The sequence below is a fragment of the Perca flavescens genome, chromosome 17 (assembly GCF_004354835.1).
Source record: "Perca flavescens isolate YP-PL-M2 chromosome 17, PFLA_1.0, whole genome shotgun sequence".
Taxonomy (NCBI): Eukaryota; Metazoa; Chordata; class Actinopteri; order Perciformes; family Percidae; genus Perca; species Perca flavescens.
Window position 1 is genome coordinate 3,421,587 of NC_041347.1, and position 72,089 is coordinate 3,493,675.

At 39.6% G+C, this 72,089-nt stretch overlaps 1 protein-coding gene across 3 annotated transcripts; it reads right to left on the reverse strand.

Annotated features, from left to right (window-relative positions):
- Positions 1-18,751: 18,751 nt before the first annotated feature.
- On the reverse strand, positions 18,752-51,136 carry cdh31 (cadherin 31). 3 transcript variants are annotated; one of them, XM_028603733.1, is made up of 19 exons: positions 51,042-51,136; positions 48,361-48,652; positions 47,312-47,426; positions 42,825-42,913; positions 42,116-42,322; positions 37,452-37,595; positions 36,423-36,578; positions 35,460-35,604; positions 33,466-33,638; positions 27,208-27,336; positions 26,512-26,697; positions 26,068-26,312; positions 24,013-24,155; positions 23,761-23,852; positions 22,937-23,069; positions 20,948-21,166; positions 20,206-20,336; positions 19,346-19,489; positions 18,752-18,979 (listed from the first exon to the last, which is right to left on the reverse strand). In XM_028603733.1, exons 2-19 carry the CDS (start codon positions 48,409-48,411, stop codon positions 18,764-18,766), a joined length of 2,718 nt encoding a protein of 905 aa, XP_028459534.1. In that variant the 5' UTR covers positions 48,412-48,652; positions 51,042-51,136; the 3' UTR covers positions 18,752-18,763. The 3 variants fall into 3 exon arrangements, with proteins under 3 accessions (XP_028459534.1, XP_028459535.1, XP_028459533.1); XM_028603734.1 differs by lacking the exon at positions 48,361-48,652 and having other exon boundaries at positions 51,042-51,131; XM_028603732.1 differs by lacking the exon at positions 51,042-51,136 and having other exon boundaries at positions 48,361-48,786.
- Between the last annotated feature and the right edge of the window lie 20,953 nt (positions 51,137-72,089).

Here is a 72,089-nt window from a genome sequence, read left to right on the forward strand (position 1 = left end):
GTGATCCCCTCGCGTAATTATTTTTCCAAGGTGGCACTACCTGCAATGTACAGAAAACGCAGAGGGGAAATAGAGCGTGATCTTGCCAATGTAAAGTACTTTGCAACTACAACGGATCTGTGGTCAAGCAGGACAATGGATCCGTACATGACTTTGACCATTCATTACATCAATAAGGATTTTGCCATGCAGAGTCGATGCTTGCAAACGTCTTTTTTTCCCGCAAGATCACACAGGAGAGTCAAATGCCCAGGGCCTGAGGGAGGCAATGGCCTCTTGGAGCTTGCAGGAGGAGAGGCTTGTCTGTATTACAACAGACAACGGCGCTAATGTGGTGAAGGCAATAATTGGAGTAGGCTCCAGCGCTTTGGACACAGACTCCATCTAGCATTAGGTGAGTAAAAGTTATATTAAAACATGAATTAAAAGTGTAGATGGGCGTGTAATAAATCCACAAACAACAGGCTATGTTGAAATCAAGATACGACTCTTTACTTAAACGTGTTCACTGTACGTTTATCGGTGTTATAAGCCCCCAACGTCTCCTTCCAGGCAGCGTTGAAAAAGGAATAGACCTGGTTTTTCAATGAAATACGGAGGTGGGTAGGGAGCTCTAGCTGGTTACATGCTGCCAGTCCGACATGCCACCACTCCGACATGCTGCTATTCCCTAACCCTAACCCCTAACCCTAATGGAAACAAAACATTTCGGAGTGGTGGGACGTTTGAAAACAATGGAAGTGCCGCCACTCCAACAATTAGACGCAATGTCGGAGTGGGGGTATGTCTGCGTCCATCGTGGTTGCTGGTCACGTCAATCTCTCAACGTTGACTCTTCGTCAAGAGGGATCTGCCAGAATCCACATTTCACATGTGGATCCACATTTCGCATTTCGCGGATGGTGAGGTCTGAGTAAAGCTTTGTTAAGGTGAACTGGGTCTATGCTGCCACCATGTTTGAGACCCACTCAGTGGCTTCCACTGCAGGTGTGATGACTCCTAATTTGGTCATCCTATCAAGCTCTGCTATGACTCTCTCCTTCATAGCAAGTGGCACCCGCCTGGCGGTGCATATGGCAGGGTGCACCGATTTGTGAATTTGCATGTGGTAGACCACTGGTAGCTTGACAATGGTGTTACAGTCAAACAAGTCTTTGACATGCTGCTATTCCCTACCCCTAACCCTAATGGAAACAAAAAAGTTCAGAGTGGTGGGACTTTTGAAAACAATGGAAGTGCCGCCACTCCGACAATTAGACGTCAATGTCGGAGTGGGGGTATGTCTGCGTCCATCGTGGTCGCTGGTCACGTCAATCTCTCAATGTGGTCTGTTTTGACGATTCTTCGTCAAGAGGGATCTGCCAGAATCCATATTTCGCATGTGGATCCACATTTCGCATTCATGAACACTCGCTTCTGGCATATCTGCAGTGACCTGCTCCACTGTCTTCATAGGATGGTGAGGTCTGAGTAAAGCTTTGTTAAGGTGAACTGGGTCTATGCTGCCACCATGTTTGTGGCTTCCACTACAGGTGTGATGACTCCTAATTTGGTCATCCTATCAAGCTCTGCTATGACTCTCTCCTTGATAGCAAGTGGCACCCGCCTGGGGGTGCATATGGCGGGGTGCACGGATTTGTGAATTTGCATGTGGTAGACCACTGGTAGCTTGACAATGGTGTTACAGTCAAACAAGTCTTTGTATTTGGTAAGTTCTGGAGCCCCTTGCTGGATGGTGTGGACATCAGGACCAACGCTGACTAGGACAAGCTTGATACTGTCAGAAAGGCCCAGTAATTTTTATTTTTTTATTTTGCCAAAGTTGCATTTCTTAGATAGGAGCCTCAAGGTGGACACACGTGACTGTATATTTTCCCCTTCTTTCTGGTTGGTTGTGTTAAATGTGTGCCTGTCCATTATTAAGTTTTTCAATGGTAAACATATGGCATCAAATTGTGTTATCAATACTTCTGCCAGATCTTCTTTGTCCTCCCCCTCTTCAAATGTGAGTGAGTCGTAATTAAGCCATTCTTTTTTAAACTTGATCCAGTTTTCCTCAATGTTTTCATCAAAGATTAGGGGGTCAATGCATCAGAGTCCTTGCGCCATTCTGACACCATGTACATGGGTGTGTAATAAATCCACAAACAACAGGCTATGTTGAAATCAAGATGCAACTCTTTACTTAAACGTGTTCACTGCACAGCCCGCTGGTACACACTTCCGGTCTGCTATTCCTAAACCCACCACCAGGAACACCCGCAACCATGACAACACACTCTTACAAAATAATTGTATATTAATTAAAATATATATATATAATTGAACTATTATGCTATTTGTGATAATTAATTGTAGTTGATCAGTACTTACTGTGCTAATGTGTGTGAATATGTTACTGATAATAACAATAGTAGCTTAATATTACAACTGTTATTTCTGCTAGTGTTGAGAAACCAAAACCAAACCGTTTTACTCATGTTGTCTGACATAAGATTTAACTAACTTAAATCTTGAATAATATGATTGGGGTTGTTTATCAAGTCTGTGGTTTAATTTTACATATGATTTGTTCATGTTCTTTCTTAGAGTATGCAATGAGAGATCCTCGGATTGACCGAGCAGTGCGTCTCTGCAAAAAGCTCGTAAGCAGTTTCTCTTACAGCTGGCGACATAAAAAGCAGCTAACAAAGGCACAAAGAGAACTGAAGCTTCCAGAGCATACACTGAAGACCGAGTGTCCCACAATGTGGGGATCAAGGCAGGCAATGATCGCAGTCCTGGAGAAGCAGAGGGCGATTTCTCAGGTCTTGTCCGATGACAGAAAAGCCTGACACCTCATCCCCACCTGGTAGGACAGAGACATTCTCGAGGCCATCAAATCCCTCAGCCCTCTATTGGAATTTACTGATGCGCTTTCCAGTGAGAAGTATGTCAGCGTTTCCTTTGCGAAGCCAGTCCTCCACCTTTTCAGATCCTCCATCTTGAAAGTGAACAATGATGAGAGAGACCTAACCTGCACCATCAAGACAAAAATCCTGAGCTATCTGGATGAAAAATACAATGACCCTCTGACACGAGTCTACTGCTTGATATGGCTTCTGCGCTTGATCCACAGTTCAAGCTGAGCTACGTCAGTGAGGACATTGTTGCACCAATTCATGCCATGGCTGTAAGTAATTTTAAAACGGTGGCTACTTTGAAGAAACTAGAATATAAGACATGTTTTCAGTTATTTCACACTTTTTTGTTAAGTACATAATTCCACATGTATTCATGGTTTTGATGCCTTCAGTGAGAATCTACAATGTAAATAGTCATGAAAATAAAGGAAACGCATTGAATGAGAAGGTGTGTCCAAACCTTTGGCCTGTACTGTATATATATGTTAGATCAGTGGTTAAATTGGCTTTTGTAGGGAAGGGGAGCCCTTATTTAAGGGGAATTGTCATCATTCAAAATCACGCCTTAAAATTACTTAATGTGTTTTTACACCAAAGGGGCTCTTTTTCCTGTATTAATGTGTAAGGTAGGGTTGATTAGTTATTCAAACAAAGAGAAATATTTTACAATTCACTTACTTTATTATTATTTTTTAGCTTTTATAGGCTAATGTTAACAGGCAGGCAACGGATTTCACCCTTGGAAATATATGAAATTGAACATGTTTGAAAATATTGGTTGGTTGGTAAAAAACATTTTTTTAATTAAGAAAATTATGTTGATTTAAGAGAATCAGAAACCACTATTATAGCCTTTTAAACAGTGATTGCCTTGCCCAGCTTGTTAATAGCCAGTGTATGTTCATTTTAGCTTCCAGTTTGTTAGATGGCACCAACATTTGGTCTAATCATATCTGGCCTGGCAACCCAAAAGCCAAGGTTTTGCTTCCCGATTTGTGTGCTGACTTATGATGTGGGGGTCTGGGGGTCCACTCCCAGAATTTTTATAGCATTAAACACTTCATTTCCTGCATTTTGGTGAATTTGTATGCACCTATTTCTACCTTTTTCTGAACAAATATGCCTGAAATATCTTTATGTAAAGGGAAACATTACAATCCAAATATAAAAACATAATGGAAAATATTGCAGTAAGGCTGTCAAGCATTCTGTATTGCTTTCATCTATTTATTCTCCTTTAGATTTTCTAATTATATCTGAGTCAGCACACATGTAGCATAGTATTATTTACTCTTCCCTCCTCTTTTGCATCTTTTGTTGGGGAAGTAACCTCCGTAAATGTGCATATGACAATTATTCACCTCAGTGATACATTATTCATTTAATTTATTAATAAACCCCTGGACTTAATATTTCAGATGTTTGAGCAAGATTGCTCATGTCCAAAACTTTGTGCACATTCAAAATATAACTCATCCCATCTGTGCTCTCTGAGATTTGGAGTCGTGATATTTTGTGAAAAATAAAGTTATAATAGGCTATTAGTCTACAAGAATAAAGTCACTATATTTCAGAAAATAATCTACCTGCACCGTAGTCTGCTGAGCATTACGTGATTGCTCTGTTGATACGATAGATCTCAGACCTTCTGACAGACACAGAGCCCCATTTGAGGTGTTAAGGGATGTGGGTGTACGCTGCTCTACATCGGAGGTGGAAATCTAAAACTTATGGCAGAAATGCACGGAGCACAAACGCGAAACATCCGCAGCAGCATGTCGACAGCAGAGCGCGTCCATAAACCTGAAGCCACACAGCTTTTTACAACGAGAATGGACACAAAGCGACGTCCGGTTTCTTATTTGTCAGTCAACTTTTCAAAATACATTCGGGGCTACACTCAAAACATTCGGGGCTGAAGCCCCAGCAAAATGTTTGATGCTGAAGGAGATGGAGCTGAGCTCCGGCAGGGTCTGTTGTTGACCTGAGGAGGCGGAGCTGCGCTCCGGTGCGCTCCGGCCCAATTTAATATACACAGAATGTATGATAAATTAATGATTTTTAAGTGTTTTAAATTATATGAAATCCAGTGGTGTAATGTACTCTCTGGAAATGAATAGGTTTAGATTATTAGGGCTATTCATTATTCATATCTTATTTACTACACTCTTCACCACAATTTCGACAGCACCCAGAGATAGGCCTGGCAAACTCGATTCCTTTTAAGGATTTGGGTTATTCTTAGTCACTCTCTAAACTGAAGCTAAAGAACTAAAGCTCTTTAAGCACAACACTTAAGTAGAAGTACTAAAGTATTCAAAATTTTTTGTACTGTAAGTATTGCAAGTAGTTTATTTTAAAATGTACTACAGAAGTACTGAAAGTAAAAGTACTGTATTGTGTAAAGTATTGTGTAATTTAGTTATTTAAGAAAGCAATCAAATATCATATTGTTTATATTATGTCAAATGTTTAGCCAAGGCTGTAGCCAAAGGAATTAACAAATATTAATTATATTAAAAATAACTAATATTAACAAATACTGACATTAAATGTACAATTATTACACTGTGAAAGTAAAATGAACATCCTCTCCAGCACAGTAACGATTAAAGTCCCCCAAAAGGTATCACACACTAGCTAGTAACATGTGGGATGTAGCTACAGGAAAGTTAGCAAGCTAGCAAAATACAGATAAACTAGCAGCTTCACATCACAGGGTCAAACGGTTAACATTCAGTAGTCATTGTAGACTGAGACAACTGTTAAGAATATCTAAAAGACGTGTTCGTTCTGATTTCTGGAGGAAGGAGGAGAGGCTGGGGTCGAATTGAAAGTTAAGCAAAAGGTTTAATGAAACTACATGAAAACGACAGTCAAAACACAATCAAACATAAAACATAAAACACTGCCAGCAGCAGACTGCAAAACATGCTTCCCCTGTCGGGTCACAGTTAGCAGCCATGCGACATGATAAAACAAATACACTGTAAACAGCGGACTCCAGCAGCTTCTCCTTGCGGGGTCACACAGCTGAAGCCCCGAAATCACCTCAGTTTCCGAATTATATTCCTGTGGAATTGTGGGTCTCTGATTAAGGACACACCTCTGATTTTAGGTTTACCCCAGGTCACAGACTAAGGTTGATTATCATGTAGTGCCGATTCTACAGCGATATGCATTTTCTTTGTTCTAATCACGTCTGGCCTAATAGGGAGTGGCTCTCAAAGTTGTTTAAACAATAAGTCTTCTAGAGCTTTTACATTCATGCTAAATAGCAGCCATGACTTAGTCAATTCTTTAGAAGCTTGAGAAGGTGTGAGCCAGACAAATGCTGATTAGGCTTAATCAGTATTGAAACATTCCTTCACTTGGTCACACAACATTTAAGTTACATGTTTTTACCTAAAAGTATATTGTACTAAACATAAGCATGTTTTTAACTTTTTTATCTTCAACACAACTCAGGAATAATTCATCTGCTGCAACAATAGCTAAATAGAAAGAGTAAAAACTTACATCATCTCTGACTTCTGAAAGGGCAACCGTAATGAAAAGAAACACCACGCGATCTCGGGGATTTCTTACGTAAATTATGTAATTTGCGTACACACACTAACCTACACAGTCTACGTAGTGTGAGGAATTCACAACAGTAACGAGTAACGATGCAGCACATAAAAAAATTATCGGAGTAAAAGTATTTCATTCATCGAAAATATGTAGGCTACTCAAGTAAAAGTGGAAGTAGGAGAACAAAATAATACTCCAGTAGAGTACAGATACAGCCTTTTAGTACTTAAGTAGAGTAGTGAAGTAGTTCTACTTTGTTACTATACAGCTCTGATTTTAATATACTACATTTATACACCAAACCTACAGTAGGCCTAGGCTACGTGCAGAACATTGTATGTTATTTCAGAAGTGAAGAATGGCTTTTGTTGTGGATTTGCCTTTCACCCTGACTCGAGGGACTTCACTCGCTCTACAGATCCACTCATGACAACATAGCTGATTCGTGCGACTGACTGACTCATGAGTCCTCGAGTGAGTCCCATGGCTTGTAATGTTTCCGGATTCACTACAGCAACATAGGGGAGAGGCTACAGGCAAGCCCGTGACAGACTATTTTGGCCCAACATGCAAGTGTCTTGTTTCACTGCTTAGGCAACAGCTCTACCCTGTGGTTAAATTGGGTATTGATCTGTAACAGCAGTCAGAGCTGACGTATTCCACTGTGTGTCTGTATGCTGTATGTGAATACACAGATCTTAAGTCACAGACTGACTAGCAAGTTCAATTGAAAGCGTACGTCTCGGTACGCTTATTTAGGGCCTTTAGTTCGGCTGAATCGAACTATAGTGTTTGTTTGGTGCAGTTCATTTGGGCAGGTGAGAACATGGCAATCGAACTCTGGTGTGCACCAAAAGCAGACCAAACAAGCGTACAGAGAACTGCTTGAAGAGGTGGTCTCGGTACGCTTTCAATCGAACTCTGGAGTGGTTCGTTTGTGGTGAGAACGTGATCCGTACTCGAACCGCACCAACTATTTGTACTCCGCAAGTCTGAGCTAATGTCTCCTATAGTCAGTTGTGTTTAGCAATCTGCGATGCAGCGATCCGAGTGCGATTGTTGCATTCCCACCTGGCCAAACAAGCTGCATCGGGGGGGAATCGAACTCTAGTGCGATTCCATCAAACTAAACAAGGCAGGTGTGAAAGCCCCCTAAGTCTAATTATTATTTTTTTTTTTAACAGGCATTGTTGAAGACTACTGCAAAGCCTGCAACATGATCGACCCTGACACAGAAAGTGACAGTGTAAGCATGGTATAGGCCTACTGTAAATATTAATTTTGAAAATGTATAGAAATAACAAGATTTATTTGTGCCTCTAGTAATAGAGGATACTATAGTTTATATAGTATTCCAGTACTTAATTGTAAATGCATTTAAGTCCACTGCTACCTTTAACGATCTCACATGAAATTCACAGTATGATGGTCATTTCTGTCCACATAAATGGTTGACTATATAAAATGTTTTGAACTAGTAGCCAGGGATGTCGATTGAAAGCCCCCAGGCTTTGCAAAATGTTCCCTTGCGAAATCTTACTTACGTTATTCTAATGTTAGCTTTTAGATACATCAAAGCTGCATAGGGGGGAACGTTCTTAGGCCAGACTGTGCTCCTGTTGAGTTATTCTGTAGGCTATGACTTGAATGCTATCCATCTGCTCATGTAAATGGGTGATAAAGTAATACCACCTAATTCCTCTCTCTATTCGATAAGTTGCAGGTCAAAATAAGACTATTTAATTACACTAATTACTGTTACTGCATGGTAGAAGATAAAAGTTGCGATGTCTTTGGTATTTTTGTTGCAATAAAGTTGTGAGAGACAGTGAAAATTGCAAATTTTCCATACTTCTTTAAAAATAAAAACCACGTTGATTGGTTGAATTTGCGTGAATTGTTGCATCACAAATTCATGGAGGGACTGATATGTATATATGTATGTATATATGTGTATGTATGCTCATGCATAGCCTAGCCTACAACATCTACATAATTGTTTAATTTATTGCAGCAAATGAATCCAGAAACTTAAGTTAATCAGAATATAGCATATATAATAAATATCATAAAATAATTTAGTTTAGGCTTTAGGCCCCACACTTTCTTAGCCCTGTAGACCATTGGTTCTCAAACTTTTTGACATCAAGGACCCCTAAACTGACAGAAACTAAACCACGGACCCCCCATTTGATTCAATTTTGTCCATCTGATAGGATTTTTGCTTTTAGATGTTTTATTACAGAAAGTCTATGAAACATTTTGTTAAATGGATGGAATTATAGTGAAAATAAGTTATTTCACATTTTGCTGGGGACCCCCTGGATTCACCTCAAGGACCCCTGGGGGTCCCTGGATCCCACTTTGAGAACCATTGCTGCAGACCACTTACTGACCTCAATCAAGCCACTTCCCTCAGAATCAGTCTCTCTCTCTCTCTCTCTCTCTCTCTCTCTCTCCCTCTCCCTCTCCCTCTCCCTCTCACTCTCACTCTCACTCACTCTCACTCTCACTCTCCCTCTCCCTCTCCCTCCCTCAAAATATCTTCCAGTATCCATCTGCTCAATGAATTGAAGGATATAACAGTACAATAGCATTAACAGTGACACTATGAAATGTTGTTTTCAGTGACAACATTCTGTGGCGACTGATATTGTTTTTAATACTATAGAGAGAGCATGCTAGATTAATGGCAAAGAATAGAGAAATTCGGATAGATAACTAGATTAGTTATTTCTTGTATTTCACTAATTCACTCTAGCTAGTCTATTGTTTAATATAGCCAGCTAAAATATCCCTTTATCTTTACCTCGAGTAAACGTAACAACTTAAAAGTTCACTCTGTATCACTCACTGTGTGTGCAGTAGCAAGTTCAGACCAAAGAAAGACACCAATGAGACAAGACGGGACGGTGTATCATCTTCATAGCCATCGACTCTTTGTACTTCTGTCTAACTTTCGACTTTCCGGCTTTTTTGTAGCTGGATATATAATTTGTTGTTTCTAAATATGAATTTGGATAACCTAGGCATAAGAGTCTCAACAGCCCTCAACTCGTAAGTCTATTTAAATCTGTAAAAGTAATTGAAAAAGTTATGCCCAATTGAAAACTACGCTGAAAACGATAAGTCAAAAGCACTGTATGTTGTTTGTTGCTATTTGTATTGTGTGTGTTTTGTGTGTGTTAAGCTTAAAAGTGAAGAAGGTCAATGGAATAGATATCTCAATAGCCGACCGGGGCGAGAGACCCGAGAATTTGAGCCGCGTGCATTTGAAAAAGTTCGTATAAACCTATATACATTATTTAATTTATGAGTTCTTGAAAAAGCAAACCTTGTTACGCCTGTTAAATTTTTAAAATGCATGAGTTAACCTGGTTTTACTTGTATAAATGTTGAATTTATGAGTTTGTGAAAAAGTCGACCTATTGAAACCTGTAGGCTATACATTTTGAATTTATGAGTTCTTGAAAAAGCAGACCTTGTTACGCCATTTACATTTTTAAAAGTCCCTAACAGGGGCAGAGTTAGACTCTGATAAATTTTAAATAGAAAGACCGTGACAGAAAATTAGTTTCTGTGAAGGCACGGAGGAAAGATTAAGACTTTTTCAAAGCCAACTTAAACAGTTGTGGGGACGTAGGCCCTGGAGAAGCTACTTTCGCGGCGGCGGAAGAAACGCGTCAGTGGAAGACCCCCCAGTTTTTTCTCGTGACGATAGTATGGAAATAGGAAAATCAATTTAATAATAGGTATAGTCGAATTGGGTGAAAACACTTAGGAATTGTAAAGAAAGGCCTACTGTAAATACATTTTAAAAGATTTGTGGTGGGATTTGAGTCTGCGGCAGCGACTCACGCGCGCTGTGTGTTTTGTGAAAAATTGTAAATAAGATTGTTTTGTTTAATTTGAGAGCGTGCAGCTCAGCAGTGGGGTTGTGGACATGTTGAGGTTGCGGGAGCAGTGTGGTTGTGGATGTTCGTTTGTGTTGAGTTTTGCATTGGAAATTCCATTTCCTGAGTGGTATAACGAACAGCGACTCCATCTGGTTAGTAAATCATTACAACAGACCGTCTACTGAAACCAGCTAGGGGTCAGACTATGGAAAATACGGTAAACTAGAGAAATGAAATTTCTGAAGAGATTGAAAAACTGACTGGATGACTGGTTTGAATTTTGTGGAAAAGGGTGGAGCACTGAGAAAATGGATTAATCTGTATGAATGTCTTTGAAGAGTTGGGCGCCTACCCTGAAGGTACGAAACACTTGGAACATTTTAAAGTTTGAATGGAGTTTCTCAGTGAATGTTTGAAAATGTGCTAAGCAGTTAAAAATGTATGAAAATGTGTTTCGAGGGGGCAAAGATGCCTGCTAAAACGTTGAATATTGGAAATGATTGGTTTCATTTGATTACATTTTTTGTTCATGTTTAGTGTTGTTCTATAGGGACAACACTAAACATTCTTCTTCTCAGTGTTGAATGGAGCACAAAAGAATGACACGTGACTGACAATGACACGTGACTGACATTGATTTGCTCAAAAAATAGCAATTTGCAAAATGTTTAAAGTAATAGTAAAAGATCAATCAAAGAAAGAAAATTGTGGAGTTTTTTATTTTTTGTTTTTGTTTTTTGTGTTTTTGTAATTGATGATCTGTACTGTATGTTTACAATGGACTCATGATTTTTTGGGATCATTTATTGTGTTATGGACTAAAGCTTTTTGCCCATTGTCTTAAGGACTTTGGAAAACACAGATGACAAAGGAAACATTTCTCCTCTATGAGAAATTAATGGACAAATCAAAGACAAACTATCACATTTTTTTCTTCTTCATTGTTTTCACCCCTAGACATTACCGGAAATGAAAACACCAATATGACTTTTTGCAAGGCAGTGTGTCGGCTTGTCACAGCCATTTTATTCACAGGTGAAAGCAGCCTCCAGATTCCTGCTGATGAAGTCATTCAGCCTGATGACTTCATCTGTTTAAGGGGTCCAGGTCCAGATCGGCATCGGCATCGCCCAGGGAAACCCCATATCGGTCAACCTCTAACAAGGATCCATGTTCACACTTCAACTTCAGGTCCAGCAGAGTGCCTACAGAGTGCCCCAGTTCATCTGACCAGACGCTGATGGAGAGCATGGAGCAGGGGCGGATCTACAGGGGGGCAAGGGGGGGCAACTGACCCCCCACTGTAGGGCCTTGCCCCCCCAGCTGCCCCCCTAACTTTGGTGTTCAAAAAACTTTGCTTGTAAAAACAAACTGCCACTATGTGCACAGGCTTCTTAAAACATTGAAACAAACAATTAATTTATATTAATTCATAATAAATAATAATTGTAGATGTAATCTTAGCCCCCTGCCCCTCAAATACTTAGCTACGTCCCTGCATCAAACGTGCAGAGCGGCGTTCGCACATTCTGGCTCGCACACAGCGAGTCTGCTGCGGGGCGGTGGCCCTGCATCCCGGCAAAGACTGGAGCGACCGAGCCGAGCCTCGGAAAGTGAAGTCAGTTTCCCCAGGTGAAGTTAAAGGTGCAATATGTAATATTGTATGTAATACTGGCAGCTAGTGGTTAAAATAGTTACTGCACTACCAATTCAAAATACTGGAGAGTCGTCTCCCCTCCTGCCCAGACTCGAAGTTCACGGAGGTTGCCAGGCTGAGACCGCAGCATTCACAACAATGTCGCTAGACGCTTTTCTCACATAGCCAGACATTACTCCACAGCACAGCAGAGTAGCTAACGTTAGATGCTAGTCTCACATAGCCAGACATTACTCCACAGCACAGCGGAGTAGCTAACGTTAGATGCTAGTCTCACATAGCCAGACATTACTCCACAGCACAGCGGAGTAGCTAACTTTAGATGCTGGCTATATTGACAGTCATAAAACCCCGTGCTCACGCAGAGCTCTGTAACCAACTGACAGACACACTTTTTCGGCTTAAAATTACAGTATTAACCGCTAAAAACACAACAACCTCACTGTCCTCTCCACACGCCAGTCAGGCACACTTCCTCGGCTTAGAATTACAATACGAAACGCTAAAAATACCACTACCTTGCCGACGGAACACACTTCTTTGGCTTAGAATTACGGCAACAATCACTAAACACACTGCAAACTCACAGTCCTCTCTTTCCGATTTACAGCCCCCCTCTCGTGGTTTAAAATAACTCACCGTTGTCGGCTCCAGCCGCTGAAAAGGCTACACGCTGTAAACAGCCATGGGCTGCTTGCCTGGTCCTCCCGGTAACGTTAACAGTTAGCAGGGTTAGCATGGCGGCATTAGCCAGGACCAGTCGGGATCACTTTACTGGCTATGTCTCAATTGTTTTTGCAAGTAACCAACTCGGGTACTCTAGCTATATAATTCTATGTGAGTACACAAATGTTGAAATGACAAAAAATGCCCATCCCTAGTAGCTATGATAAATTAGCCTGAAGCTAATGCTTACCTGTTCAGGAGAAAATAAGCCAACTCTGTATCCTGTTGGGATCTTAGCTGTCTCCATCTTTCAAATACATCTCCAATATTTACCAGGGGGTTCTTACGTCTCTGGTCACGCAACTGTTAGAAACATGCTGTTTTCTTTTTTTTAATGTCATGTAGAATCTATCTCCGTTGATCCTGTTCGTTTGTTTGCTGCTTTCATGGCTGTACTACCGTTACAGCTGTAGCGCGCTGGGTTTACGTTTTTACAGGTATATCTGGCAACCCGGCCTGGCTGTCAAACTGGGCCGTTGATAACAACACACAGACCAAAACATAAACATAAATTCCGTCACGGAATGTAAATTTCAAAAAGAAAAAATACTGACATTAGCATTGTTGTCAGAAAAGATAGTATTTCAGTTTAACATGTTTCCTTAATATCTGATGAGGCATTGGTGTCATTTTTGGATTTATTACAGTACAAATATTACATATTGGACCTTTAAAACACACGTTTCATCTAAAGTTAAATTTGTAAATGTAATGTCTGCTAAAAGCGAGTCAGCATCAACAAGGCGTCCATTACGTTAGCCAAAAGTCAAATCGCTCCCTCCTGGTTTGTAAGCACATTCTGCTGTTTGATTAGTTTGATTTCAGTAAAGACAAGAAGAGCATAATACAAAATATTACAAACTGGCATGTTTGAATTCATAACGTTTACAGAGGGTCGCCGTTTCGGTGGCGTTACGTTACAACACGGTACAAAGTGCTTGCTGAGACCAATCATATGTATATGATTAGTTAAGGAGTATTATAAAATCCACTTCCTCTCACATATCATGGCAATACGGCTGCACAAATTAAACCAGGCAACATCCTTTACTGTCAAACTGGGAAAACAACAAATACAACGGGGTTAAGAAGGCTAGTCTAAACATAACTGATGTGTGCATGTAATAAATCTCGTCTGATGTTATGTTTTTTAGGCTACTTATATTAGCTACAGGGCCATACAGTGTAATGTAATAGAAGAATAACAAGAGCTTTTCACATCTTGACTTTTGCAGGCCAGAGTAGCTGGAGATATTAGCTGAAGCATAAAAGTGGGGATATTGCCAGCCAAGAAAATCCTGAGATGTGCTCAGGAGGAAGAGAAGGAGGGAAATGAAGAAGGAGAAGACAGTAAACTGGAGAGACCAGATGGGTCAGAGCAGGAGAAGACCACAGTAGGAGATGCAGAAATGAGTGAAAGAGAAGAGGGAAAGGAAGATTTGACAGTGAGGGATGAAGAGGAGGCTGCAGGTTCAGAGAGAGGGACAGAGGCAGAGAGAGATCAGGAGGAGGCAGATGAAGATGACAGAGAGGAAGAGGAGGCTGCAGTTACCCCTGGACCATATGGTTGGTTTATATTCTCCTTACATATAAATTGCAGTACAGTAACATAACATGTCGTGACATGACCTTTTTTTTTTTGTTTTTGGCTATTTCCATTCTGTTGTATATGTTATAGGGTTAGATATGTAAATATTTATATATACAACAACAGTTCACTCTTCTCAAGACACTTTACAGATATAGTAGGTCTAGACCACACTCTTTAAGTTACAAAGACCCAACAATTCTCCAAAGAGCAAGCATTTGGTGCAACAGTGGTGAGAAAAAACTTCCTTTTGGGCAGAAACATCAGACAGATCCAGGGTCTTGGTGGCCCCTGCCGGTTTGATACAGATGGATACAGATATAGAGAATTATGATTCATAATAATGGTAATTACAGTAACAAAAAAGATAATGGAACTATGACTAGAAATAATAGTTGTAGCAGTTTAGGGCGTAGCAGGGCGTTGCGGGGCCTAATAGGGCATAGTAGTTTACGTATGGGGGTTTCCATGTACCGTCTTCCCCTGCCACCCTACCAAGATCTCTCGCTACCCCTTTGCCCCCCCATGTAACATTTTCTAGATCCGCCACTGGCATGGAGCATCACTGCTGCTGAATTCCTGCGGTGGTTTCCTGACAGAGCAGGGAGACTGGAGTCCCTGCTGACACACCAAAGAGCTAAGGATGGCTTTTTCCTACAGGTGCTGGAGCAAGCAGCACACCCAGCCGGTCCATCTTCATGTTTCTGAAAAGGAGGGAGAGAGAAACTGTGGCTGCTCTAAAGGTCTCTGAGAGGGCGTGCAAAGGACACCAACGCCAACAAGGTGCTCCCAGGCGCACGCCCTTCTTCATCACAAAACGTGTTTCCAAACAGAAGACACAAACACAGCAGCTCTAGTACAAACTTCATATTGTCGATTTAGTCTGAGATTTTGTCCAAATTTTCAGATTGGACAAGACTGAACAAAGAACTTTTCAAAATCTGGATTTCAGACCATTCCCCAGTCTGCATCTTTCACTACAGAAAGGGCATTGATGAAGACTATTTCTTTGTGCTCACTCCATCTGAACTGATAGCATATATTGAAGTGTGTGTGTATCAGTTTTTAGCTCCTTTGAGATTAAGATCAAACCTAATGCATTCTTTCCTTGAGCCAGATAAAAGATATTTTCTGCCATAGAATAGATTTCAGCCCACCTGATTGCATTACAGATTTGAGACAAGTTATTACTTGTGCAGTATTTGAAGTGCAGTGTGGAAACTTGAATTTGGTTTTGTTTTCTTTGATTTCTAAGATGTTTTCCCTTCCATTGTCTTTACCTGGTCAACAGCTTTAATATCTTCTGATCTAATTAAGTGTATCTGTTTTTGTTTCAAATGGAATGCTAGTCACTAATCTCTGTGTAAATCCAGCTAAATATATTTTGTTAGAGAAATAACCTTCTTGATACAAGATATGGAGTCAGATAAGATGAGGTCAGAGATGGAAAATAATTTCTTGTATAAATCAAACACATTTTGCTAATGTCTACATTTTTGTTGTATTTTTATGTTTATGTAATGAAATTGTTTTCATTAACATTCATAGTGTTTTCACACCAAAGGTCACACCAAAGGTGTGAAAAATGAGGGATTGTTGAAGTTAAAAAGTTAAAACCCGGCTTATGTCTTGAAAACAATGTACTTGCTAGATCTAATCAAATAACTACACTGATTAGCATTGGTCTGGCTCCAACTCAAGCTTCTAAAGAATTGATTAGGTCATGTCGGTTATTTAGCATGAAAGTAGAAGCTTTAGACGACTCATTGTCCCCACAGGAAAGGTAACTGTTGTCTCTTTTTGGGGGAGCCATCCCCTGTTGAGCTAGACGTGATTAGAACAAAGGAAATGCATATTACTGTAAAATCAACACTTCCATGATAAACAACTTTAGTCTGTGACTTGAAATTCAGAGGTGTGTCCTTATCCTGAGGAACAGGAATAAATGTGGGATCCTGAGACGATCTCAGGACTGTTTTTCTGTAACTCCGCAAGGAGAGCATGAGATCAGTCCGCTGTCAGCTGCAGTGTATTTGTTTTGTCATGTCACGGGACTTCAGCTGTGACCCCGCAAGGGGAAGCTGCTGTAGTCCGCTGGTTACAGTGTATTGTTTGTCATGTTGCATGGCTGCAATCTGTGTCCCCACAAGGGGAAGCATGTTTGCAGTCTGCTGCTGACAGTGTTTTATGTTTTATTGTGTTTTGACTGTCGTTTTTCATGTTGTTTTATTAAATCTTTGTGTTAACCTTTCATTTGGACCCAGCCTCTCCTTCTTCAGAGATTCTGGAACACGTAAAACTCAACACTAGCGATAGTGAGATGCTCGCTACAATTGCATTTCGAGTGATAAATCGGCGAAAACGTTTTATTTCTTCTCTTCAGTCACTCTCTCCTCGCTCATCCACATACCGTTACGTGCACGCGGGCTCGTTGAGCCTCCGTCTCTGCCTTTTCCACCAGCTGACAGTTCGTGAAATATAAATAAAACAGACAGACTGCAGTGCACAACGACACAAACAGATGAATGGTGAAGGAAGATTGATTCAAAGTAGTGAGTGATACAGAGTGCACTGTAAAGTGCACTGGGGCTTAGGAACATTTTGGGGTAGCTTCAGCACCCCTAAACTAGGCCTAACGACGTCCCTGCTAGTAGCCTATTCTGTCTTGTATCTTCTATTGAAATGTCTGACCACTGTTCTCCTCAGGTGCGGTGTGACATTTGGTCCGATGGGCACAATATATATATATGACCTAAGTAGGTGCTAAACAATGTTTTTCGCTAGGGTAGGTCATCATAAGCGAGATGCTTATTAGTTTATCTGACTAGGATGTAGCTCAACCTGCATGGGTAGCACGAACTGTCAGAACACTAGTGTTGTCGTCTGTTCCCCTGTTGAATAGTTTCTCTTGTTAATGCGTAGCGCCCCCCCCCCCCCTCCCGGTTATGGTTTGGTTCAGGTTTAGACAGGGCAAAACACATCGACGGCACAACGCCAACCAGACTCGCATCAGAAGGGTTGAAAATGAGCGACTTTCCTGTTGACGCCTAAGTGTGTGTGATGCCAGATAAAACGATATCATACTGTATGGTTGTCTCCCATTTAGTGATTGTGGTGTGCTGCAAATTACATAGGCTAGCATCAACTGGACAGGAAAACTGAAATCAAATGCCTTCAGTACCCAATTTAGCAGACACCATGCTCATCTGGCTCAGACAGTTGGGTTTTGGGGAGCAACTTTAAGTACATTGGCCGAGATCTAATTAGCCAGGGTAAATGGAAAATGCTTTGAGTGTTTTAATAAAACGGCTTTCTCTGCAATCACCTGCATTGAGGGGAAGTCTTGCACTAGGACTATCACATAAGTACTCAAGAACTTGACTCTCTCCTGCAATACTTCTGTCATGGCTGCTGCTTTGCTGTAGGCTACTGTTCATATTTTGATGTCGGTCTTTTCGTGAAATGCTCTCCATTAGTGAAATAAAAGACCAGTCAAACACATTATTGTATTAAGAGTAACTTTATAAAAAAAATAATCAAAATTAACAAAGCGTTCGTAATAAAGTACCATTGGAGCGCCAAAAAGCATTTAGACGTAAAATGTGATAAAGATGTCAACTAAGCAGACACTTAACATTTCAACAACAACCAATTCTACATTTTAAAAAGCATTTATTGATACCTCATTGACTACAGCCTCAGAGGGTGAGAGATTTTAACAGGTCAAAGATAAGCACAGCCTATATTGAATACCCGTTACCTGCCTTTTAGTAAGACATATTGTAAATGAGAAAAAAAAGAAGTGATTTAATGTGACAGTTGGCTAGCTAGAATTCCCCTTAATCATTTGTGATTTCATTCCTCAAACAGAAATACAAAACAATGCAATTTAACTGAAGTAGTAGTACAAAACACACAACAAACCGAAAAAATGTAAAGTACCATACGTTGCCAAAATAACAAATGTTACAGTGCAACTGCAAAGCATCTGTGTATGTATCCAGTGTTACCCACTAAGCTACAACACAGGCTGAAATATCTGCACAAAATTCATAAATCAAACATGAGCCAGATCCAAGACTCAATGAACAGAAAATAGAGAAAACAGTCTTCAGCCTAGATTTAAACAGGTATCTAAAAGACAGACAGAGTTTAACCATTCAAAATGGGAAACTCATTTATAAAAAAAACTCATCCTTTGGCTTCTGAGCAGTGTCTGTTATTGCCAACAGGACTGTACTGACAACAATAAACAGTCAATACCCACAAACCGAATAAAACCCATCTTTGGGTGTACTGGTGTCTGGTTGTACTATACTTTCACTGGGATGCAGTCCCCTATCAGTCCATGCTTTTCAATCAAACATACATTCAGCCATTAGTACATCTGCCTATCCAAATTATTTGATCTTTGGTACATTTACAGCATGTCATCATCTTCTCCTCCTCCGTACATGTCTGCCAGTTTCTTGAAGCGGGGTCCCCACTCATTGAGGCAGTTGTAGTCCTGGTCTCCGCTGCTCGATGAGTTCAGAGAGGAGATGCTTCCTGCATCAGAGCCACCCCCTTCATAATCAAACACCAGCAGGGAGTCATAGGGAGGTGCTGTTGGGTCGTTGTCGGCTGCCTTCAGGTTCTGAGAGAGGAGCAGACAATATATTTTATTTGACATACTTTTTGTATTGTTGTATATACAGCAGAATCAAGTCAGAAAAGATGGGGAGAGAGGATGATGCGACAAGTATCAAAAACCATATTTAAAAAAAAAGTCATGCCATGACGAACAAACATGACCATAAACAACTGGACACCAAAAGGAGCCCCATGGGGTTTGAATTTAATAATTTTGAAGATTGTGTTGACCAACAGGATTTGTGATTTCAAACTAATGTGTTTACCCCCCCCTCTAAAAACAATAATGTGTTACAGCAGTAATAAATGACCTATTCTAACAATGTTAGATTTGAATAGGTTTGTATGAGCTCTCGAATGTTTGACTCACATCATCAATGAAGTTGCCAATTTCCTCTGGGTTGGCGGGGCGAGGCCGGTACTGAGGAGCCGGCATGAAGTTCGGCACTACGTCGTTTCTGAATACTTCGGGCCTGTTGTCCAAACCACGGTGGAGAACGCTCAGATCAAAGTCCTGATGGAGACACAGGGGTTCACACATAAGATACAGCATCTTTATTTTTAGTAAGACATCCATTTGTACATTTATACAATACGTGTAATGTAGCAGATCAATATTTTATATTAAAATCCGCTCCACTTCAACTACCTAAAACAATGAACTGCTGCTCACAATGTTAATAATCAGATAATTTAAATGTTTTGCAAAAAGGAGTTTACCGTGTGGTACTGCTACTTTTAAAAGGGATTTTTTTTAAACTTCTTGGACAATTGTCTACTATTATGCTTTCATAACCTTGTGTTACAGTTGCTTAAAATCATATATTTAATCTTAAATGATAGTTGTGATACACTTTTTACTAAAATAGTAGGATCATATTGAATTAGCACATGGCCCTAATCACTAATGCCATGACTCAACTTCCAATGGGTTTTCCTCCAGAAAATGTGTAAAAAGATGTGGTGCTATCACTAAAACAACCACCTGATCAGAGGAACTGATAATCTACAGATGTTTGAAAACAGTTTGGCTGGTGAACGTCTTTCGATTAATTTTAACTGGGTGCCTGACCAGCAGCGCTGCTCGCCTGTGCCTGCCAGAGACATTTAGCCAATGCTTTCTGTTTCTAACTTTGATGTACCTCCTTGATTATTTTAAATAGCAGTATGATGCCCACCCGATTGAGCCCCGTCAGGAAGAAATTATTCCAAACCTCGGTCTTAATTTACCTGATCGTCTTCCCCACCTCCCTCTTCATCATAGTAATAAATGTTGTCTCTGATATCGTCGTCTTGCAGTAGAGGTTCCTTCTTTTCTCCTCGTCTCCGTCTTGCAAATAGCAGCAGCAGCAACACCAGCACTGAACATACAGAGTATAAAGCTTAATACAACACACCCATGATTAAGTCATCACAAGTCTAGTCTCACTTTGCCAGGCCTTCCTCCACCGCGGCGCTGTGGAGGAGGGTCTGGCGAGTCCACACCGCATTCCGGGATGGGAGAAAAACGTGCTCTGGTTTATTGCCATTTCTTTAAACCAATCACAATCGTCTTGGGCGGTGCTAAGCGCTGTACGGAGCAACGGCGCCTCTGCAAAATAGCCTCGGGAAGGAACTTGTTCTGGTGGTGAACGTGTACGTTCAAAAGTTGTTTTAGTCGTGCAACAGAAAACTCAGATTGGACAGATAGTCCAGCTGGCTGTCTGGATTTACCTTGCAGAGAGCTGAGAAAAGGTTAACCATAGTTCTCATAAAATCGACCAGAGTTTAAAATGCCAACACAAAGGAAGCAGAAGGTGACGGATATCCAGCCTAAATGATTGAAATCTAGCAGAATCTCCGTCGGCAATGGAGCAAACTCCGGAAGTGGAACATTGAGGATATAGACCATTACAAGTCCAACCACCTCCTACATCGCAGAGAAAGCATAAGCATCTTTACATATACAACGTAAATCAAATATCAGACTTACTGAGCAGCAACAGGATGCCTCCAAGTATTCCCAGGATGACAGACAGATCAGTGCCACCTGCCACACGTCCTTTGCATAACACTTCTTCCCCAGCGCAGTCACACACAGTGGCCTGCACCGTGCTTTCCTGCGCCAGGCCCTGGTTGTCTGTAACCCTCAGGACCACAGTGTACTCGCCACTGTCTAGCTCTGTGACTAATTTCAGGATGATGCCAGTTTCTGCAACAAAGAGGAAAATTGCCATTACAGCCCCTGTGCAGTTGATGTGCAGATTAAGTTTGTAAATTTGTTTAATTCCAACAATGATTTAACAGAAACACTCAAAGTAAAACCAATATTTATACTCCGGCTCCCCGCCCTAGATAAAATCTGAATTACCATTTATTTTTTTCCCCCAATCAACAATGTAATTGTATAGCACACAGACCAGCGGCCTCCAGCCCCTGCCCCTTGTGAACTCGCGGGCATGTCACAGCGCTAACAATTCACTAGTGATGGGACAACCGACTCTTTTACGAGAGTCGGTTCAACCGGACGGTTGTTTGTTGGCCTACCGAGTTAATAGATTCGGGCCGGCAGGTTGCACGGTTACATTAGAGTCGAGAGGGCCGGCTGCACGGTTACATTAGACTCGAGCGGGCCGGCCGGTTGCACGGTTACATTAGACTCGAGCGGGCCGGCCGGTTGCACGGTTACATTAGACTCGAGCGGGCCGGCAGGTTGCACGGTTACATTAGACTCGAGCGGGCCGGCCGGTTGCACGGTTACATTAGACTCGAGAGGGCCGGCCGGTTGCACGGTTACATTAGAGTCGAGCGGCCGGCAGGTTGCACGGTTACATTCAGTCTCGTTCGGGTCTAGGCATTAGTAGCTCATTTCCTTGATTGATTCTAGCACCACCACTCCAGTCCAGTGGAGGCGCTAATGAGCTAGATGACAACACACACAGTAGCAGAAGAATACCAGCTACACAACGGCCAACCATTGACATATATATATAATGCCAACGGCACGAATGAAGTAAAAGAAAAAAACAGGAGTGAGTCGGTTCATTGACGTATGGCACTCAATTCTCCCGGCTCAGTGACACGAGTCGGGTTAATTAACCGGTTCTTCGGTCAGTTCGTCAACACTACAGGTAGCCAGGCTTACGTTAGTACAATGTTGGTAGTGGCAAAGATCCTCTATAGTAGCACTATAAATATGTAAATAGTTATTTATTTCTAAATTATCTGGTTATGTAGTCATTTTTTTCAATAAATAGTTTATAAACCTTTATTTGACTAGTTAATTACTGAACGTAATGGCATGATGCCGCGCAGTCACATCCTGCGCCACCCACATCCCTCAAGTAAATTCTCAACCTGTGGAAAACACTGTTAAAGCATATCTTGGCCTAAAAAAATCTAGCTTCTTTGTAAATGCATTGCATGAGGGGCTCATTTTCACTGAGGTGTCTTCCTAAGACATTGCTTACTCCCATGCTGTGATCGCCTCCCCAATAAACTCCAATCATTCAAATCTCAGCAAACAATCTCTTATACCGAAACTAAAGCATCTCTGACCCAGTACCTGAAACAACCTGAAATGTGTGGAGCTTACTTACTAACTAGCCTGGGAAAATGGAGTACCTAATATATAAACTGACTTTTTGGCCAGCTGAACAGAATACCAACAAAAAACAATGAGGAAAAATTTCAGCTCCTCAACAATGAACAGTCTTTTAACTTCTTTCTTGACCTAATTTTTTTTTGTCTGTTAGCCTTTTAAAAAACTTAAAATGTCCCCCCCCAAATGACCTATAAGTTTCTCCTGAAACTGGCTATTTGATGGCAGCAGTAATGGATTTCATTTATTTAATGCTTTTGTTAACGGCTCATCAAAGCACTTTCACAGTACAGGCACTAATCACCATTCAAACACATGCTAATGGGCGAGGCTGCCATACATGGACACTGACACACACACAGACAGACACACACAACATACTGGTTTCGTTCATCCTAGCGGTCCAGTTCTTTGCTGCCATGCCCTGTAAAGAGACGCTGTATGGAGCACCAAAGCCTGGTTCGTCCTTATCGGTTACCGTCAGCAGCTGTTGAGCTGATTGTTTGTTACACACCTGGGAAAACAGAATGTCAGAGTTAAGTCTTTGTTTACTCATTACTGCACAACAGTGGCTTCTGTGTGATACATTTTAAAAATCACACGCATCACAAGTCATCACAAGTTCTGCACCCAAAACGTCAATTTAAAATGTTTCTGTATTTAAAGTGCTTTAAAAAATAAAAAAAGGACCAGTTTATAGGATTTAGGAGAACCTATAGGCAGAAAAGGAAAAAAAAGATTCATAAGTATATTTTCATTCATCACGTGAAACTGAGAATCGTTTTCATTAGTTTAAAATGAGCCCTTCACATCTACAAAGTCAAAGTCCTCTTCCGCAGAGCCGGACAGGTTTCTTAAGTAGCCCAGAACGAAAGAATAAGGGGGCTTGGTGGCCTGTGCAATAAAAATATTACCTGCTAACACGGTTATTGTATGCAATAAAAATGTTGCTTGTTCTAATAAGGAAACCTTTCTTTTGTATATTTACTATTGCCGTTTAGTATAAAGCAAAAGCATTTCTTATCCGATTACTCGATTTATTGATGGAATAATCGCTAGAATACTCTATTACTAAAATAATCGATAGCTGCAGCCCTAGCCTGAATGACACCATAGTTTTGACTACACACTTGTTGCAATCTGCAACCTCACCAAAAGATACCACTACACACTGGTCCTTTAACAGTTTGGAAAGGGAGACGCACCCTGATTGCACGTTCCTCAACGGTGGGTGCATTGTCATTGACATCTTGGAGCTGGATTATTAGAGTACCAGTTCCTGTAGCTGGGACTGCATCTGGTGAGGTGACAGACATATAAACATACATCAGGAGAACAACTGAAAATTATATGGAAGCTAAAACATCATGGTAAAATAAAGCCCAAACTTTTTGGCCCTAAAGCAGTGCAGAAAATCAGATAAGCATGTACAAGTTTAAGATTTGCCTCCCACCTACCATTGTCATATGCACCAATGAGTGCTGTGTATTTGTTGTCCTTGACGAAGACAGCCTCTCTGTCCATGAGACTTTTTACTGTAATCAGGCCTGTGTCTTTGGCCACGTTCAGCCAGCCAGCAGGGTCACTAATTATTTTATACCTGGACATAAACAAGATATCATAGACCCAATGTAAATGCTATGCAAGTGACCAGCATACAACAGATAGGATCAGATCAATTGAGTAACACCAGTTAACATGTTGTAAATACGGTATACACTTTAGTTTCTATTACTTAAAGGTGACCTATTATGTTTTTTTTTTTTTTCTGTCATATTTATAATGTTACAATTAGGGCTCTCAAAAGAAAAAAATTTCTTAATCACGATTAATCGCCGAATTTCAATAGTTAAAAAGGTCCCATGGCATGAAAATTTCACTTTATGAGGTTCTAAAACATTAATATGTGTTCCCCCAGCCTGCCTATGGTCCCCCAGTGGCTAGAAATGGTGATAGGTGCAAACCGAGCCCTGGGTATCCTGCTCTGCCTTTGACAAAATGAAAGCTCAGATGGACTGATCTGGAATCTTCTCCTTATGAGGTCATAAGGAGCAAGGTTACCTCCCCTTTCTCTGCTTTGCCCGCCCAGAGAATTTGGCCCACTCATGAGAGAGAGACATCATGGCTTTCAAAACGAGCAAAGTGGCAGTTCCACACCCCCACCCTCCACCTTGCCCTCCCCTCTCTCCTCCTCAATAGCTACAGACACAGAAATGGCACATCCTAAGGAAAGCGCATTGTGGGACTGGCTCTAGTGGCTGTAATTCTGCACCAAGGTTGAATTTTGACCACTAAAGCCTATATAAAAGCATCCAAAGAGCACCATGTCATGGGACCTTTAATCACGATTAATCGCATGTTTCGCAATTCTTTCCAGTGTATCTTGATTGGGAATCAAATTAATGCAAATAATCTTCAGAAATACAGCTTGCTTTTTAAAAAATGTCAAAATATATTATACAGCAAAAGTGCATGCACAAGATGTCAAGATGGTGTGCAGTTATTTGCCACCCATCTCGCAAGCGCTTCAGTTAATTTTTTCGATTTGGTTTCATCCACAGGTCTGTGGTGACTTGCACTCTCCAAAATAGTCCACTAGCATCAACACCCTCGGTGATATTTTAGTTCCATTTCACACCGTCTGGGAGCTTTTTTGTTGTTTTTAAGTAAAACACACCATTTAGAACTGTATTGTTCATCTCCAAGGCTGCAGCAGGAGGTAGGAAGTGTCTGTGGCAGCTTGACAACAAGTAAAGGTGCCTCAAAGGGTCAAAATAGTAGCAGCCAAAGATTCTAGAGCGTAGCGATTCTTCTCAGCAAAGATTATTTGGTAACAGCACCAGTGATGGTGTAAAATAAATAATCTTTGGTACTCGCGATTAAGATATTTATTAACGCGTTATTGCTGACAGGCCTAGTTACAATGCCGGATTTTCATGTTAAACGTGGCCAAAGTTTCAAATAATGAGGTAAAAGTGTTTTAGAGAAATCCCCATGAGGAACTGCATCTCCCTCCATGTTGCAGGAGAGCATGTGAGCGAGTGGGGATGGGGTTGCCAGGAGAGTGTGAGAGGAGAGATGCAACACAGGCACAGATTTACAGAAGAAATGGGTTAAGTAACGCAACATCAAACTATATCAATATAAATGGTATTGTCCCATCCTATATCTTGTTTGAAAATATATGGATATATCTTAAAAAGTCAATATCCTGCCCAGGCATGGTATTATCAAAGTTTTGACCTAGGATGTACTGAAAATTACAAACTATTTGCAGCCTCTAAATAAGCTGTATCACATTCACTAAAATCTCAGCTACTCTTACATTTTATCTTGAGTAATACGGTCACCATCTGCAGGCTCAGACATTTTAGTGATAAATGCACTTATTGATGCCTGGCGTTAAAGAATTAAAGGTGTCACCTAAAGCTTGATTAACAAATTTTCTCTAGCATGATAATATTGTGTTGAAATACAAGTTGAAAATAAGGTATATCAGAGTTTGATCTTACGCGACTTTCTGTTTGCGTGCAGTGTCTGGGTCAGAAGCAGTGTACTGCACCACACCACTGTCAATGGCAAGGTCCTCAGGTATTACCACAAGCTTCTCTACTGGATCAAAGACTGGAGCTTCATTGACGTCCTGCACAGTCACCACCACTGTGGCAGTGGAAGTGGGCAGTGGAACAGCAAAAGGAATCTCATTCACCACTGCAATCAACAAAGTGTGTGTGCTGCTCTTCTCAAAGTCAAGACCCTGATTGGATGGAAAGAAAAGCATACTGCTGTGAAACTAAAAACGCCCACTTTTTACTTAAATACATAACAGCAATTGTTAGCTTATGAATTGACAATAAGTCGCTGAAAAACGATCAGTAAAAAAATAAAAAAATAAAAATAAAAGTATTAATCTTTAATATTGCGGCTTATTTGAGAATTATTTGTTTATATCCTACCTTGGCAGTAGAAAGGATTCCTTCATGTTTGTTAATTCCGGTTTTCACAGAAAAAAATCCTCCAGGATCACCATGGACAATCGTGAACTTGGCGTTCCAGGCTGGGGAATGTGGTTCGTCACCGTCCGTTACGGACATTGTTAAGATCTGAGCGTTGACTTTATTTTCATCAACTGTTGCCGTATACTGGGAGAATGCAAGGGATGTGTTAAAAGTGAAACAAACTGAGAAAACAAAGATTGCTATTGTTGCTTGTTCATTTTTTTTTTTTTATCTTAAATTTAATGATCGGCATCATCATGCAGTTCATTACTCCCCTGTACAGATGTGAGATCTGAGATTCCCCGTTAAATATAGATCACTCACTTACTTAAAGCCAAAAAGTGTTTAAACTTGCATTCCAAAATCCAATAGATCTTTTTAGAATGAAAGTTTCATCAAACGTGAAATGCAATGTTAAAAGAAAATGAACTTGCGGTACATACATAGTCAGATTTAAAAAGTCAATACAAAAATTTACAACACTGACTATAGTTTACTTCAGCCCCTTGGACACTGCTTAAGCATGGTGAGAACCCTGTAACTTGACAGATCTGCTATGCCTAGTTATGGTTGCTAAGCGATGCTTGGAGAACTGCGGATCTGAGGAGTATTTAGCAAACAGTACATTTTCAGTCAAGAGTACGTTGTACTTACCGACGGCTGAGTGAAGACAGGAGCCTCGTCATTGCTATCTGTGACAGTAAGGATTACTTTAGCTTCTGCAGTCAATCCTTCTCCCTTCATGTCTGCTGCTTGTACCACCAGAGTGTATTCGGGGTATTTCTGTTAGAAAAGACACAAAATACGTTCAGCTCATCAACTAATGGCTTAAATATTTTGCTGTCATTTTACAGTCAGTTGGAGCAGAATCCTTTAAGACACATCATATAGCTGATATAGCTGCAAAACTAATGACATTTCCACTAGCCTCAGCCGGTGTGATGTTACATGATTACACCTTCAAGTCCTTTTGCTTTAGAAATTGCCTTGTGCTAAGAAAAGAAGCAAGGGTGCTTTTAAAGTGGTTGCAGACAGTGATATGAAAGTACAGTATTGGTCCGAATATAAGACGACCCCACTTTTTCAAGACTAAGACATTTTTAGATACTTTATAAAAGCCAAATATTGTTTTCATAAAGAAAATTATTTTATTTGAAAATAATAATAATAATAACAACGATAATAAAACAAGGTAGGCCGTTTTGTTTTTAACATCTTTTAAATGAAATAATATTTTCAATATCTTTTTAGATGAAAGTGTCACATTTAAAGTAGTAAATATTTCCAAGGCCTTTAGCTGAATGACTGCTCAGGTAATGGGCATCCCATTATTACGTAATCACACACTCTCCTGTCAATCTCTTGGAAGCAGTCGCTTTGAGGACCAGGGTAAGATCTTCTCTGGCTGTTTGCATTTTTAGACGGTGTTACATCTCAATAACAACACCTCGTATTTCCGTTTTAACTTCCGACTTTTAGGCTTTTTTGTAGCGGATATATAATTTGTTTCATCTATGTATGAATATCGATAACGTTAGTGATATTGAGATGCTTGCTCAGTTACCCTTCTAGTGATGAATCGGCAAAACATGTTTTATTTCTCTGAGTCACTGCTTTGTTCTAACGCCGCTGGGTGCTCTCTCTCTGTCACTAACTCTCTATCTCTCTCTCCACCATATAACATTACCGCGCTTTTGGGCGCTCGTTGAGGCTCCATCTAAAACGTTTCCGACCAGGTTTGTAACATTAAAATGGATTATTTCATTTCTATTGTTTATAGCTGACTTCTCTATTGGCTGTTGAAACAAGTGACGTCCCTTACGTTCTGCGACTTAAACAGGTAAAAGTCTAGACCCCAATTATAAGACGACCCCACTTTTTCTCTATTCCTCTATTCAATAGTCCTCTATTCAAACCAATACGGTAGTTATTGTGGTACTGGTACAAGTTGTACAAGGGTTTGACCCTTGGGATGTCAATTTAAATTAAATAGTCCAACTACCCTTAAAATATTTATTTTATAACAAAACTGACATCAATCCAAAATCAAAATATACCGTGTAAAAAATCAACAGACTCCACCTTCTACTCAATCAGGGGGCATTTGTAAAGTGTACCATTACAAGATCCATTGCATTTTCTGTTGCACTTATTAGGCAATTACAGTATAGTGCTCTTTTTGTTAATGTAAAATGAGCTGAACGGATAATCATGACACAAAACCATCTGCAAAGTAATCCGAGGATGCATTTTAGACTTGACACCATAGATAGAAGGATAATTGATAAAGGCAATGATTTCAGAATTCCAAGTACATTACAGCAACGTTACCACAACAACAAATCTGAAGTCACCAGGCAACAACTGCACCACAAAAGAATGAAAAAAAAAACTCTGTTCTAGAAAGTACTTCAGGCTGATTGGCACGTCGTACAGTTTCTTCTTACACCATTAATATTCACTTCATACAGTTTATGGAACCTATAAATGAATTTCATACAGTTCAATTTGGTTGTTATCAAATAATATGACTCATTGATAATCTGTTTATTCTTTTTATTCACTGGACTGTAACCTGCCGAAATGACAGGGTCCAACATACGTTGGGCCATATACAAATAGCCAATTGCCATTTTATAAAAAAAATAAAATAAACTTCAAAACTCAAAAGAAGAGTCATTGCGTCTGGGGTTGAGAATGTGTGCGAGTGTGTGCAGTAAATGTGCGCGAGTGAGAAAGCGCAGCTGCGCTGAGCACAAACAGCTGTTGGCGAGCGGAGCTTAGTAGAAAACCTGCGGTCCATGGTGCATGGTTGCCTCGTGTGCTCGCAACTCTTCATCTTGTATTCATGTGTAGTTGGAACTAGAGCTGTAGGGTTAGGATATAAAGATATTTTTGACCAAATGTCGATATTGTGGCAATATTGTAGGGTTGACTATTGAGATGAGACAATGAGAATTTTGATAAACAATTTACTAAGTGGGTAAATAAAACCGCTAGATTACAAAATTGCATCACTTCACTGTAATGCAGCCTTTAAAATCAGGAAAAGACAACACTTGTGTCATATCATGATATCCAAAATTCAAGACAATATATAGTCTCATATATTGTTGTCGATATATTATCAATATATTGCCCAGCCCTTGTTGAAACTGATAAGTTGGAACTAATAAGCTTCTGTTTTTTAATTGGTTACCCGTTTCTTGGCATTTGGAAATTGGTTCTAAATTTGGAACTTCGTTTCAGTTACCACTCCTAGGGAATTTGTGTTTGTTTTCTGCCTATGCTAACCAATTTCCTGTGGTTTTGCATCAATGTATCTAAATGTATCACTAATGTATTGATTTCCAGATATGTATAAGGGCTGTTGGAACGTATTCAGAAAGTAGACTATAATTCAAATAGTTAAAAAAAAAAAAAATAAATAAATAAATAAATATATATCATCAATACTATTCGAATGTTGAAATTACAATTCAAAATGTGATTTTTTTTTAAATAAATATGTCGGCTAACGTTTAAGGGTGTCACGATTTCAAAATGGCCCGAAATTAAGTCACAATCTTGAATTTCGAATAAAAAAATGGAATCGTCGATGCTACCACTCCCATGTCCCGTCCGGTCAGCTTGCCAAGCAGAAAACGATAAATAGAAGAAAACAAAAATGTGTAGCCTGCTTGAGATTCTACGACCACTCGAGTGGACGGACGGACTGACACGGACACGGACACGGACACACACGGACACACACACACTAAATTACGTATGTGATACTTTGTGTATGGCTTAGTCTATATACACAAGCCTATAGCTGTCCGTGGACACAGAGTGTCAGAGCCTCCCGGACGGTGAACTGAGACTCCGTTTCGGTCAACGGTTAATGATCGGTTATTTAAAAACGTACAATATGTAACTTTCTGCCTTTAGAGGTCTCTCAACCAAAAGAATGGATGGTAAACATGGAATTTTGATGATGTTGGGAAGTTGTGTGGAATTATGGGATGTAGTTTTTAGTGTTAAATACCTTCGCTGGTTAGAATGCATCCTTTCACAGACCGTGTTTACCCATTCAAGTTTATTCATGTTACGTTTAGTTTTATTCATGTTGCTGGTACCAAAATTTGGTTTTTGCAGCTTGAAAGTCAATGGAGAGTGCTTAGACCCCCCCTGGCTGCCAAATAAATTTGCTGCCACTAGGGGGAGTCTAGATTTCTAGGCTATTTACTTGGTTTCATTTTCAAAAAACACCATATTTTTGTTGTACTGCACAGCTCTCTCTCACTGCTGCAGATCCTCTTTTCACCTGGTCTCTGTTTAAGCTACAGAGGGAGACATCTTTTCTTCTTCTGTACCATCTTTGATTGCACTCGCATATGCACAGTAGCTCAGATGTAGATCATGTCAGCTAGCTAGCTCCATAGACCGTAAAAGAAAGGCTGTTTCTCCGACTTCGGCTGACGTCACAAGCCGTGCCGATTTTGAACAGCTAACCCGGAGACAGAAGGCAGGACACATTCAGAAACCGTATCGCACTTAAAACAGCATGGATGGATTTTTTTCAAAGTTTATATGCGTGTGGAAGAGATTTTTTTTTTTTTAACGATGACAAGCCAGAATGAAAACATCGGGAGTAACAAGGCTATTTTAGAAAGTAGAGTAGAAAGTACAGATAATTGCGTGAATATGTAAGGAGTATAAGTAAAAAGTCTGCTGTGAAATAATTAATCCAGTAAAGTATAGATACCCAAAACTTCTACTTAAGTAAGGTAACAAAGTATTTGTACTTCATTACTTGACACCTCTGGGGAGAACATACGTTTCACAAACTGCAATTCCACAACTGTACAACAGCTTGAAAGACGACATACTAAAAGGAGATCAAAGACATATTGGATATTTAAAATGTCTTCCAATATGTCTTCCAGTTGTTAAATATTCAATTTTAAAATTCCAGTTGTCACGCTACCGCTCTGGAAACATGCTCTGGTTTATTGGCATTTCTTTGAACCAATCACAATCATTATGGGCGGCGCTAAGCTCTGCATGGAGCTGCTGCAAAAGAGCCTCAGGAAGGAACTTGTTTTGGTCGAATAGAAACTTTGAGAAAAAAACAACATCCATGCTATTTTGAGTGAGATAGGGGTTTCTGAATGTGTCCTGCCTTCAGTCTCAGGGTGAGCTGTTGCAAAATCTGCACGGCTTTCTACGTCACTAGCCGAAACGAGGGGCCTAGAGGGCTAACCGTTAGCATGCTAGCTCGTTCTCAATGGCAAAACACTGCAACAACACACACAAATTCACCCTAATCTACAAAATAAATTGTATAGAACTACTTACATGTCCCTGTTCTGCAGGTATTCTACACAAGGTTGGAAGTGTGCCCTCGTTTAGAAGAAGTCTCCCAGCTAATCCTGATCTTACACAAGTTGAGAGGTCTCACTCTGTAGCTAAAACAGAGACCTGACACAGGGTGAAAAGAGGAGCTGCAGCAATGTGCATTACAACAAAAAGATGGTGTAAATTAGAAATTAAACCATGTAAAAAAAATTAAACCATGTAAACCTATTCTGATACCATCTCAAATTACAATTATGAACCTGAAAATCATAATATGGCCACTTTAGCCATAGTCCTCATTAAATCGAATGGAGTTTAAAATTCAACACAAAGAAAGCAAAAGGAAACTGACATCGGCGAAAAAGACGTGCATCCGGCAGAATTTTCTGCGGCACCGGAGCAATCCCAGAATTGGAACGTCGTGGTTATAGACTAAATGCGCCATGACTCAGGTCCCCTTCAAGCCCAGACTAATGTTCGAAGTCCCTCTAGTGGACAGAACATGTAACAACCACATGCTTATAGTGGCATTGACAATGCATAAGCCTGAGAAGTGTAGTAAATAACAGGCTGCATTTGAGCATTAAATATATACAAATAATAAATGAAATTTGAATGGTATTATCAGGGAAGATTGACCGCTATAGTATGTATAGCTTTTTCCACCCCATACCTGTCAAGATCATGACAGTTCCCATGATCAACTGTATGAGAGCTTAATCAGTAGGGTTGGGTACCGAAACTCTGTGCCAATAGGGAAGCGGTGCCGAAGTAAACTGTAGTAACGAGACCGAATAAGAACGAAAGTTTCGGTGCCTGACTTTACACTACACCTGACAGCATGTAACGTTAGCCTACCTTTAGCTAGCAGCTGGATTAATCACAGTTAAAATGCTGACAGCTAACGTTAAACCGTGTAAAGTGTGACTGTATTTCACTGTGGAGGACTTCAACAGCGGGATGTAACAGTCTGCTCTGCAGCGCAGCAGCTGCCGTTGTCGCAATTCATAGATATACAGTATGTTTATATGGTCGGAATTAAACAACAAAGACTGTGTTCACTTGCAGCTGCCATTGTCGGAATTAAACACAGATTCACTTAAAACTGGTAGCCTCGTGGTGCATTGACAGTAATTGTAAAATACCCTTTTCCCATCTGGTGTTCAACAGCAATTTACTGGTGAAATAAGTTATTGTTATAACGTTATTAAATCTTTAATTTTGACCATGGCCTTAGCAATAAACAAGTCACTGACTGTTGTTTACTACCCTTTTTTTTTTTTTTTTTAAACTATTGAAAAGTACCGGTTCAGGCACCGGCACCGTTTTAAAAGTATCGATTTAGCACCGGAATCGAAAAAAAACCAAACAATACCCAACCCTATTAATCAGTAGCTTTATACCGATGTAACATATCTACTATTACACTGTTTTCCTAGGTAGAGCACTTTTTTTTGGAATAGGGATCATTTCAGTAGCATGAACGTAAGCAAATATTAGTGAAATTTGTTTAAAAAGTCTTACTTAGCACAGGAATTTCCCCAGTGCGGGATTAATAAAGTCTTATTTTACCTCTCTGTCTAGGCCACCAGCATAGACTCTGATGACTCCTGTGACTGAGTTGATAACAAACAGGAAGTCACTGGGCAACTTTGGTTCCTGGCTCATCAGACGGTAGCGGATATCCGAGTTGTCAGAATCTGGCTGGTCAAGATCTGTGGCCACAACCTTAATCACCTCAAAATCTGGTGAGAGGGAAGTCAGAAGTGAAAATTAAGTACAGACTTCTCAAAGTATTCAGAGCACAACATTCAAGAGGAGAAAATAAAGCTGGGCAATAGATTTAGACTACTAGATGAGAGGAATGACCAACATGACAAAGTTGTTATTGATTTTGCCATCTGCCATGCCATTAGCTTAATTAGTGTGCTTGTGTTCTGGACACAACATTGGCACCTGTCTAGACCTATATACTTTCAACTAAGATTTGTTCAAACTTGTTTTTTTCCCCTCTATGTCTTATTCGACTGTACAGCTATAATACGTCAAGAACATAGGATCAGGATAAAGTGAGAGGACCCCAAAACATTTGTTTTAACTGGTATCGTTGGCAGACAATATTTTGTGGGTTACATGTTACATTAGAAAAAATCCCATTCAGCACTAGCACATCCACTGAGTAGTATTTTCCACAAGGTGTTAGAGCACGGGCCCGTTTCAGGAAGGAGGTTTAACGAACTCTGAGTCTAACCCTGATGTCTGAGTTGATTACACCGAGATGGGAAACAGAACAGCAGATATGAGGCACCACAATAAAAAGACAGCATGAATGGAGCCATGATACTATGTTGGACCATGGTAACAACCACAAACAAAACGGGTCAGCGGAAATACTTGATATATAATTTGAACATGCATTTTGTTTAAAAAAAAAAAAAAAAAAAAAAAACACAGCGGCTGCTGCAAAAGAGAAATTTGCATGGGAGAGCATTTGCTGCTAGAGTAAATGCTTATATTCCAATATTGTGTATATCCTATTCAATAATAAGTATAATATTACTGGTGAAATCGAATTGAACCCATTTCATTTAGATGCAATACTAAGTGCGAAAAAGTCCTAGGCTCCTTTAGATTATACATTATAATTAATAATCTCTAATTTCAAAGGGTTTACATAATTTACCTGCAATACTGTGGAACTCCTTTTTAATGGCTCTTACTGGTTTGTGTCCAGGGAACACTACAAAAACGTTTAAAACACGCTTCAGAGCGAGCTCTTCTGACGGCCCTGCATACAGTGGCTTTACTAAAATGCTACGCATCATCAATGTTGTAAAGAAAACTGCTGTTGCCAAATAATGTAATATGACAAATAATCTGCTGGGATGTAGAGCATGTCCACGATGGGTGACTTTAGTGATATAAGGGCGGATAAGTTTGTGTAGGCTACATAACTGATAGACTGGGAAGAAAAAAAACGCTCAAATAGGAAGTTATCTGGAAATTAAAATGCGTCAGGACCTCAATATCATCTCCTGACGCATGTTTAACTCCCTGCGAAGTAATACAGCTTCTTCATCAACGGGATCGTCGACAAAAGGAAAAGCCATGTTTTAAGAAGAAAAAGCGTTTTTTAGTCTGCCTAACATGGTTAATAAACCAACACTGTTTTTTCATTCATGCAGATAAACTGTGCCAAATTGCACCTGATATAGACTGAATGAAAGAGAAAATGAAAGAGCGCTGTGTCAGAGGGGAGGAGACAGAAACTAGAGGTTTCTTGAAGAAAACCTGCTCCCGACCAAGTTAGGTTCACAGGCTCAGTTACCATAGTAACTGACTCTGAGGTTAAGCTACCTCCCTTTCTCAAACGGAAAACCCAGAATTCCCCTCATCTCATTGTTAAACTCAGAGTTTTCACTAAACCTGCTTTCATAAACGGACCCGAGGTCTTGGATTTTAAACAGTTCTAGTGCTATCCTGCTTTTGGTCTTGTAAAAGTGAAACATACTTTTCAACACTGACATACATCTTTCTCAGGCTTAAATGAGATCCACTGACGGTACCTTTTGGTGAGGCCTCAGGAACGTTTCCCACAAAGATGCTTTGATTAAAGACAGGTTTGTTGTCATTCTGGTCAATTACTTTCACTATAATTTCCATAGGAGCCTCAGCATTTCCTGAACCTTCTGCTACAGCATGGGCTTGAAACTGCATAGGAATAAACACATTTGTATTATAATACGTACATGCAAGAATATTCCATGTAGATGATCAGGCATGGAAAATGCAAAGATGCATACCAATTCAAGAAACCCTGTTATTGACCAGAAACATGAAAGGTGTGCTCATAGTGTCACCATGTCGTCAGTTGCTGTAGTTCTTTTTTTTTTTTTTAAGAGTGAAAGCCTTTAAAAACATACATAAAGTTTGGTTTTGTACAGGGGATACTTCAATGTGATATAACAATAATCCTGGCATTTAGATGTTCAATAAACTGAGGAAAATTTAAACATGACCGAGCCATGCAAGACAATTAATCAACATTAGAGAATTACGAGAATTCCCATGTATGATGAGCACAAAAGTAACACCAAAAGGCATTTTGCCATATTTAAGCAAATTTGACTTTTTGGAACATACAAAAGCATGGTAGGGCTGCAGAAAAATGGATTATCTTGCAGGTGTGGCATGAGAAGCTTCTTTGGACATTTGCTTTTCAGGCGTGAAAGTTAGATTTTTGAATTACATGAATTAAAAAAAAAAAAAAAAAAATCACCCATGTTCTTGCAAAGTATAGCTTTAAAGATAAGCTGGAAAGTTGACTAACGTTCTGAATAAACATCTGTGATTGTGCCGATTAGTTGAACTAGTTTGGAGTAATCCTTAGCTCTTTCATGTTTAGTTCGGATTTAAAACTAATTAATTCTGAAGGGAAATTGAGTACAAAGTGTGTTCAGATGACTCAGTGTCTGATAAAAAATAAATAAAAGGGTATGTATAAAACTAACACCAGAGAGGATACCTACCATGTAGTTGTCTTGTTTCTCTCTGTCCAGTGGTTGTGTGAGATACAGATTACCAGTGTTTCTGTCCATGGTGAAAAGGCCAACAGGAGGCTGATCAGCTCCTGGACCAGTGATGCTGTAAAAGATCTTCTTTGTTTTATCCTCATTAGAACGGATCTGGATAAAACACAACAGGACTGAGTTATACCACTCTCACTGACAACAATAGTTACAACATTGTTAAACAACGGTCACTACAGTAAGAAAGCAATGCAATTACATTTTTATTTATTTGCAAAAGTATTTGAGTTAGACTTGTTACGCCAGGTCGTTTAGAGTAGTGAGCTGATAGGGTAAAGACTAATACGTCACATGAGTGGGGGTGTGTTGGTTGATCAATCCGATTTAGACAAAACGTGGCCATTTACATCCTGTTATTAAGATCGAATGTCAATTATGTTGTGTAACAATGCCATTTCGTCATATTAGCCATGGTGCACCTGAGAACATCTATGCTCTCTCATTATCACAATTACAAACCTTTTGATTTATCCTGATAACAGGATGATTACACACACAAAAACATAGTAAGAACAAGGAAATTCACTTTTTATCACAAGATAATTGTTAAATAGTGCAACTATTGTTTTACTTAGTGACGAGTGTGGAGTAGGCTTGGAATGGTGTAAAAACTTTGAAATGGGTCTGAACCAACCAGATTTAATTGACAAAGCACATCATAGGTTATAATTCATCTGTATCATCTTCTAGTGTGGTTTGCTTTATCTGTAAATAGTCATTTCAAAGTTATCTAGTAATAACTTTCTCTAATAAATAGTTCATAAACCTTTGTTTGACTGGTATATTGGTATATTACCCAGCCATAAAACGCCACCCACCACCACAAGTAAATTCTCAACCTATGGGAAACACTGTACTCTAAGTTTTTTTTTATAAAATACAAGACAAAAATAATTTTTTCAGAAACAAATATTAAAAATACAGTTCGGAAGCAAATTCACAGGTACAAGGGACTTTATTTTCTCTTACTTGAGATACTTTTAGTGGGTAGGGTCCTCGGTCATTCTCAACAACACTGAGTGGTGGAATAACCCATTCTCTCTTCCTCCTCCTCAGCCCCTCAACAGACTTGGGAAATTGCAGAATGGGCACCTCACGTTGATCAGTTGCACTCTGAAAGAACATGCACATTTGTACCCAGTTATAGTGCAACAGGCACAAGACATTAGATTCTAATTGGCCTAAATAACTGAATCAGGCAAATTACAATGACAATGCATAAATATCTGAACATGTTAGGTCTGTAAAAATGCTTTGAAAAGCAGAAAGACTCTTTCAGCATCTTTTGTCTAGTAGTCATCGTTAACTGAAAAACTGTTCATCTTACAGTAAGACAGATAATGACATTAAAAAGGTGCTGTAGGTAGGATTGTGAAGATCCAGGACTTAGCCAAAGAATTTGAACATCAGCAACTTCTCAGTCCCTCCCCACCTTTCTGCTAAAACCCAAACTGTCTCATAAGCCCCTCCCCCCACGAGGGAGAATTAATGCATGTGCCTGAGCAGTGATTGACACGCAGTTAGAGACCCGCCCTGGCCCTGATTGGTGAATCTGAACAGGGAGCAGTGGATTTTTGCAAATCACACTACAGGCTGTGGTGGTGCCAGATAATTTTTTTTCTTCTTTTATTTATTATTATTATTATTATTATTATTATTATTATTATTATTAATATTATTATTATTATTATCTGCTTCATGTAGTTCTACTCGAATATAGGGCTTTGACTCTGAACTTTGTTATGCAAATATAATTTGAATATTTTTTTAAAATAATGATATTCGAAAAAATATTAGGCAGCCCTTAATATTCAAACCTGTAATGGGCATTATTTTTTGTAAATGTCTTTGCTTGTAAACGTTTTCAATTCAGATTCCGAGGCTTTTTCACGCATTTCAAAATGTAACTACACGTCGCAGCAACGCACTTCTCTTGGCTGTGACTTGCAGCGTTGCATTTCCAGACTCATTTCCTGGTTCTCCTTCTCCATACACGAAATTAAGGAGAGGGTTAACTTTTCCTGCTCCAGATTTCTCACCGTGGTCAGAAAGAACAGGGAAGACATTTTGTTCCTCACTATGACTCTAGAGTCGCTACTCGCCAAGTTTCAGCAAATATGACAGAAAGTTAGTTTCATAAGTCTTAATCTATTGCACCTTTAACAACTAGTAATTGGTAGCAAATGATTTTAAAATAATTGCCATAAAGAGCAACTTTACCTTCTAATTCTGCTAGAACCCCACCTCTCAACATATTATGAAAAAAAGCAACAGAGGAGGGGCGGGAAAATAACGATAAAGATGTGTTGCTACGTGGCATTTGACTCAATGTTGTGAAAACACCATCTGATAAAGCGATGTACATCTGCTAGTCAGAGCTAACCAGTGAGCAGCTGATGTTGGCGCTTTGTCACTATAAACTCATTCATGGCCCTTTGAGAGTCACTGTGTTGGTATCAGTGTCATAACTGAGCTAGCAGCTCTACAAGGTGTGGGTGTGTGTGTGTGTGTGTGTGTGTGTCAAAGAAGTCTCCGTACATTAGGAACAGTGGGAAGCAGAGGGACAGCTGCTGGCTTGTTAAATATGTCTAAACAAGTAGTCCTGTATAGCTTGTTGGTTGTAGGCTATGTTTGCAATCTTATGGACATATGTGCAAAAATAGTTATTCCAATAGTTTGAACCTGTGGGTTTTAGAAGGAATATTAAAATGTCATTTTTGACCAGTTTTGACAGTTCTTATGTGTTTTGGATTGATCAGATGAGATGAAAAATTAGGAGCCCTTGGGTGTGCCTGTCGCAGTTGTTTCCCTTACTCTTGTTTCCAAGCTGAGGGCTATTTCACAAAACCAAGATAAGGGATTAATCTGGAAATTCCCAGTTATCCTAGCTCAATTTAGCCTTGACTCAGTTTCACAAAAGCAGAGACACCTAAGTTACCATGGAGACTTATTCTGTGCAGCTAGCCTGCTCCTGACCAGGCTAACAGCCAGGACTTATTAATCCTGGAGCCTTTTCTGTTCACTTCGCAGTGGTTTTACCCTATTGTTATCAGCCTGTATTAAAATACAACATGTGCATATTGCTGTTCATTTAAGTACTGTAAAGTTGTGACCATTATTTTTTATAATTATTCATGTGACAGTCATTGTTAATTTATATTGCTGTATGAAGAAGGCAGTTCACATTGTTGTTAGAAGTTTAATGATTATATTACGGCAGTTGTTGAGATAAATAGAAAAGGCTGATAAAGTTGCCAAACGGGTTTTAAATGAAGTCTGTTACTAAGGGCAATATATAAAGTGATGTACATTTGTTTCTATACTGGACCAATGCACCTTCAATTATTTTAGTTGAAGAAAAAAAAATAAAAATAAAAAATACTAAGGATTGTACATTTTTAAGAACATAACCTAATTGTACAATACTCCCAAATTATAGTCTTAGTTCACTGAACCAGTAACTATATAGTGTAGACTACTGTACATTCATGTAACAGGGAGAGGACACCTCAATGGTTTTTGATCTTATATTTTGCTGGGGGGAAATAACTGATGAATATCACTCTGTTACATTTATGTTTACAGTATGAATGAAATGTATCACTTCATTATCTTTAGTTTCTAGATTTTAGAGTCCAATTTTTTCAGTGTCTCTTTTCTATGGCCATATATATGAGGTGTAAAGAAGGAAACTCGTCCTCTATGAAAAAAAACTTGAGAAAAAGCGTGTCAGATAATAGCGACCAACCTAATGATAGAAATATACATTTACGAACTACTGCTCTTAACTGAAACCATTCAATGAGTCACTTACAAAACGCTAAAACGAACAGTTTTACACTTTGCATTAAAAGCGAGCAATTGAAATTAATATGACTTAGGAAATTTGTATATTAGCCCATTAGAGAGAGGGAGAAACAGGGTGAAACGGATATTTACCATTCTATCTTCTCGCTTTTAAGGCAAAGATTACAACTGTTAATTTGTGCAAATGATTAGTAGCCTAATCCTTGAATGGTATGGTTATGACGGTTTCAGTTCAGAGCAGTGGTCAATTAATGTATATTTTTGGGCTACTTACACATTCAGTCGATCTGCGATCGTGTGCCACGCTTTCTCTCGCTGTTTCATTACAGCAGCCGTGCATCTTTTCTTCTTTTTTTAACAAATGTGTTTCACATTATACTTCCACAAGAAGCTGCTGTATAAATGACTATCACACTGTATAAATGATGGAATACATATTCTCCATTTTAGTATCAGCAAATCTGTTCTCGACCTTGCGGTCTGTTAAGGAAAGCCGTGAACGCGCGTCTATCCAAATTACTTCAGCCTGGCTTGACCTAGTCACTCCTCCTCAGCCTGGCTTGGCCTTCGTGAAAAAAGGCACCTACCCAGGATGCACAGATTAGACTAGGTCAAGCCTTGTTTTATCGGTTATCCTGGATTAATAAATTCAGTTTTTGTGAAACAGCCCCCTGAACAGCCAATTCGTGACGCCGACAACCGCCAACGCCGATTCAACATGGTTTATTTGACGTTGGCAGGACACACCACACAGACTAGGTCGTCGGTTGGTCGGTGTCAGCCCAACTAGGACCAGCTGCTTGGTGTGTCAGGGCCTTTACGGTTATTCAGGCCAACATATCTTATTAACCCTCTGGGGTTGTTTGCCAACAATCTTGAAATTAAGCAAATTCTTGTAAACTTAGCTGCTGGCTGACAAACCAGTGTGTGTCCGTCTCTCTCTCTCTCTCTCTCTGTGTCAGGAACAAGATTTATTTTACTGAAAATATCTCGGGAAAATGTCCAGCTCTAGGCACTAAGCTTTCTGAAAATGTGTCCCCTTGAACAATATTAGTTAAATAGCCCTGCTGTAAGCTTTGTGCAGTCACATGTGTAAAGTGTAAAGAGTCATTACCCCTGCCATCACCAACCCTTGATAACAAAACAGTAGACAGTCATTTTTAAATTGCAAATTAGTTGTATAAAACAAGACAGCAGATAAAAGTATTTGTGCAGATGAAAGTATTTGTGCTTGTTACATACCCAAGACTTCACAGAATCTCCTCAAGTGACCAAAAAAGTTGTCACAATGGGTAAGGTAATTTTCTTTCACAAATTGCACACTTCTAAAAACTTGTTTGTTTTTTTTACAACTTGGAAGTGCAATCATGAAATACATTCTACTTGGATATTATTGTAGTGTACTGTGCTGAATACAAGTCATGTGACTTGGAAATACTGCCTACATACAACAATATTAGGCATGCCAAAATCATCTGTGTCTGAAAAAAAAATCATCTAAAATTGACATACATGAAATTGATTGCCATAATAACATAGCTATGAAAAAGACTTGGACTAACAAAATGGAACCAGTGAGTCTTGGCCAGTCATACACAGCCACAGATGGGCAGTGTTTTATATGAAAACAAGTCTTTGCATGGTGAGCCTTCACACTGTCAAAACTGCCTTGTCTTTATTGTACTAGATCCTTGATTAACAGCAATTTGATGCATACTGCACTTGCAAAGCATATTTTGCATATATTGTTTTGAAAAAGTTAATTCAGACTACAAATGCGTTTGAAAGTTTCCATTACACACCTTTAACAGTGTCTCTAATCCTACCTCTGCGTTATTAGCATTCTCCACTTCAGTATGGTGGTGTTGATGGTTGTTGCCTTTGTGGTCACCATGGCGAACATTTTGGTGGTGGCTCTCATGGTGATGCCCATGGTGCAAAACTCTGACAGGAACACTCATTTTGCGACCTTGTGAGTCCCAGGCGTGGATAATGAATTCCCGGTGTCCATGAATATAAGTCTGTCTTTTTACCTGGAGGGGAAAAACACCACTCGTTATCAAAGGTCAACATGCTCGCAACAGATTTGGATTCAAGCTAGCTCTCTACATGACTAAATCAAACTTTGGGAATCTAAAAATCAAACAGTTTAGATAGATAGATAGATAGATAGATAGATAGTGTAGATTGATAGAATCTGTTTAAGTGTTGTTGCTGTTACACAAAATCTGTGCAAGAAAACTTGCACATGTAGGGGCCACTCAACAGAGCTACTGCTGTCACATCTTGGAACTCACATGGGTTCTATTCAATGAAATGGATATTACCCATTCTTAATCTAAGTTAAGTCAAAGTTGTTTATTGTTACCACATCTTAGATAAACTATCTAAATTGTTGCTGAGAAATTATATTTTCACTGACACAATCCCCTAATAATTTTACTTTATATAGGCGTAAAATGATGTGGGAGATATTTGTAGAGGTGAGCATTAGAAACCGCAATTTTACAATTGAGTCTGTTGAACTGTACTGACCTTCAATATGCCATCGGTCTGTACCATGAAATGGCTGTTATCACTGCTGAAAACAAATCTTGTGCGGTCTGTGCAGTCAGTGAAGCCCACTGTAATTACAAGAAATTGTCATCCATTACAAATGCTGTACATACAGAGAAAACTAAAAACAGAACAAAGTAATGTACACCCTTTTAATCCGTTTACATTCTACAAGTCCTACTTTGTCATTACTTGACATTCAAAGTGACCTTTAACAAATAATGACATACAAATGAGATGATCTATCAACATTTTATTAAATTCATTGAAAAGAGTCATCTGTCAGTCATATGTTGCTAGTTACGTCCAACGCATTAAATCCGAAATAATGCAGTAAACTCACTATTGACAAAGTTTCCCACACAAACTTTACTTGGGGCGGGCCGCTCAGGTAAGGGCATTTGGCGACCTATTTTACCATTTATTTTTATCTGTCCAAAAGACCACGCCATGTGCGATCAATCTCTAGTATTTTCCTAGAAGACATGGACAGCAGAGTTTCTGCAAGTGTATTCATAGTTTTCAGTCATGTGAGTGTTGCAAAGACCTGGAGTGTCCCCAGTGGATCGGTTAATGCCGCTGTCAAAGTGGCATTATGCCATCAGCCACTGGCACATACCGCTGTAATGAGTGGCATGTGTCGCCAGGGGATCACTATGTACCACAGCGGCTGACCACAAGCCACTTTTTGATCTCGGCGCTACAGCGGAAAAAAAACATCACGGAATAATAAAAAATAAATAAATAAAAAAAACTTAAGCGCTGCAAGAGCATTTCAATGAGCATAGAAGTAGCATAACATGGACGTTGGAAAATTAAAACCGGTTTAAAATTTATTTAAGACCTAGACACAATATTTCAGCAAATTTTAAGACTTTTTAAGGCCCCTCGGAAACCCTGTATTTAAAGTTGTGACCATTATTTTTATAATTATTCATGTGACATGTGTCATTGCTACTGTTACATTGCTGTATGAAAACTGCTTGTTGTTAGAAGTTTGGTGAATATATTATAGCAGTTGTTGAGATAATTAGAAAAGGATGATACAGTTGCAAATGTGTTTTAAATTAAAGTCAATGAAGGACGATATATAAAGTGCTATACACGTGTTAATGGTTCTAACAATGGCAGACTGGTCAAGGACAAATACACATTTAATTATTTTAGTTGATTTATATCTTTTAGTATTCTTTAACAAAGAACCATGTATGTTCCTCTTCCATCTGCACTGTATTTGGCATTCTTAGCACACAATTTGTGTTCTCTCCAGTGAACTGGGACTATAATTTGGGTGGATTGAACAGTTATTATAGGTTTTTATAATTTTACAATCCTCCTTAATTATAGTCTTAGTTCACTGGACCAGTAACTTTATAGCCTAGTTGAGACTAATGTACATACTACAATTCATGGAACAAGGAGAGGACACCTCAATGGTTTTTGACCCTATATTTTGCTGGGGGGAAATAACTGATGAATACACTGTAACAGTCATTGTCTACAGTGTGCATTAAATTTCGGCTAATTATCTTTATAGTTTATATAGTTCAGAGTCCAATTTCTTCAGTGTCTCTTTTCTATGTCCATATATGGGCCTAAGATGAAGCAAAGAATATAATATATAAAACTGAATAAAAAGAAATAAATAAAAGAAAATCAGACTGATTGAATGATACATCTAAAAATATACATTTGCGAACTATTACTATTAAATGAAACCATTCAAGGAGTTTGGCTATTTATTTCCACAAACGAACGGTTTTACACGGGAGAGAGAGAGAGAGAGAGAGAGAGAGAGAGAGAGAGAGAGAGAGAGAGAGAGAGAGAGAGAGAGAGAGAGACTGTAAGAAAGAAATCACAATCTAGCATTGTAGATTAGTGGTTGTAATTGATTATGCTCACTTTTATAGCAAAGAGTACAACTGCTCATCTGTGCAAATAATTAGCCTAACTCCTTGAATGGCATGGTGGTTTCAATTAAGAACAGTGGTCAGTAAATGTGTATTTTTGGGCTACTTAGACATTCAGTCGGTCCGTGATCATCTGCCATGCTTTCTCTCGCCGTTTCACTACAGCAGCGTTTCTTTTTTACAAATAATGCATTTCATGTTGTCATTATTCCATATGAAGCTGCTGCTCACTCTGTAAAGTATGCACAACGGTATTCTCCATTTTAGCATGAGTAAATCTGTGATCGATCTTGCGGTCTGTTAAGAAAACCGTGAACGGGCATCTATCCAAATTACTTCATCCTGTCTGCACCTAGTCTCTCCTCCTCAGCTTGGCCTTCGTGAAACACACCTACCCAGGATGCACAGATTAGACTAGTCAAGCCTTGCTTTATCGGTTATCCTGAATGGGTCTGCCACCAGACACTATTCTGAGAAAAGGATGGCTCGCTTGCGCACTTGCCAACACTGGCAGTCAGAAACAAACATCTACGATGACCAGAAAATACATGTTATGTACTTCTTTACAAATGAAATAAATGTCAGAGACTGACCGACATGTGATGTGCATTCTTTTTAGAAAAATATTTTTAAATGTCTCATGATACATTGTCTCTAGAAATGTATTCTTCAACTCATGTTTTTGATAAAGAAAAGGAAAATCACAATACTCAATACTATCAAATCGCAATACTTCTAGAATTGCAATAAATGAAATCGCAATACACATTGAGTCGGCACCCATGTATCGTAAAAGAATTAAATCAGGAATTAAGTTGTTTGTTGATGCATTTAAAAAGGTTTATACTTGAATTGTAATTTTAAAGATGTTTTACCAACTTGCTGTTGTACAGTTTATTATTTTAACAACAATTCAGTAAATTTAGTTCAACGACGGTTACATTTTATCTTACGTTAGGAAAATGATCCCAGTCACTTTCACAGAGTGAGGCATACAGCTTTATATGGTACTTGGTATCAACCGATACCCAAAGCCCAGGTATCGGTATCAGAACTGCTCCCCTCCCATAGCATTTGCTGTAGAGATACATAAACAACATAGCAGCAACAGGGACTAACATTACATGGCTATATATATAATAACTAATCGTTTCATTACTTACTTATCCGTCATCTCCGCCGAAATGACCGGCAGCTCGCAGTGCTCTGTCCCCGAGTCACCTATTCTTGGATAACTGAACCACTAACTACAGCTGACCTGATGGAGCACCATGCGGGGCACCAGAGGCGGTGCTGAGGAACTCTGTTGTGGCTCAACACATCTACTAAATGCCGCTGATACGACCGAGCTGTGACGGAGGTCTGTAGCGGCTTAAACAACTAGCAATCGCTGCTCTGTAGCACGGAGCTCCTCTTCGACATTTGTTTTTACCGCTCGTTACTACGAAGGAGCTTGCTACGGGTATGCTACATTCATGAGACCATGGGATGTTAATGTATGTTACTCAGCAAAAGGTGAAAATAGGGGCAAGGTTGCGCAATAACGTTAAAATGATTTGAACTTTTAGCGAGGAACGAGAAGCTTTATCTCACGCATCCGTTTAGTTGTTGAATATATAGCCCCGTGTGTGTGTGTGTGTCAAAACAAAATAGTTAAAACTTGTTTTGAACAATTTCTTTGTCATCTGCAGATTGATTTTAACTAGGGGGAGAGAAAAAAAAAATTTTATTTTATTTTTAGGCCATATCGCCCAGCCCTAAAAGAAAGCCCTGCAAAACCGGCTCAGGGACATGGTTTTGCCCTCCAGGTAAAAGCATTACATAGGTGCAGAGTGAGTGCAAGCTGAGACGTGAGTTTGTCTAGGGGTGAATACAATGTGAACAGCTAATCTGTAGAAGGCCATCTGAGCCAGAGGAGCACTTTAGAAAAGCTGAAGAGTTAAGCTTTAAAGTGCTCATATTATGCTAATTTTCAGGTTCATAATTGTATTTAGAGGTTATATCAGAATAGGTTTACATGGTTTCATTTTTAAAAAACACCATATTTTTGTTGCACATTGCTGAAGCTCCTCTGTTCACCCCGTGTGTTGAGGCATTACACTTCTATTCCATCTGTGTTGGAAGTCGCATTATCTAGGTTAGCACTGCTAGCTAGTTAGAAGCAGAGTATGAGGGCGTGCCAAGCTAGCAGCTAGGCAAGCATTATATGGTGTGTTAAGAAGTGACGCACATTTGGACGGCCACACGGAAGTAAAGGCTGGACTATAATAGAGCTGTTTGGAGCAGTTTGTGAACAGTTTTTTCTGTTGGGTGGACTTTTTCAATTTGTAAACCTATTACATGATAGATAGATAGATAGATAGATAGATAGATAGATAGATAGATAGATATAAAGGAAAGACAAAAAGCCTAGATGCTTCCAAGATAAAATGTTCTTTCTAGAATGTACAATGTAAGAAATAATTCATATATTATTGAACATTAGAAATGAACACCATTATTTTCAGAAGTGTGTGTGCATTAGCCAATGAGTACAGCTTTCTGGATTATTCATACCTTTTCCCAGTCTTGTGTTCTGCTTCAGGTGCTTTCTGGACACTTTAAAAATCAACATATCTGACTCGAATCCAGGTTTACATGTTGGCTCCTCATTAGTCACCAAAGCAGAGGCCTAAGAGAGGAAAACTGTGTTTTAATGAATCATAAACCAGATGTACAGAAAATGTGCATTAAAGAGGATATAAGAAAACTTTTTTCCCCAATCTGATTTATTGAGGAAACTGAATAGGATATTCCTTGTGATTAAAACACACTATTCAACACCTATGTAATCCGCAACCGAAGTAGATAAACTAAACCACCACACAATGAGTTCCATTCAGGGACGAGCAACTAACAAATATTTGCATTATCAATTAATCTCTCTATTTTTTTTGTTGATCTATTAATTTGGTCTAAAAAACAAATTGAAACATGCCATCACAACTAGTGTTTTCTTAATTAATTTCTTAATAACAATTTAATCAATTATCTATCTCATGTTGGATTGGAATTCAACCTGCCAACAACGTCATCAACGGAACTGGGGCGAGGCCCGTGTTGACTCACCGACTCGAGGGAAGGAAAAGTCAAACTCTAAAAAAGCCGATTTAAAGCGGTCTTGTGTGGGGTTGACACGTTTGCCTATGCATTGAATTTAATTATGTGAGGTTCTAGGCCCTTTCTTGGATTCGGCCTTGTTAACGTATATTGTCGAAGCAGCATTTATCAAAATAAAAATGTCGCTATTATCTCCAGCAACTTAGCTCCGTTAAGTTAAATACAGTGCACAGCCGCAAGCGCAAGTTATGTGAATAATAAAAGTAGAGACTTTACTTAAATAAAAAGCTGTTTGCTGCATAACCGAAATCATCATCAGAAATTGACACAAAACAAAGATTTCTAAACAAACAACCAAATAGTGTTCTTTGAAATGTAAATAAGTAAGGTTAAATTAACTAACGTGACCAGTTTATTTCTCGTTCTCTAAGTTAAACACGAGGGAATGGCAGAAATGGGCGCAAGCCTATTTGAAGAGTTAACGTTACGAAGGCAGGAAATCTCACCTGAAAAATGACGATTAAAATGCCCAAAACCGCGAGCCCAGCGGTCCCCATTTGTCCGTAAATCCTCTTTCAATATTCCTCGCAATAAAAGTAAACCAAAACAGTGAATTATAAATATATCCCTTTGCGAGTATTGGCCGTGTCTTCTTTGTCTTCTCTCCAGAAAGTAGCTTCAGTAAGTGACTGAGTTCAGCTGAACGAGTTGCTGCAGGTAGCTACTTTCAGCGTATGACGTCAGTTTACAGGTGCGCGGGTTCCGGGTTCCGTGTATGGTCATACAGGCTGAACACACCTAAAGAGACAGATACCAGCAGACAGTTTCTGTTACTTCGTATTCATAAATAGGTATCACATATACAACAGAGCGACGGGATTCTTATTCACCAGCAATGAGCTGTATCTGAGCTAAGAGAGCAGCATTCTAACAACTGTCTGTCTCATTTCCTCATTCTGACAAACCCCCCCTCTCTCTCTGTGTCTGTCTCTCTCTATTTTCGATTTTCAATTCCAGTTGGCTTTATTGGCAGGAAAATATTTTTATCTCTCTTTCACGTAAAATTGACAAAACTTTATATTCTAATATTGACAACATGTTTTCATATTTGGTGACGTGAGAGTCCGAAAATAAACTACCCTGTGGGAATTAAAATTCAAACTATGGTTGTTCATCAAGAATGACAAAATAATATGTACCTAGTTAAGGACTGCTGTCATTAGTATGAAACCAGCCTCTTGAAAGTAGAAGTGGAAGTTTCAGGTTCCACATATTCATAAAACTAAATGAGATCCTTACCTAATTCCCCAAAAAAAGTGCGACAAGGCAGATTTCAGAACGCCATCAACCACAGATTTAAGGCAAGATTTGATGTGTTTAATATTGATGCTGTATTTACATAGTACACAGTTCAGGCCCACTGATAGGCAGGACACTCTCAAGAAGGGTGACACACAAAGACTAGCCTGCCAGAGAAATACTGAGTTGGTATAGTGGCTGATACTAATTGCTGGATGTGTCTATTCATCTTTCTTTCATACCTCTATCTTTAGTGTTTTATTTAAGTATGCAACATACATCATTAACAAAATCATTAGCTAATAGGCTGTAGTACAGCAATTCCTATAAACCATTTTCTTAATGTGCTCACTGAAGTCAAGTATCAATAATTAATCTCTAAGAAAGGAGCACTTTCTTCATCCATCCATCCACCCTCTCCCCCCACACACACACACACACACACACACACACACACACACACACATCATTAGCTGATTCACAATAAGGCTGAATTTCATTAACTCTTATTAAAGTAGCCTAAAGCCCAGTGCAGACCAAAGATTAGCGATGAGTTGAAAGTTGCATCTTCTTGCAACGAGCCGGTCTGCAGCGTTCAAAAAATTGCCAGCTCACACCAATGCAACGAGACGACTCTTTGTACTTCCGTTCTAACTTCCGACTTCCAGGCTTTTTGTAGCTAAAAATATATCATCTGTTTCGTCTAAATATGAATGTGGATAACGTTAGTGATATTGAGATGCTTGCTACAGTTTCATTTCTAGTGATGAAATGGCGAAAACACGTTTTATTTCTCTGACTCGCTGCTTTGTTATTTGTCCCGCTGGGCGCTCCCTCTCTCCAGTCTCGCTTGGCCACATCCTTTCGACTTTTATTTTTCATATATATATATATATATATATATATATATATATATATATATATATATATATATATCATATCCCAGCAACAGAACGAACGAACGAACGACCATGTTAGCTCATGCTATCTTTAATAGCCTTTTAACACTGAGTACATCGGCAAGGATATATGACATTACTTTGCTGTTTGTCACTGACAGCAGCCTACCACTTCCACCCATTGACATATATAAAAGCTTCCACCTGCTGTTAAAAGGTGTGCCGGTGGAACACAAGCGGCATGCCACTCCTCTGACGACTGGCACAGGCCGCCAGGGGATCGATTTATGCCGCTGTACCACAGTGGCTGACCATGAGCCACTTTTCGATCTCGGCGTCACTCCCTTTTTAGCATGAATGTTATGTTATAACCATAGACTGTTAATATTAATATACAGTCTTTGGTTATAACGTTAGCTCTTTAACGTTTGTGAATATCTTAACACAGTGTTCAGGCTAGCTGCAACGGATTATATGTCAGTGTCAAATGAAAAAAATACAGGAATGAAGAAAACAACTTAAACATGTTACTGTTTGAAAGTCACTAACTTAGTCCGCATTTACCCCCTCTCCTCTGAGGCTGAGGAGAGGGGGTAGCAATGGAGCAATGCTAACGCTAGCTAGATAACATAGCCATTAACTATTTTATATTTAATGTTAACAGAATATTTTGCTTAACATAAGTCTTGTGTTGACTCCTACAACTTAACGTTAGCTGTGTAACTTTACTCAGTTTATTTAAATGATGTTATGATCATGATATGACGTTAACGTTAGCTAGCTAACTTTACCTTGTAGCAGGATTATTTGCTAAGGGGCTAGCAAGTCCTTGCTAATGTTTATTAACTTAGCTAACTCAACTAAACCAGTTTGCAAACAATTTAACAGCTGCAACCATTTAACTGCTTCAAATATAAGTAACGTTAACTTAAATTATTGATGATCGATAAGCAAGTAAAAGCACTAACGTTAAATCTTAATGTACTTACCATCAGTAGCTATGTTATAAGACAATCTCAGGAGCAGGCAATGTTAACGTCCTCTTGCTTTTTTTTTACTTTCTGACTTGGGGCTGATCAATAAATACATAACATACAAATGGTTTAAAAAGAAATGAAGGACCATCGTAATTTTAATGTTACTGTGACTGTGTTTTGAAATGTTAAAAATACTTTGTGTCTTTGTACATTAACGATATTTGTTATTATTTTATTTAACCCCAGGTGAGGTGACGACGGGATTGGAAAGTGGCTGATGCCATGTCGTGCCAAAAAGCGATTGCCGTGCGCGGGAGCAAACAGTCAACCTAGTTTTTAACTAGTGTCCTTTATATAGATAAAGGGCGCTAGTTTTAACCATAGATAATTTATACAATTTATACTGTTTATTGATCCCCAGTGGATCTATATAACATAGACTAATAATATATAGTCTACTATGGTAACAGTCCATGCGTGCAACCACCAGGGTTGGAGTACGTGGCCCACAAGGAGGGGTCTTAGCTCCCATGAAAGCAATACAATTATGCATCTGGGGGGTCGTTAATCTAATACATTGCTAACCATCATTATTTTTTTAATCACAAATAATGCATTTTTCAATGTTATTTAGTATTATTTACGTGAACGAGGTTAAAAAGGCCAGCACCACTTGGACTCTTCCACCCCCTTTCTGAAAGTGGTACGTTCCGCCCCCCTCTGTGATATGTTCCGTCTATCGGTTGTTTTGAGCGTTCAGTAGGCTAGTGTGGTGTAATAGTGGTGTGCGTTACTGCAAAATTTGGTATCGATCCGATACCAAGTAAACAGGGCTAGTATTGCCGATACCGATATGATACAGATATTTTTCAATAATAAAGGTGGATTCATTAACAGATTGCTAAATCGGAATACATTTTCATGACCTTTACATGTCTTTGTGATTTTTCCTTTGGATCATTAATAAATTAAAACCCAGGACAGAATTTTCATATGCTTGTATACATCTTATATATGTGTTATATAACTATATACATATTTGTTGTTAATTGCCGCCTATAGGTGTTACCTATTCTATTTAGTGGGATAATTTAGTACGGTTAGCACCCGGTCTTTTGGTTCTACCTTAGCAGTGCTAAGCATAGTGGTGTATTGTTAGTGCTTTAATGAGTGGTTTAATAGTTTGTAGTATTGTTTTACATTGTAACTAATTTCTCACTTTTCACAACCACACACACACACACACACACACACACACACACACACACATGTGAATACAATATGTACAAGACAAATGCATGCCTGTACACCCTGTCAAGCCTTTTCTACAATAAATAGTTACATAACTGGAAATATCCTAAAAGAAACATGTTTTCCAAAAGAACTGCACACCACATTCTATTATTATATCATATTGCCCCAACTATGCCTACTGATGAGTGTGCAAGCCATGAGGGTACTTCAATTCAATTTCAATTTTTTTTTCAATTTATAGTATCAAATCATAACAAGAGTTATCTCGAGACACTTTACAGATAGAGTAGGTCTAGACCACACTCTACAATTTACAAAGCCCCAACAATTCCAACAATTACAGTAATTCCCTCAAGAGCAAGCAGTGCGACAGTGGCGAGGAAAAACTCCCTCTTGGGAAGAAACCCAGGCTCTTGGTAGGCGGTGTCTGACGGGCCGATATGATGAACAGTGGCGATAATAGTCAAATTAATAATGGAACAGTGACTTCGAAGCAGCAGGGTTCAGCAGGACGCAGCATGACATTGCAGGGCACCGCTGAGCTCAGCAGGGAGTGCAGCAGGACCACGGCGACAGCTGCAACCAGGATCTTGGTGCCAACGTTCTCCAAGGAAATACGCAGGGGGAAAAAACATAAGGACTCCGGGGAGTAAACTCCCCAGAAGCTAGGATTAATAACAAGCATTTCTGGGATGGGATGCACACAAATGGTAAGGGAAAGGGAGAGGAGAGAGCAGCTCAGTGTGTGAAAGGAAGTAAGGAAGTCCCCCGGCAGTCTAAAACTATAACAGCGTAACTAAGAGAGACAGGACATAAGGAGAGGTAGCGTGTTCGGGCTTTGAACTCTCCCCTGCCGGATCGGGCTTTGCTGGCCTGCCTCAATCCCTATTTTACAGTAAACATTTGTCTGAACACAATGAATAAATAAATAATAATAATAATAATAATAATAATAATAATAATAATATTATAATTAGTTAATAATAATAAAGTAAAAAAAGATGGAAGGAGAACTGTGAATTTTGATTTAACAGATTTGAGATTTTCAGTCTTAAGCAACATTTGATTGAAAAAGTTATTGTATGTGCCCTTCCATCATAGGCATTGTAATATAGCCCTCTTACAGCTTTAGTACTCTATAATAAACATGAAAGAATGGGGACTTCTCGAAAAGCAATTAAATGATGTTATCTTTTGCTCTTCCTCCCATCAGTCATCCATCCTTCCCACAGAAAGAGAGAGGGATGTGTGGGCAGAAGAAAGACTGGTCAGTTTACAGTGGTCACCACTGAAAAGGAATGGAATAGAGGGGGCAGTGAAGAAAGGGGGGCAGTAGTTGGAGGAAGGCAGTGTCAGATTACATTTTTTAGTTTCTTTGGTCTGAAGAGTAAGGGATTAATTTCCTTATGTGTGACTATGGTTGTAATCACGCCTTCAATGTCTATGGGTAGAATGTAATTTTTTGCATTTCAGAAGTGGACACTAATTTAGCCTTTTGGAAACCACCATGTCAACATCAAGTGTTTATCAGGGTAAGATTGAACCATGCACAAGCACTTTTGAATCATCACATTATTGCTTAGTTTGTGCTGGCTGGAATATTTTCCCCTCCATTATTCATGGTAAATTTGACCAATTTGATCATTTTCAAATGAATAAATGGAAACCAGACTGTAAAATAACATAGAAAAATCAGCAAGAGGAAATGCCCTATTTATATTTGAGATATTAGCCTTAGTGTGGTTGCGACATGTGGTCGGTAACAAAGTAGTCTTCCTGTCCTCCAGGAAAAAGACCGTCCCCTATCAGAGAATAGAGTTCCACAGCCAACACAACTCAGCACCCTCTCGCAACAGAGAAGTGACGTTTCACATTCCAGGTGCCCCTTTCCATTGCCAAGGTCCCATGACAAAGTCTGCTCCAACTCTGCTCTTTGCCCTTGCAGGTGGTGTCCTAGCTGAAGGAGTTTTTTTTTACTTTTCTTGACTTTATCTTTTTGACTCGAAAGTAGAGGTGGACCAGTTACAAAATTGTAGGATTGTAAAATACGTCCAAATACCAATAATCGAGAGTTCTAATCACCTTTTAATAGACACCTTTATTTTGAGATTTAGGTATTGTTAAAGGATAAATTAAAATGTAATTACAAAACACGTCATTCTCCTTAATTGAATTGAATGCCTTTATTGTCATTTTACTTTACAATACAGCAAAATTAGGAGCGCTACTCCACTGGGTGCATACAATAAATACAATAAATAATCCTAACAGGACATATAAAACATTTAAAACAGTAAAAGAGCAATGATCAAATAATTACTGAATTGCAGGAGGTTCCTTTTAGACCATCAGACCTGCTCTCACTAACGCTTTTTATTCCATTGTTGTGTATATCTGTTTATTGCACCTTCGGTGTAAATAGTCTATTTACATTGTCTTAACTGTCTTTGTTGTATAAACATGTTATGTTTATTGTTTTTGTCATGTAACTCTGTTATGTCATTATAATTGTGGAGGACTACAGATGGAAAGTAGCATAATGCTAAATCTGTTGCAGCCATCTTTTTAATGTAACTGCACATTGTCCTGCTAACTAAACTAAACTAAACTAAACTAAACTAAACTAAACTCAACTAAACTAAACAGTGAGTGACTGGGTTCGTCTAACTACATTTGTTTAGGGAATGTATGATAATTACCTATCACCATTGTGTGACTTTGTTGATACCATTTCCATACCTGTCATTGGTATTTTTGTTATAATTCGCCTGCCAGTGGTTCTAATGTCAGCCCTTTTCAGACATGCACGTCACATAAATGTGTTGGCAGTTTTACATGTTGGTCTCATGTCTGAATAAGTACTTAATAAAGTCAGTTTTACTACCAGGGAACAAACCCTTTTAAGTACTAACGCAACTCTTTCTGTAGCGGTCCTGTTATGTCTGAATAAAACTATAACGAATATTTATGTAACATACACCAATGTCTAAATAACAAAAAGTAAAAACATATTGACATATGTAGCATTTCCTCCACTACTCAGCCTGAAACACTGTCTTAATTTTAATTTTTACTTTTAAGTGCTGTACATTGATTTCAAACTGATATTGGTGTGAGTGTGTAAGGTTGATCTATACTCACCATAATCCCTAATACCAGTTGGGTAGGTATGCATGATATTACAATAATATCTCAATGTGCCATCCAGCCTTCCCTGCCAGTTTGAACTGCCTAAATTATTAAAATTAAAGCTAAACAAATTAAGTAATAGTTTTGGCCTTTGTGTTGACCCTATCTATTCATCTGGTATCTGATGGTCCATTTGTATTGTTAATGCAGATATACATGTCTTGACTTGTATTGCAACTTTAACAGTTCAGTGAGTAAAGACTAAGGAAACCGAGCTGTAGCAGTCTACCAACCACCCGTCTTATTCAAGTAGAACAAAAAACCCACTGACCTTGACTGTGTTTGTGTATCAAATAAGAGACAAAGTTTATTCTGACCAGATCACTTATCACTAACACACACACACACACACACACACACACACACACACACACACACACACACACACACACACACACACACACACACACAGTCCCTCACTATCATACTGGAATGTATAACAAGCTTCCAAACTCCAGATGAACTTGAATCTGGTTAATTGACAGATAAAGCAAATAGTTGGTAGTAGGAGAGATAGTGTCTGAGAAGTAGCAAGCAAGCAAATGTTATTACGTTATTTATGTATAAAGCAGTTTTAGAGCACAACTTACACAGTGGCCGTTCTTTACAGGAAGAACACAACCAAATACCTGAAAAACTAATGACATTTCCATCAGCCACACCTGTACTTTGTGCTTAGTGCTGATAACCAAAGCTTACACGCTAAACTTTGGCAGCAAACATAGTTAACATTATACCTGCTAATCATCAGCATGTTAGCAATGTCACTGTCTCCATATTGCTATGCTAGCATTAGCATTTAGCTCAAAGCACTGCTGTGCAAAAGTATGCCAGCATGACTGCAGACTCTTGTCTTGTCGTAAAACAACTGGTCATGATCAATGAGTAACTGCACTGATATCACATTAGGAAAGAACAGTGGAATGTTTGCTTTTCTTTTACTGTTTATCTTCTATCCCAGAATGTATGTGTGGTGTAGCCAACCCTTACATGCTGACACAGCGCTGTAAAAATAAGTCTGGCAAAGCGAGACTAACACTATGGGAATAAACATTATAGCCTACTGAATTTACCAAGACAACAGGTAAACAGGGGGGATGTTTGCGCTCAGCATCACCAGCAACATTAAACAGGTCAATCATGAATACAAGCCTGTTTTTAATAAATGCCTGGCTCTTTTTACAATTGAGGCGACTACAAACTCAGCCACTATTTGAGAATTACAGTAATACAGTTTGACACATTGTATATTACAAATTAGCATACAATGAAATAACACAATTTGAACGTTCTACTTTTATTTTTTAACGTTTTCTGTTGTTTTTTGTTTTTTAGTATGAATAAATTAAATATTAATTGTATTGTATATGCATAGCATATATATATATATATATATATATATATATATATATATATATATATATGTATATATATGCGCACGTACATACATACATACATATATTGACTCTGTTTATTTTTTATACCATGTTTATTTAGTCCACACCAGTAATAGTAGTAGTAGTACAACAAAACCCATTAAAAAAACTGAATCCTATCTCAAGATCCATTAAAATAGCTTTTTCCAGAGCTTTCAACCATAGCGTATGGTCTTTGCTCAGTTGACATAGAGATGGCTCAGTTGTTAAGTTTTGATCATTATGTCTGTTTTTTTTAAGTCCAAACACTCATCTATGGAAGCCCTAAGAGGCAAGGTGAAAACGTTTTTTTGCAGGCAATGTTGGCCAAAATGTTTATCTCTAGAATATCTCCTACTTGAGATACACTTTTAGGCTTAAATAGTGAAAAATAAAGAGAGTGAGAAAGCCTGCAGAAAGAAGTGCTTAGTGCACCATTATTGAAATGCGGGACCTTCTCAGTTAACTAATTTAATGTCCACTGTAAAACATAATGGAGCAGAGCACAGGCGCCGGCAGGATTCTATTTCACAGTACGCAGAAGAACCACCAGCCCAACGTCTAGGTTGCGCACATACGCAGTCTACTCAGCGAGCAAGTGAGTAAGCAAGAGAAAAAGGGATTGATTAATGTTTTTTGCATGTTTTAACGTTACCGATTCAACGCCATCATAAAACTCTGGTTAGCCTACCGCACGGATTTCAAATACCAGCCAACAGGCCATGTTTCCACAATCATCGTTGCAGCACTCATACAGTAGCTCATATTTGTAGAGGAGTCATGCAGAAGGCTAAATACACCACACACACCCAGGAGCAAGACACACTGGTAGACCAGTGACACAAACACACATGATTTGTAGTTATATCCGCAGCCTAGTAATTAATCCATGTATCAGGCAAATGAACATTCTGATTGATACCGGATGGGTTCATGTGGGTTAAATAATACATCATAATGAGGAAAATATGTATGACATTCTCTAAAATGTGAACATAGCAGAGAGCAGAGCAAAGCTGCAGAACCGCTGTCAGCTGCTGCTGTGTGTCCCCATTAAAAGAGAGCTGTGCACATTTACGCACAAAGGTGTGCATTTGAAAACAGCAACAGCACTGACAGACAGTCACGTTAAAATTACTTCCAGAAGTTTAGAGGAAAGCATTTGCACTTCATCAGTCAGGACTATTTTTTTTTTTCTTTCTGCCATTGTTCTGCCAACTGTGTTCTTGTTGAAAAGCAACTGTTACACTTTGCCACATTTATAATTGCAATTATGTATCTATAGAGAGGGACAGAAATATGGACAGAAAGAGAGAAAGGAGAGAGAGAGAGAGAGAGAGAGAGAGAGAGAGAGAGACAGGGAGAGACAGGGAGAGACAGAGAGAGACAGAGAGAGAGCTGCAAGCCGCAAACTGTTATTTCTTCTACTATATGTCCCTTTGGCCCATTGCCTCTAAGGGCTTCCATTCTCACAAACCACAAAATAAGCAAACCTATAAGTACTTTTTGTTTTTACTCCCCAGCAGATTGTCTGCCTTTGTCTAGGCTGTTAGTGTGGCTGCTAAAGGGTTATCAAGTTAATCATTAACTGTGTGGTCAATGTTTAGAATAATCTAGTATCTACTGACAGCAGTGGGGAAACTGGTGGATTTAAAACAACAGCACTGAGTAAGTTTAATAGCTTAAAGGTGCAATATGTAATACCGACGGGTAGTGTTTAAAATAGTTACTGTAATACAAATTCAAAATTCTTGAGAGCGTTGTCTCCCCCGCCCCTTCCTCCCCAGTCTCGAAGTTCACGGAGGTTGCCAGGCTGAGACCGCAGCATCCACAACAAAGGCATTGTGAGATCTCATTACGGTAGAGACAGATTAACGTTACAGGATTCTTTGTTGATTCATGTTTGTCGAAATGTAGCACATAAGTTTAGCTGACAAACGGTGACTGTGACCTGGGTACAGAGCACTGTTAGGTCACAGTCATTTTAGCAGCCATTGCAGTTAAGTTTAGCCAGCATCAAGCTAACATTGACGTTGGGTTCAGCATTAATCTGGCAACCTGCGTGAGCTTTGAGTCTGTGAAGGAGCGGTTGGGGGAGATGACTCTCTTCAGTATTTTGAATTTGGACTGCAGTACCCATTTAAAACTCTAGCTGTCAGTATATATTTCTCCCTAATGTTACTAGCTTGGTCCTACCAGACTCTCGTACATTTCATTTGTACAGAGAGCTGGCCACTCTCCATTGGCAAGTGTTAACTTCCTTGAAGACGGGTACTCTGTTGAAGTTTAAAACTATTGGATCTGCCCGAAGCCACTCTGGATCTGCCATAACCAATTGCTAACGTTTGGTTGTGACGTCGGCTTAGCATCGCTAGCGTTCGCCTTAGCCAACTCACCACTAATGGAGCGAGCTGGAAAATCCAACTTTTCCCGAACCTCGTGGGGAGGAGGGCCACAACATCATGGCAGCCAACAAAACTCAGCAAATATTGTTTTTGATCGGGCTTTAACTTCTGGATTTTCGGGAATGCGTTGCCACAACAGACCGAATGGCTTCGCTCGCATCTTTCTCTGTCTATAACTCAAACTAGCGCACAACCTCAACGTCATCGTTCTCCACCACTCCCTCTGTTCGCAGATTGGACCGCCAAATATTTGGCAGGAGAAAACCTGTGAATATACCGCAAAACCAGACGGTATACTGAAGGAAAATGAAAATTGAGCGGAATTACGAAGGAGGGCGGAGTCAGGCAAACTTTGAACTACAGGTGAAGCAGACTGTGACATATTTACGTTTGTTAAGTAAAGTTAAAAAAACTTGTTTACTTTTAGTTTCAAACGGCACACGAGCAGCGGTCTCTCCTGGGTGAAAGTCCTGTATTTGTATAACCCATGCACGTCCCCTCCTGCCCACCCTCAACGGACGTTAATACCACATCTTATTACTATGTTACATGACTTTCTGCTTTGCTCATGTCATTAGTACTACAACCACTAGAAGGGGACGCCTAGCCTTACAATAGACGTGAATATGGGTCGTAATCGCTGCTTGTACAAACAACCTATGGGGTTGTTTTTTCGGCAGATAGTCTCAAAAAGACATACCTTTTACAACCAAAATCCCTTCAAGTAATTAATAAAGCAAATCAATTATTATACATCCACATTTCTGAACTGTGACAATGTAATGTAAAAGAAGTAGGTGCCAGCAGACAGGTCTTAGTTCCTGCTCAGTGTTACAGTAATACACAGTGAGATAACAGGAAATATTCCTAGGGAGTACAGTACATAAGCTCTCTGTGTCCCTCTGTCTCTGTAGTCCAGAGTCCAGTGTTTATCTATATGTCTGTAGCTGACTGCATCATAAAAGCACTTCCATCATCCTAACACTGGACTTCCTGTTACAGTAAAAGCCCATCATCAAGCCATTCATAAGCTTTTAGTTCCCATCAAATCTTAATGGCAAAAAAGCCATTCACTTTCTGAATAGAGCTTCGCATATACACATTAACATGATCACAATGCATGCATACGCAGACACAAACTCTGGCTTCTGAAACCAGCTTCTCTGTGTGTGTGTGTGTGTGTGTGTGTGTGTGTTGACTGAGGACAGGCCCAATCATGATTGCTTTTCCTGGAATGTGTGTTGTGTTTTGGTTTCACCTGAAGTGCCACATTAATGCAGTGGGGGATGAGAAAGGGGAGGAGAGGAAAGGAGAGGTGAGAGATCATCTTACTCTTCTTGAATAATTGTTTTAGTACATTCTTGTTTACTGCCTAACTACTAAACTAATGCAGATTAAATTACTTGTCTGCATTCATGAATAGAAGAGTAGATTAGAAATAGACAAGCTTCATGAGTAAAATGCAAAATTGTCTTCTAAACCTGTGAGTAAGTGCTCCATCCAGGGAAAGCTGGAGTCGCCTATTAAGATAACATAAGCATTTATATCCCAGGCAGGAAGTTTAGTTTGCAGTACGGATAAATAGAAAAGTAAAAAAAAGGTAAATAAAAAAATAGAGATTATAGAAGTGAAATAAGATTAGAAGTGAAAATATAAACTATAGAAGACATTCAGTGTGTAGTCAGCAGCTACTTATTTACCTTACACTGCCAAAGGCCTGCAAAAAAAAACAGAAAAAGGATTTATTTTTTAAATCTGGTAATATATTGTATAAAACTTTACCAAAACTAGTCATGATACAACTTTAAATGATCAGTTCATCATTACTGTCTGCAAAGTCCTTATAAGGCCAAACCTTTGGCAATAGTTCGTCTCATCACTTTTTCACACCCTTGCACCACTATCCTTTCTTCATCAGGAGCATATATGTCATATACTGTATTTTCAGCAATTACTTTTGTATACATCCAGTTCCACACATGAATAAATCCTTTGATCTAAGTTTGAAGGCTTTTACAAACCAATTTCAACACTACACGTGTAGTACTCGAAAGCGATCAGCAACGCCACCTTGGCACTTTCACCCAGAGAATACACATTTGTGAGTCTCAAAACAAGAAGGTTCCCACCAACACAGGCAAGTCCACAGATAAAGGCTGTAGCTGATTACAAAAAGGGGTAGTTGGGCTGGGCAAATGGCCTACCTACTCCACATGAAGCACATAAACACTGCAATAATCAAAACAGATAAAATAAGCACAAGGGCATACCTAAAATCCCTGCTAAACCCAACACTTCTGTGCTAATACATCTGCACCTAACTACTAAAATAAATATTTGTACCCAGGAAAAACACTTAGTAAATATACTGTGTGTATATATATATATATATATATATATATATATATATGTATAAAATACTATAAATGTATAAATGTAAAAATGTAAAACTATGAATGACAATGACTAAAATTTGTCTAAAAAGAATCACCATTAATATGAAAATACAAAAAAATGTCAAGCAGAATTAAAGTTATTGTTACGGGTGGGACAGAACGGACCCAAATGCAGAACTCAGCACAAATAACTTGATTGGAAAGAATGGGTAAGTGAATGGGGAAGTGGGGAGGTGGATGCCAGAGAGGAGAGCACAAGCAAGGGGCTAGAACCGGGAACAGAGGCACGGGGGGACCGGGTCTGAGAATTCGACGGGAAAGTACTGGAGCGCGGAGAGGCGAGGGCTGAGGCCGGCTGGTGCAGGAAACCGTGAGGGGGGGACTGGATGGAGGAGCCAGCTGACTGGAGGCAGAGTGACGAGGAAGACGATGACTGAAACAAAAAGATAGAAAACGGATTACAAAGGCACAAGCAGGAAAACACTCAGGAGAATTTGCAGGCGCTTGAGACGTGTGTCACCAAGTAGGCAGGAGCAACGATCAGGCGAAGGTGGTGAGTCAATCCGGGGTTTATATACTGGGCTTGATTGGAGTTGATGGCCAGCAGGTGTGTATGGTGGGAAGAGTGGTAGTGAGGAGGCGAGCAGGTGTGCACAATCAGCTGGCTGGCACAGGCAGGAAGGGAGGGGGGAACACAGAGAGAAACAGAGGCAACATAAACTGACAGCAAAACATGAGGAAAAAGAAAAACAGAAACTCACAGCCAGCCGGACTCCAACCACCACAGTTATAATCAGTGAAAAAGGAAAATAAGGCATGTTTTAGCTAAAACAAGATCAGATCAAGGCAATTTTCAGATAAAACATAAACGCAGTACAAAACTAATAAATGAGACTACCCCTCATTTACAGTAAAAGGCCCAGGCAGCACTTCTGTGGGCTGATGCTGTGACAGAAAGGCCGTGGACACCTACAGACAGAAACCTCAAATTTCAAAGAATCGTACAATGCACAAAGTAGTCTACAGTAAAAAGAAACTGGGACAATGGTAAATTGAGTAATAAAACCATGGGTCAAATATTTGTAATCACACTGTCACGATGACTTAAAACTACTCTGATAGTCTCCCTTAATTCAACTTACTGGATATACGTGTGTGTGTGTGTGTGTGTGTGTGTGTGTGTGTGTGTGTGTGTGTGTGTGTGTGTGGTGTGTGGTGTGTGTGTGCGTGTGTGTCATGCCCCTGAGGTCTTGTGAGTCATGCTATGATGAGTCTGTTGGCCATGCTGTGAGAAGAGGAACTCAGACTGACATGAAACTCTGTTGAAACATTGCTCCCACCTCCCGTTATGGTGGGTGGGGACTTTCTAGGGCTGAAAAAAATCATGTTTGACTAAAATTCTTCCTACTCTTCAACCAATCAATTGGTCGATGGAGAAAAAAAATCTTCACGTTAGCTCTATATTAAAGTGGCTATTTTTCAGTTTGTGTTGATTCTAGTGGCCGCTTTGGACAAAGCGGTATTTTTTTTTACCACACCTGCTGTCATAAAAGCTCTTTTCTTCATGGTGCTGTATTACTGAGTTATCGTTACTAGGATACTTATATACTTGCGATAAATGTTTTTCTCGGACAGAAAATCATTCATTTACAGTAAGAGAATACGTTACAGATGCATCGTTGCATTTCAAGTGTTGCATACGGTAACTTAGCCTACTTTGGATGTATCGTGAGCTAAACCGGGTATCACTGTCACTGTGTCATGAGCAAAAGCATTTAGAGTTTGTTGTAGCAACCAAGGTAATAATAATAATAATAATTACTTAGATTTATATAGCGCCTTTCATGAAACCCAAGGACTCTTTACACAGGGGGACAAAAAGAAAATAGTAAGCAAACACAAACACGGACTGAAAAGAAATAAAAACCGGACGCTAAATGGAAGGGGGACGTAAATTAATGTAGGCCACTCACGTACAACCACATTGCGTATTGTAAATTCAATTCAATTCAGGGTCAGTTTTGAATCATTTATCCATCCATCTTCGTCCGCTTATCCGGTGTCGGGTCGCGGGGGGAGCAGCTCTAGCAGGGGACCCCAAACTTCCCTTTCCCGAGCAACATTAACCAGCTCCGACTGGGGGATCCCGAGGCGTTCCCAGGCCAGGTTGGAGATATAATCCCTCCACCTAGTCCTGGGTCTTCCCCGAGGCCTCCTCCCAGCTGGACGTGCCTGGAACACCTCCCTAGGGAGGCGCCCAGGGGGCATCCTTACCAGATGCCCGAACCACCTCAACTGGCTCCTTTCGACGCGAAGGAGCAGCGGCTCTACTCCGAGCTCCTCACGGATGACTGAGCTTCTCACCCTATCTCTAAGGGAGACGCCAGCCACCCTCCTGAGGAAACCCATTTCGGCCGCTTGTACCCTGGATCTCGTTCTTTCGATCATGACCCAGCCTTCATAACCATAGGTGAGGGTAGGAACGAAAACTGACCGGTAGATCGAGAGCTTTGCCTTCTGGCTCAGCTCTCTTTTCGTCACAACGGTGCGATAGATTGAATGTAATACCGCACCCGCTGCGCCGATTCTCCGACCAATCTCCCGCTCCATTGTCCCCTCACTCGCGAACAAAACCCCAAGGTACTTGAACTCCTTCACTTGGGGTAAGGACTCATTCCCTACCTGGAGAAGGCACTCCATCGGTTTCCTGCTGAGAACCATGGCCTCAGATTTAGAGGTGCTGATCCTCATCCCAACCGCTTCACTCTCGGCTGCGAACCGATCCAGTGAGTGCTGAAGGTCACAGGCCGATGATGCCATCAGGACCACATCATCTGCAAAGAGCAGCGATGAGATCCCCAGCCCACCGAACTGCAACCCCTCCCCACCCCGACTACGCCTCGATATCCTGTCCATAAATATTACAAACAGGATGAATCATTTACAATCCTGTAATTGTCTCCATCAGTTGAAAGCCCGACCGAGGACTCAGGTTTTCGCCACTTCTCTTTAACTCTCTCTTTTAGCTTTTAAATGTTCTTCGTTTAATTTCCTCTTTTTCTGAGATGGCTCCCGCCCAGTATGAGCTATAACAGATAACATATAAAATTAAATACAATTAGGCCCATATAAAGAAATCTCCTGCTACCTTTTACCCGGCACTAACAGGCTTTTCGGTGTTACACCAAAATCTGTGACCCATCAAAATATGTGATTGTAGAGCCGGTCTGCCAGACATAAATCATTTTGTGACTTCCGGGAAAAATCAGACCCGGTCAAAGGCATTAATAAAAACTATATAAAATATCTCTTTTCACAGTAAGTCTGGTTTGCTGTTACAGATCATTTATGATCATTAGATGAAAAATTACACAGTTTCAGAAACATTTAAAAGTTACATATACAAAGTAGTTACTTTAACTAAATTGTTCACAGACCACTAAGTGCACTCTATTTGCTAGTGTTGTGTGTCCATCAAAGTGTTTTTTTTCCTGAGGCCACTATACATTTTTAATGCTTTGCCATGGAAGCGCCGCATATTCACACAATGCAAAAAAGTGTGAGGAGGAGCTGAGAGTATCAGATTCAACAAAGGCTGTATGTATTTTCCATGGCTAGTGGTCAAAAAACCGACATGCAACTATTAAATGACTATTTGGCTATTGCATCAACATTTGTAGCTCTAAGCCATCCATTTACTGCACTGCATTGTATGAATAAGGTTGGTTATTATGCTTTGCTATAATATTTTGTAAAGTTTTTTATAGTAACTATACTGTATACACTGACACAGTTTTTAAATTCTCTACAGAGTGGAAAAGCAAAAGATATCATGAAGGACGTATGTTTGCAGATGTACAAGAGACTGCAATTATAAATATGATTTTGAAACAATGCAATTAGGAATCGAGAAATAAGAGATCATCTATCTAATAAAACGGGACGACTCTGTGTGTGTGTGTATGTATGTGCGTCTGTCTTTGAAATATCTCATAAACACTTGGTTTCCTGGGTACCCAATGAACTTGGGGTTTGGATTTTGGAGCAATTTGGACAACATTGGATATTGGACACACACACACACACACACACAAGCCTAGCTTTTTGTTGTTTATGATGTTGAACATGACACGTGACACGAAAGGAGTCTATCGCATATTGTTAGAGGGATTAAAAAACCTTTTGTTTGATTAGATTTCTAGTTGCAGTGGCTTGCCAAACAATGGTAGGGAGCCAAAAGTCACATAACTCAGAAGTTGAAGATGGACTTGTGTGTTTGAGACTCATGAAGGAATGACCAAATATGAGCATCATGTTGTGCCTATTCCCAAACAAGCCATAAAACCCTGAAATGCTGGGTTATTTCCTGTCATGTGCTATGGGAGAGGAACAAATGATTCTCTTTTTTTGCCATTGTTGATCTTCCAAGTGATAGCAGCAAAGTTCACTAGGACAGTTAATTATATACTTTACTACTAACCTAACACAACACAAAGAGACACAGTTCAAACAGAATGTATGTCTGTATGAGTTTTAAGTTAGCTGGAAATTGTACACTGTAAAAGGATCATTTTAAAATTTAACAAATCCCATGAAAAGACCATAAACTAACATATTAATTACAAATATTTTGTGTGTATCCAAAGCCTGATATATCATATTCATCTATTCAATTCAATTCAATTCAATTCAATTCAATTCAATTCAATTTTATTTATAGTATCAAATCATAACAAGAGTTATCTCGAGACACTTTACAGATAGAGTAGGTCTAGACCACACTCTATAATTTACAAAGCCCCAACAATTCCAACAATTACAATAATTCCCTCAAGAGCAAGCAGTGCGACAGTGGCGAGGAAAAACTCCCTCTTGGGAAGAAACCTCGGACAGACCCAGGCTCTTGGTAGGCGGTGTCTGACGGTGCCGGTTGGGGGTGTGATGAACAGTGGCGATAGTAGTCACATTAATAATGGAACAGTGACTGGATGTAGCGGGAAGCTGCAGGGTTCAGCAGGAAGCTGCAGGGTTCAGCAGGAAGCTGCAGGGTTCAGAAGGAAGCAGCATGACATTGCAGGGCACCGCTGAGCTCAGCAGGGAGTGCAGCAGGACCACGGCGACAGCTGGAACCAGGATCTTGGTGCCAACGTTCTCCAAGGAAATACGCTGGGGGAAAAAACATAAGGACTCCGGGGAGTAAACTCCCCAGAAGCTAGGATTAGTAACAAGCATTTCTGGGACTGGATACACACAAATAATAATAGTAAAAGTAATAGAAAGGGAGAGGAGAGAGCAGCTCAGTGTGTCAGAGGAAGGAAGTCCCCCGGCAGTCTAGAACTATAACAGCGTAACTATAACAGCGTAACTAAGAGAGACTGGTCATAAGCAGAGGTAGCTTTTTCGGGCTTAGAACTCTCCCCCTGCCGGATCGGGCTTGGCTGGCCTGTCTCCCTCTACTTTGTTATGTATTATTAATCTAACAATTATGAAGAGAAGCAGGTGGGCCAGTTAGGTGAACACTGCAACTCCTCACTCCCTAACTATAAGCTTTATCAAATAGAAGAGTTTTAAGTTCATTCTTGAAAGCAATTACAGTTTCTGCCCCCCGAACCCAGATCGGGAGCTGGTTCCATAGGAGAGGAGCCTGGTAGCTGAAGGCTCTGGCTCCCATTCTACTTTTAGAGACTCTAGGTACCACCAGTAACTCTGCATTCTGGGAGCGCAGTGCTCTAGTGGGACAATAGGGTATTAGGAGCTCTTCTAGATATGATGGTGCTAGACCATTTAGAGCTTTGTAGGTCAAGAGAATGATTTTAAACTCAATCCTGGATTCAACAGGGAGCCAGTGCAGAGAAGCTAATACAGGAGAAATATGATCTCTTTTCTTAGTTCTTGTGAGAACACGCGCTGCAGCATTCTGGATCAGCTGGAGAGTCTTAAGGGACTTATTTGAGCAACCTGACAGTAGGGAATTACAATAGTCCAGCCTAGAAGTAACAAATGCATGGACTAGTTTTTCAGCGTCGTTTTGAGACAGGATATTCCTAATTTTAGCAATGTTACGAAGATGAAAAAAGGCTGTTCTTGAGGTTTGTTTTAGATTGGCATTAAAGGATATATCCTGATCAAAAATAACTCCTACATTTCTGACAGTAGTGCTGGAGGCCAGGGCAATACCATCCAGAGTAGCTATGTCTTTAGATAATCTGTGCCATAGAGTTCCATTGTTGTCCTCAATGTTGCACTGGGTAGCAGGTTTCTTCATTACCATGAACACAGAAACTAGTTACTAGTGCTGTGTCTTAATTTATGCACTTTTGTACTTACACTTGCTATTTTGAGTACATAGTGTGTTCACACTGACGAAGTATGATAAAATGCAGTGCACTGACGCTGAACTCAAAACGGTCAAAATGTTTAGTGTTGAGCACTTGACACTATCCACTGTCAACAGTCGCCATCTTTGCTATGGAGCAGAATCTACGGGACAACCAATGTATTTTCAAACTTGTTAATATGGTAGCAAAATCAAACATGTTTGATATTACCGTAAGTTTTAAGTCGTGGCAGTGAAGTTATAGGGTAACTCAGTAAACGTACCTTTAGCGTTAACACAGATAACAAGGCAGTAAGACCCATAACAGTGTAGCAAGCTCCAGAAGTCATACTTCCATTATCTTTATTGTGACAATAATTGCCACTGTTTATCGTACCCCCAACCGGCACTGTCCGACACCCGCCTTCCAAAAGCCTGGGTCTCTCCGTGGTTTCTCCCTAAAAGGAAGTTTTCCTCACCACTGTTGCACTGAATGCTTGCTCTTGGGGGAATTATTGGAATTGTTGGGTCTTTGTAAATTATAGAGTGTGGTCTAGACCTGTTATGATTTGATACTATAAATAAAATTTTATTGAATTGAATTGAATAGTTTTAACTTGAGGACTATGGTTAACTGCTCCTCAGATCTCTGCAGGGTAAATCCAGACAGCTAGCTAGACTATCTTTCCAATCTGAGTTTTCTGTTGCACGACTAAAACAACTTTTCAACGATAACCAAAATCCAAACACCAAAACAAGTTCCCTCCCGAGGCTATTTTGCAGCGGCACAGTGGCTCTGTCTGGCGCTTAGTGCCACCCATGACGATTGTGATTGGTTTAAAAAAAACAGAACACGTTTTTCTCCCACCCCGGAATGCTGTGTGGACTAACCAGACCCTCCTTCGCAGCGCTGTGGAGGAAGGTATGGCAAAGCGAAACTACAGCTGCTGCATTCTGTCTTCTTCTCCTGTCTGAGCATGTCTGATTGACAGGAAATCAAAGCGCTTTTACAGCATTTTTACTTTCTGTTGTATCGGTCTCAGACAAAAAAGGCCTCAGGGTTTTATTTCAACCTCGCTGCATCTACGGGGATATCACTTAATCGCCTGTGCATCCACTATTTAATGCTAATGTCAGCTCCGGCATTTGCTACACACCGCAGTACCGCTCCCTGATTTGGGTGAGAGAGGTTGAGATATGTACGCAGAAAATGGAAACCGCTTATGAAAACAAATACATAGAGGCGGCTTTTACTGACTGTAAGCAAAACGGCACATTACTTTAATTTTGACTTTAAATACACAGTTGCTCATCAAATATATAACCTTTCACCTCCTCAAACACACAAAGTAGTGCTTGTGTGTTATGAATGTTGTGAGCTCTTCTCTCTCTCTGGTTCATTCAATCTTTACCACACTTGGTGTGAGGTAATTAGTTAGATACTCTCCTTTCCGTTGAAATATAATGACCTTAGAGATAATATTTTATTGAGATTGTTATTTCAGTATTGACAAAAATAATACAGAAAAGACAAAGTGAAAGATAAAAGTGAAAGGAGGGAAGGAGAGTGTGTATGAGGCAGAGAATTGTGGGTTGAAAAAGACTGACTGTGACGTAAGAGACTGTGAGAGAATATATACTGTATATTACAAAGAACTTGTTTTAAATTTGAATAAATAATCATACATTTTAATTCTATTAGTTTTTTTTAATTAATTGAAGTGTCACAGTTAAGGAAGGCTGTGTTAAGTTGAAATTGCCTTTTCTGTACCAATTTTATAAGTTTACATTTGGGCCACCAAAGATGGCCATGGAATTTAGGGGCTTGGTAGCTCAGGGGGCAGTGCTTACACATGTTAGCATCTATCCCTGTTTTTGAGTAACATTTGTAAAATTGCCAGCTGTTTTAGAAAATCACTGAGCCTTTTCAAAAACCAAACTGTGTGTTTGTGAGCTGTTTTCAAACATTATCAGCAGGAGCCAATCCGCTTGGACAGTGTAGGAAACAGTAAAGTCGGTCCTGGGGGTAAAAAAAAACAAAAATGGTTGACAAGCTGTAAGCAAGTACTTTTTTCTCCCTACATGGAACTTGTACAAACCAGAAGAATTTCTCTGCATTCTTAATTCCCCATATTACTTGGAAAGGCGAATGCTGCCTAAGGACAAGGCCTGTCTGCTGTTTATCTCTAAAGCTTCAGACCACACCCTACACCTTAACCTCTCTTTATCCTTTCTGCATGTGTTTAACTATCAGTCTATTGTCATGGCTCTGTGAGTGTAGGCGTCGTTCTTCTTTAGAATTACAGTCATTAGTCAACACAGGGAGCAAATCCACCTTCAAAACAGAGAAGACAGGCCAAGCATTACATTTTACTCTTGAGCTATGAACCCATCGTGCATTTGAATAAAACAATAGAACAATACCCAGTCTTCAAGTATCAAGGTCTGACAATGTGTGGCTAATGATTTCTGTTTTTCCCTTCAGGCTCAGACACTACTCTGCCTGTCGGCAAAGCTCACAGTCGAGCTGGGCGGAGCATCCTCCATTCCAATGCAAATAGAAGCAAACAGCACACACACACACACACACACACACACACACACACACACACACACACACACACACACACAGTTGCAGGTCTTATCAGATGTCCAGCTATGAAACACTTTCACTGTAGTCAGGCAGGCTGTGACAAGCATCAACTCACCCGGAAGGCCTGCTTTACAGGAATCCATGGTGTGTTACTCATCAAAAGAAAATGACAACACCCATGACATTGACAACAAGCATGAACCTGTAAGGCGCTGAGGAGGGTAGTGCAAACATCACAGCACAGCACATCAGTGGGTTGAGTTGCCCAGCTTCGCATATAATTGGTGTCACAATAAAAATCTTGAACCTTAGCGGTGAGAAACAATAACTGTAAACAGAAACTTTGTGTACAGAAAAACGTCACAGGATACTTTTGAAACAAGCATGTCGCATTTGAGGAACCTATTTAAATCCAACAATCACAGTTTTTCTCTGGTTGATCATAAGAAAATGATCTTTCTTTAGCTTTAAGATGCTTAACATTTTTCACCAGCCACTTGTTCACTTTAACTCTACCATTCCACGCAGAGCAGATTGCATACACTCAGCTTGTCTGATCATTGGCTGGAAACTGCTTTCCGTTTTAAGTCTATAAGGCGGCGTTGATGAGATTGGTGAGATTCAAACATGTGACTTGGAAGTAAAAACAAAAAAAAGGTAAAAAGCTCTATAGAGCTGCAGGTTAAGGTGAGGATTATCAGTATGTTTGGAACTATGAGAGACAAGTCTATTTTAAAAGGTCATTTGATTCAGCATCAATTACAAACAAAATTACTTGATCTGTATGCTCATTTCCTTTCAGATAGGCAGACTGAAATAAGTTTGAAAATTACTTCACAGGCCCATGTCGCTGGTCTTGGGACACTGAATCCATGTGCAGCTGTTGTGATGGGAGACTAATGTCTAAGTGAAAGCAATAATGGCAGCAAAAGGGACTTCCCACTCTTTAAACAAAACCTTGTTATAGACAGGGGTGGGTTCTGGCTTCAAGTGAAACACAGATGGGAATGCTGCTAAACCTGAATCATCATACTGTCCAATGTTGTGTAACTGCATGCCACTGAGTGGACATTGTATAACAAAGCTGCTAAGTATTGTAATTAAGAAGAATTTCTTCAATAAAAATTTAGTAGTACAATGTAAGTCTTAACATTCATTACTCTTTTGAGAAGAAGTCATTGTGAAAATGAAGGTAATTCATGATTCACTGTTTAATCTCCATTAATGTCGCCATGTTAAATGCTTTTTATTGCCATACTGTGTATAGATATATAGATGAGAATGTCTCTCCATCTGCTGGACAACAATGGGTATAACAGTGTGAAGCCAGGTAACCCAGGCTTGACACACACACGCACACACGCACGCACGCACACACACACACACACACACACACACACACACACACACACACACACACACACACACACATATATCGAGGAAGTTGAATTCAGGGAGACTATCAGAGTAGTTTTAAGTCATCAATGTGATT

What these genes read in the sequence shown, in the direction of transcription:
- cdh31 (XM_028603733.1), bottom strand. Translation starts at nt 48,411, where the DNA reads ATGGGGACCGCTGGGCTCGCGGTTTTGGGCATTTTAATCGTCATTTTT. An exon ending in GAATCCTTTCTACTGCCAAG is followed by an intron (nt 26,313 to 26,511) that starts GTAGGATATAAA and finishes CCATCCAATCAG; the next exon opens with GGTCTTGACTTTGAGAAGAG. An exon ending in GAGGTGGGGAAGACGATCAG is followed by an intron (nt 19,490 to 20,205) that starts GTAAATTAAGAC and finishes TGTCTCCATCAG; the next exon opens with GACTTTGATCTGAGCGTTCT.